The 71,596-nt window shown below is 40.0% G+C and overlaps 3 protein-coding genes and 3 long non-coding RNA genes across 7 annotated transcripts; 1 reads left to right on the top strand and 5 right to left on the bottom strand.

Annotated features, from left to right (window-relative positions):
* Positions 1-16,706: 16,706 nt before the first annotated feature.
* LOC111948952 lies at positions 16,707-20,562 on the bottom strand. The gene is made up of 3 exons (XR_002874932.1): positions 20,474-20,562; positions 18,057-18,164; positions 16,707-17,986 (listed from the first exon to the last, which is right to left on the bottom strand). It is a non-coding gene; the product is annotated as an uncharacterized LOC111948952 (long non-coding RNA).
* On the top strand, positions 18,293-21,607 carry LOC111948951. Its single transcript, XR_002874931.1, has 7 exons — positions 18,293-18,942; positions 19,057-19,189; positions 19,343-19,434; positions 19,518-19,724; positions 19,791-20,257; positions 20,364-20,986; positions 21,070-21,607. It is a non-coding gene; the product is annotated as an uncharacterized LOC111948951 (long non-coding RNA).
* A 2,488-nt stretch (positions 21,608-24,095) lies between these two features.
* On the bottom strand, positions 24,096-31,295 carry LOC105357817 (multidrug resistance protein 1-like). The gene is made up of 11 exons (XM_023964177.1): positions 31,195-31,295; positions 30,304-30,381; positions 29,761-29,844; positions 29,443-29,646; positions 29,268-29,368; positions 29,044-29,184; positions 28,182-28,338; positions 27,898-28,095; positions 27,274-27,480; positions 25,235-25,381; positions 24,096-25,122 (listed from the first exon to the last, which is right to left on the bottom strand). Exons 1-11 carry the CDS (start codon positions 31,240-31,242, stop codon positions 24,916-24,918), a joined length of 1,572 nt encoding a protein of 523 aa, XP_023819945.1. The 5' UTR covers positions 31,243-31,295; the 3' UTR covers positions 24,096-24,915.
* A 7,049-nt stretch (positions 31,296-38,344) lies between these two features.
* LOC105357818 lies at positions 38,345-39,003 on the bottom strand. The gene is made up of 3 exons (XR_002874880.1): positions 38,917-39,003; positions 38,471-38,532; positions 38,345-38,384 (listed from the first exon to the last, which is right to left on the bottom strand). It is a non-coding gene; the product is annotated as an uncharacterized LOC105357818 (long non-coding RNA).
* A 6,815-nt stretch (positions 39,004-45,818) lies between these two features.
* LOC101166601 (urokinase plasminogen activator surface receptor) lies at positions 45,819-48,134 on the bottom strand. The gene is made up of 5 exons (XM_023964011.1): positions 48,013-48,134; positions 47,617-47,736; positions 47,396-47,542; positions 46,363-46,473; positions 45,819-46,282 (listed from the first exon to the last, which is right to left on the bottom strand). Exons 1-5 carry the CDS (start codon positions 48,056-48,058, stop codon positions 46,083-46,085), a joined length of 624 nt encoding a protein of 207 aa, XP_023819779.1. The 5' UTR covers positions 48,059-48,134; the 3' UTR covers positions 45,819-46,082.
* Positions 48,135-49,111: 977 nt separating this feature from the next.
* Positions 49,112-52,082, bottom strand: LOC111948922 (piggyBac transposable element-derived protein 2-like). 2 transcript variants are annotated; one of them, XM_023964010.1, is made up of 2 exons: positions 51,852-52,082; positions 49,112-51,261 (listed from the first exon to the last, which is right to left on the bottom strand). In XM_023964010.1, exon 2 carries the CDS (start codon positions 51,254-51,256, stop codon positions 49,640-49,642), a length of 1,617 nt encoding a protein of 538 aa, XP_023819778.1. In that variant the 5' UTR covers positions 51,257-51,261; positions 51,852-52,082; the 3' UTR covers positions 49,112-49,639. The 2 variants fall into 2 exon arrangements, with proteins under 2 accessions (XP_023819778.1, XP_023819777.1); XM_023964009.1 differs by lacking the exon at positions 51,852-52,082 and adding an exon at positions 51,440-51,830.
* Positions 52,083-71,596: the final 19,514 nt, after the last annotated feature.

Here is a 71,596-nt window from a genome sequence, read left to right on the forward strand (position 1 = left end):
CATTAAAAATGATCAATTACTTCAAAATATATATAGTAATATTAAAATCAAGTATATATTTATAAATGAATATGACTGGAATGTATATCAAGAAGAACTTTATGGTAAATTTAAAACAGAAGAAGTAGCTCTCAAAAGTGAGCGACCTTGGGAGCATTTCGGTAAGACAACTCAGGCAGGCTTTACTTAGGCCACTCCCCTAGGGCGGGTCAGTTAATCAACTCACTTGTGCAGCATCCTATTTAAGTCCAGGTGTGTAAGTTGTTCATCCTTCTTTACTGCAGCACTGCGTTCTTTGCCGGTTCGCCGTGCTTTTCTTCTTCTCCTTCCGCGTCATGATGTTCTCCCCACGTTCTTTCGTGTGTGGGTCCCCCTTCTCACGGGGGCCGTCCGTCTCCCCGCGTCTGCCCCTCTTTTCGGCTAACAGCTGTCCCGGCTCCCGGCGCATCTTCGGAGCCGCGGTCCTCGCGTATTCCAGCGCGTGTCTGAGGAGAAGCGTCCTGGAACATTCGGTTGTCAGTGGCGATCGATCGGGAGATGTATCGGTCTTATCGAGTGTCGTGATCGCGGGATGGTTGGTGAGCGGCGTTGCTACTATCTCTCACGCTTCTGTGCAGTGTTTCTTCCGGATTCTCTTCCTGCTTGGCGGTCATGGGTGACGTCACCCCCCTAAGGACCCTGGGACTTGTAGTTCTTGTTAAAGGCACGGTGCGTTTCTTCGGAACCTGGTCCGGTTTCTGCTTTGTGGGCCGTCATTCAGTGCTGACTTTGTCGTGGTGGCTTTGTTTTACTTCTTTTCTGTTGAAGCTGTGTGCATTTGCTGGTTTCACCTGCATTTGGATTGGTCAGTGTATGGTCTCCTCTCTTCTGTGTAAGCGTAAGAAATGTGAGGAGCGTTCCCCTGGCCTTCAGGGAAATAAATTCCTTCCCGTTGTGTATGTGTCTGTTGTACGTGGCCCTGTTTTTCTCTGACTCACTGATGTTCTGTTGTTTCTCTGGTTTTCGGGATTTGGGTTGATTTGTGGGGGGGTTTGTGATGGGCTCTTCCCTGAGCCCCATTTTTTCCGTTTTGATTCGGTCCTAAGGTGGCCACTCAGGTATTTTCAGGTGTGACGTGGTTGTGTCGTCTGTCTTCCTCGGTTCCTCCATTTTATTTATTCATGTATTGTTATTTGTTTTTTTGCATCAGCGGCTTTTCCCTTGTGATCCTTCTGGTTTTTGTTTTGCGCTCAGCTGGCTTTGCCATCCCTGTAATCTTTTCCACCGGACGCTGTACATGGCTGGGGGAGGCTGATTCTGCTGATGCTCCTGCTGTTCTGCCTCTCCATTCCTCCCGGCGGCGTCTTCTGGCTTAAATGGGGTTTGACGTGTTATGTGTCGGTGTTCCTTCGGCTGTCGTCTCTGTCATGTTTAACTTCAATTGCCAGAAACACTGTGCTGGATTTAGTGTAATTCTATTGGGCCCCCTTTGTTTTGCAGTTTTCTCTTTTTCAATGTTTCTCTGTTCTGTTTTCCTCGTCGCCTGGCTTTTGCAACTCTGTGGTCGCAACTCGTTTTGGATCTCGGTTTCCGATTTATTTAGTTTTCTGAATATGTGTAATGTGTAAATCTGTGTAATTCTTTATTGTTTTGATTACGATAATCGAAGTTAATCAAATCAAATTTAAGGAAGGCATTTGGTTCTCTGCCTGTCTGGATTTATTTTTACACGGATCTCTGGTTTATGATGCATACTTCTCTGCCTCCGTGTAGTCTCTTGCGTTGTGCGGCACGTAATCTTTCCCATCTTTGGAGGTACGATATGAATCGGTCGCTGTTGGGCCACCTGTGTTTTGCTGTGTGCATCCTCCCCCACTGCCGTCTGTTAATCTTGTTTCTCGTTCTGGGTTGTTCCTTCCCGGGCCCCCGTGTTCCCTTGTTCTGGATTTTCTGTTTTGCTTTTCTGGTCTCTAATTCTCTGCGCTTAGCGTGGTTTTATTATTGCGACGTTGTTTCAGGTCATCAGTCTCCCTCCACTTGTTTTGTGGCTCGACCCTCCTTTGGGGGAGAGGAAAATGTATGAGGACTTGTTTATGAATGTCCGGCCGCCAGAAAATGTTTGGTCGTTAATCCAAACATTCAGCTCTACTGGTCCATCAACGGCTCATGTGGTTCTGAGAGAATTCATCCGTGGAGATTATTACAACGCTTATTTCAAGAGTGCGATAATAGTAATGTGCCATCATTTAACATGGTTTAGTTTTAAATAACTTGTATTGTGAGCTAAATTCCTGGCTGTAGAAATTATCACTGATGCTCTTTAGCTTCAGCATCAAGAGTAAAACTTTGGGTCGCAAACCAATCCTCAGTCTGCCCTGCTTCAAGCATATGACGCTCGACTAAGAGTATCTCCTTTTGAGACTTATTGTCATCCGCCTCTCAATGCATGAGGTTCAGCCATTTTATCAGACCCTACGATCTCTCTTCAAATCTCAAAATTTTCTTCATTATGGTTTCCAGGCACCCCTTTGGCAATTAACTTTAAGTTATACGTGCTTTTGTTGTCCATCTATTGTGAACCAATGATGTCAAGTTGTAACCTCAAATCTAGCCGAGCCGCTGTCCATGCTACGTGGGATGGCGACCTTCCTCATATACGTAATCTCCTTGGACCTTGGTTATCCTTTTATTCGCCTGCTCCTCTGTGGCCTTCCTAAGGTGCGTCCCTCCAGGAATGACTAAATGTTACTTCTCTCTTACTATTGGTGCATATATAAAATATATTTTGGTGATATATTACGTGCAGATTCTGTATTGACTGTCTTTCTTGTTGGGATCTATGCTAATGGTTTTCTATGGAACTATGAATACAGAACCTTCTCTTTAAACTCACTACTTGATATCTCCTTCTCAGAGTTGTTCTTAAAAGGAATTCATTCCCTTTCATCATAAGCTTTCTAAACTAATCAGGTCTAAATTATTTATGTATTCATTGCCAAGACTAATACTGCTTTGTCTATCTATGCATCGCTTCCTGAGCCTGCGGCCCACTCTCCCCGGTCAGCAATCCAGTTTCTGGAGGATGATGTCAAACCCTTGACAAAGTCGGATGGTTTCCAAGTTCCAAAGTCTCTGCTCGTCCTGCTGCTCCCCTGCAGATTGTTGCCCCTTCACCTGATCTGGATATGCAACGACTACTGCATTCCACGCACCTACTCTGCCCTGAAGTGGTGGGGTGGTAAACCTCTTCCGAATTTCAATGACTTATCTTACTTGAATCAACTGATATGTTAGTATCAGAATGGCATACAAAATTTCAGATTAGATTTTATGAAAATTATTTGCCAGGTGGAAGCCTCAAAATTAGGATGTTCTTAAGCTGTGTTACGATATGTGTGTAGTCCGAAATTCGAGGTTACTTGGGCTCGTATCTTATGAGCCGGATGGAAGCATTAAAAAGTTATAGCGTTAGCTCATTCATAGTTCTCAAATGGAAGCTTTTAATTATGTTTGTCACTTATGCTTTATTATATTATTCCAGTGGAAGCTTCAAACTTGTATGTTAAGTTGTGCCGTCTACTTGCCGCTACTCGGAATGGAGTGGCCCGACGGTCTATGGTGCCGGGTCACATAACAGATCCACCAGATAGTGTGTTCCCTTCTTGGCGCCGTGCTGGAACGGGAGCGGCCCAATGGTCAATGGTGCCGGGTCACACATAGCAGACTCAATAAATAGTATGTTCCCTTCTTGGCATTCTGCTCGAACGGGAGCGGCCCAATGGTCTATGGTACCGGGTCACACATAGCAGACTCAATAAATAGTATGTTCCCTTCGTGGCGCTGTACTCGAACGGGAGCGGCCCAACGGTCAAAGGTGCCGGGTCACACATAGCAGATCCACTAGATAGTGTGTTCCCTTCTTGGCGCTGTACTTGAATGGGAGCGGCCCAACGGTCAAAGGTGCCGGGTCACACATAGCAGTCATACTTGTAAGTCTGAATATGGAATGCCTCTGAAACACACTTCATCTGATTACATACTGATATACATTTAATTTCTTTCCAACCTTGATTAAATTGGTGTTGGGGGTAGTTATTACCCAAAAGTTTATGGAAATTTCTCTCTCTTGGAATTGCACGGAGTTTTATGCCAAACCAAAGGAAAGTGAAATGCAAAGTTAAAGGAAAGTGAAATGCAAAGTTAAAGGAAAGTGAAATGCTAAGTTAAAGGAAAGTGAAATGCTAAGTTAAAGGAAAGTGAAATGCTAAGTTAAAGGAAAGTGAAATGCTAAGTTAAAGGAAAGTGAAATGCTAAGTTAAAGGAAAGTGAAATGCTAAGTTAAAGGAAAGTGAAATGCTAAGTTAAAGGAAAGTGAAATGCTTACTTGGAGGAAAGTGAAATGCTTACTCGGAGGAAAGTGAATGCTAACTAAGGAAAGTGAATGTCAAAGAATGTGAAAGCAACAAGTATGTGGAAGCAAACTAAAGATGTGAAAATAAATATTACTACTGCATGAGTTGTCTGACTGAAATGAGTTTCTGCTCATATTCTGTAACCTTGGAAAGAACTCATCGAGTTCAACCCCACCTCTGTTTTTCTTTTTAAAGCTTGGTAAACTTGCCTTACAGTCAGAATGTGAACATCACTAACTATGTGGCGTTACAGTACACCTTTAGTTTTTGTTATTTAATTTTTGATGTGCTTTCTTCCAGGTTTACAAATTACTCTCATATTTATATCTCGTTTTACAGACAAACAGCTTGTGATCACTAAATCAAAAAATTTGTGGTGATGACGATGTGTCCAGCTTATATCACAAGGTGATGTATGTTAAAAACAGTACAACATGTTAAGTCCCATCTGATCTGAACTGATTTCACTTTCACCTTTACAGAGATGCCTTTTGCCATCTTTTATCCGTAAATACTTTTAATCTGAAATTTCTAGATAATCCAGTCATCTTCTTTAAAATTCTTATTACTGACTTACTTTTACCTATAAATTAAGTCTATTCGCCACTCCTTCTAAAGAAACACATGGAAGACATGTTTGTAGAAGTTTTCCTTTTCTTTCCTCAGTTTTAAAAGTCTGTCTGTCTCAGTGGAGATCACAGTGATGTGTCTCCACAAATTCCTCAGTTTAGGAATTTTTCATTTAGAAAATAATGCTAAACAATATTAAAGAATAACTGAATGACTTCACTTGTATTGACTCCTAAACTGTTCATAATTAAATAAATAAATATGAGCCTGTGCAAATACACAATCAACAAATAAATCTCTCATGAAATATATAAAAAGATATTGAAATTAAAAAAGCTAAAAGAAATTGAAAAACCTGCACACACGTTTTAAATTAGCCATGATATTATTAAATATATTTCATTTTACTTTAAAAACCTGTCCATTGTTTTAAAACAACATTTTAAAATATTAATTTTAATCACGTTGAACATTAGTATAATTCAATGGCTTTTTACAGAACCTTGAATTTCAAAATCAATATTTTCCAAAGTAGCTTTGTTTTTATGTCATGTTCCTGTGTTTTAGAATGAGTTATTTATTTCATAATTTGCTTCAGCAAATTCTATCGTTCTTCAGCCGGGGTGTCACATTCTCTGGAATCACCAGCGCCCTCTGCTGTGAGGCATATATACTACGTACATCGTGCATTTCTCTGAAGTCATATTTCTGACACCACAATGTGTACCAAAGGTACAGTTTTGAGATAATAATTTCCTAAATTGCAAACAAAATGTTCAGTTTTAAAAACAACACTTTGAAAGTTGCAAATAAAAGCATTACATGTTTGTTTTCAAAATCTTTTTCTTGCTTTCAGAATACATTTTTGTGTTTCCGACTGTGATGGCTGCGCTGCCACCCCATGAGGGCAGCACACCCTACATATAATTGTTCACTTCACATTTTGCGTATACTTTTATTAGATGACTTCGTTTTATCAAACATATCACAAACACACGTTTGGTTAAACATAAATTTATTAACACATTTCATTTTACTTTTAAAATTAGCTTAATTAGCCCTTTGTGCTATCATAGGCACTTTAACATTGGGAGTTGGGTCATCTAGACCCACTAGACAGTGCGCTGAACCTTTTTTCTTCAATGATTTGTGAATCTCACTGATGTCCATGGATTACAGTATATGAAATCTTTCCACCTTTATCCACCTTTGTCATGGTAGGGAGAACATGCCATTGTAAGGGTGGGGTCATCTAAGATACAGTGATGAAAGTCTTCCGGGAATTCCCGGAAATCCGGGTTTTTGAGCAAACCGAACGTACTTTCCGGGAAATAAAGACCTGATCTCTACGGACAAATCGCTTTCCGGATTAAAAAATGGTCTGAAATCAGTTAATTTTAGCTTTATTTTCTATATTTCTCCGCAGATCGCTTCCTCTATGGTCGTGGCCATTTCTCGTCTTCCCGGCCTAATTGACCAATGACGGGACGTTTTAGTTGCTTTCGGATGCGTCGACGGGTCTGATTTGCTCTGTCTGCACCACGTGGTCAGCGTGACTTGCTTCCCTAGAGACCAAAACTGGCGGACCCACGCTAAACTTTCACAAACACATCTGAAGAGTTTGCGATCAAATTTGTGTTAAAATAATGGCAGGCATCGTCATTATTGAGCGTGGTCACGACCTCAGTTGTGAGAAGACAATAAAAAACAAATTGAAGTGGTCTTGGCTGGAAAAAAAAAGATTTTTAAGGTAGTGTAGGTCAAATACTTTTTTGTGTAAAATAATCTCAAAACCACATTTTGAAATAATTTCAATTTTAGTTTTGAGTTTCAGTTTTTATTTTGAATACATTTCTCTATCTAATTTATTTGTATTTCCTAATTACCATGATTTAGTTCAGTATAGTTGACATTAATTATAAGTATTTGATGGTTTGGACCCGCACTCCCTTAAAAAATGTTTACAATGTTTAGTTTAGTTTGTATGTTTGTTTTGATATTTCCCAGATTACTTAGTATTGGTGTTAAAGAATTGATGTATTATGTTATAGAATTATAGTTTAAAGCAGATCCCATATTTTGATGTAATTATAGTTTGAGAAAACAGTGCAAGTGGATGTTGTACATCAGTCATTTCTAAAGCAGAAATAATGTATAAATAACTGAGGTATTTTCATAGAATATCATAGTTACTGGTGTTCTTTTTGCCATTTGGGGCTTTGATGTTACTATATTTTAGCAATTGTATGTTTTGCAGCTTTAAGGAAAAGCGTAGATTGTAGGATTGTGTTACTTTGAGCAATTTTCCAAATTCTTTTTTAGGACCAGCAAGTCCTTAATGGAGAGTCAAACTAGGGATTTGAATGACAAATCATGATGCTCCAATTAGTCTTAGTTTCTTGATAAAGAAGTGAATAACTAGTTGCCAGAATGCACAAGAATGCATCTAAGACCACGTATTTTTCCAAAATTTCGCTCTGTGCCCGCCATATCGCTCAAAGAAAAGTTCAGGGATTTTTTCCTTGCCTGACTTTCATCACTGAAGATGGCACAAGGGTTAATTTCATGTTATGTTATGAGTTACCATTGCTGAGGGAACCATTGTTGCTGCTGCTGCCATCTGCTGTAGGAACCACCAAGTCAGGCCTGACACAACAATGCGTGCCAGTCAGCAGGGACCTTATATTCAACAGGCAGCTAATTGGACTAAACCATCGCCCAGGGGACAAGAAACTCTTTTTGCTTTTTCTTTAGTCTCTATTTTGATGTTCCTTAGTGTCATTCATTTGTATATGTTAACTTACAAGGGTTGGACATTAGTTTTCTTTGTTTGCTGTATTTTGTCTTAGTCTTTTTCAGTTCCCCCTTGTGTTGGTTTGATCAGCCACTATTTATATTACCTTGTGTTTTCAATTAGGTAGGTCAGTTAGAGTAAGTTTGTTTGTCTGTTCAGTTGTCTGCTGTAACATTTAAAGCTTGAGTTAATTTTGTTACCGGTACTTTGAACTACTGTAACCCTCATAATATGTTAAGGGTCAATTTGACCCATATCAGTTTTTGGGTTGACCAAAGAACTGGTTATCCTTTCTTTTTCTTCATGAAAGTTGGTGACTTTTCCTCATCTAGGGTCATGAACTTGTGTGTTAAATCTGAGGAAATCCTCATCCACAGAGGGGACATGGGCATCTAAAGATGGTAATGTAAAATGGTCAACATCACCACACCAAAGCCGAGGCAGACTTTCATCTTCCAATATCATCAAAATGACACCTGGTCCAACAAGATTTGCTGTCACACGAGTTGATATTCAATCAGCATTTCAGCTCTTCATATCCCAACCAATAGAGAGGATTATACTGGACATGACTAACTTGGAGGGGAGGCGTGTATTTCAAGAGAAATGGAAGTCACTGGATCAGACTGACTTGAATGCTTATATTGGAATTCTGATATTAGCTGGAGTTTACAGGTCAAAGGGAGAAGCAACTTCAAGTCTATGGAATGAAGAGAATGGAAGACCAATCTTTCTAGCAACAATGTCTCTGGAGACATTTCACATGATATCTCGTGTGATCCGATTTGACAACCGCGACACCACAGTTGGTCGACGTGAAAGTGACAAACTAGCTGCAATCAGAAATGTATGGGATAAATGGGTCGAAATTCTACCTTTGTTGTACAATCCTGGTCCCCATGTTACTGTAGATGAGCGCCTTGTTCCATTCAGAGGGCGCCGTCCTTTCCGACAGTACATGCCCAACAAGCCTGCCAAGTATGGCATAAAAATATGGGCAGCCTGTGATGCAAAATCTAGCTATGCATGGAAAATGCAAGTGTACACTGGAAAACTACCTGGAGGAGCACCTGAGAAGAACCAGGGGATGCGTGTGGTGCTTGAAATGAGTGAAGGGCTGCAAGGTCATAACATCACATGTGACAACTTCTTTACATCCTACCGCCTTGGGGAAGAACTTCAGAAGAGGAAGCTGACTATGTTGGGAACAGTCAGAAGAAATAAGCCAGAATTTCCCAGTGAAATTCTCAAGATACAGGGGAGACCTATGCATTCCTTAATATTTGCTTTCACTGAAAAAGCAACAGTTGTATCATACTGCCCGAAGAGAAACAAGAATGTTCTTGTAATGAGTACAATGCACACAGATGCATCTCTGAGCACAAGAGATGACATGAAGCCACAAATGATTCTGGACTACAACTCCACCAAAGGAGGAGTTGACAATCTGGACAAAGTCACAGCAACATACAGCTGCCAGCGCAAGACTGCTCATTGGCCCATGGCAATTTTCTTCAATATTGTGGACGTGTCTGCCTACAATGCCTATGTCCTGTGGTCTGAAATCAACCAGGAATGGAATGCCGGCAAATTGTACCGACGTCGGCTTATCCTGGAGGAACTCGGCAAAGCACTCATCACTCCCAAGATCCAGAGGCGAGCCAGGCCAGCTCGATCACCAGCAGCTGCAGCTGTCATTGAAAAGATCAAGTTCAGGCCATCCAACCAGTATGCAATGGATCCAGTGGATACAGATGTAAAGAAACGAAAAAGATGCCAGGTCTGTCCCTCCCGAGATGACAGTAAAACAAGTACCTCTTGTGTACAATGCAAGACTTACATCTGCAGAAAGCACACAGTTACATTCTGTCTTTCATGTGGAGAACATTGAAGATATTGAAAATTGAAAATCTCAGAAAATGTGACAAGTTAAATAAAAAAAAGTGTTTGTGAAGAAGGAAAAAAATATTAAATATAGTGTTGGAATAAAAAAAAAGTATTGATTGTCTCTTTCCTAAATGTTGAAATATTCTAAAATAAAGTTGATATCGGTGACATTGTGTACAGCACTTTGGGCCTCCTTGGATGGTTGTGGAAGGTGCTCTATAAATGAATAAATGAAAATGACATTTCTGAAGCCTTGACAGCAGTTATGCCGAGATGTAGGGTATCTCACGCAGACAGAATCTTGATCATGTACAGTAGATGATCATAGATTATCATAACTCTCTCACAACCATTATCATTTTCATTATTCATTATTCATTATCATTATCATTCATGTTGCGGCATTTTAAGATGTTTGTCCTCTTATAAGCAAATCTTCATTGCTAAGTATTTTATTTCTAAAAACTTGTTCGATTTAGTAAGTAAGTAAATTTTACACAAGTCACAAGGTGCTTCACAGGTTAAAACTTGGCAATTTACTTATGCAAATGTAGTGATTGAATGCAGAAAGTTGATGCGCATCAGATCCCCTTTGTCAGTAAATCCAGTCTATTACTTTCTAGTTAAGTTGATGCTCTCAGTTAAACTTTGTGTTATAACCACTGACAGTTGAACTTAAGATTTTGTCAGCAGAAAATTGTCTCGCATGAACTTGTTGTATCTGTAGATCGCAGTTTCACTATCAAATAAGTAAGTTCTCTTTTTTCGTTTTCTCACCCTTGGCTGGGGTGTTAGTGTTCGGGCTCCAAGAGATTTGGCCATGCTTGTCCTCTGGTATCTCTTGTTCCGGCTCCTCCGGGCTGCCGGGCCTGGTGTGCCCATGTTGGGTGCACTGGGCCTGGGGGTTGGGGGTCTCTGGGGCGGGGGGTGCTGGGGATGAGTCGTGCTTGTGCTGCATAGATGCTGACACCCCGGCCAACAGGAGGACAGGGCGGACGGCGCCTTCTGGGTTCTCTTTTCTTAAGCTCTGTCATTTCTCTTTTACTTGTGCTTGTTTTTGTGTATTTTATTATGAGGGGCTTCTTTAATTATTTTATTACATGTGAGGGGATTGGTTTTATTGTATTCTTGTTTGTTTTTTATGGAAAGCATCTTGAGTTGTCTGTTTGACATGAAAGGTGCTTTATAAATAAAATTAATTTGAATTTGAATCTTTTTTCGTTCTGTAAAAGGAGCCTTCATGTCTAGAAATGTACAATTTGTACACTTATGAAGACAAAAATGTGGAATAGTTGAGTTGAACTACTTAGATGAGTAAGAAAATAATTCTGAATAAACAGTATAAAAATGAAAGATGTCTGAAACATTACATTACATTACTCTCAGAGTGTTTTATTTTGATGTTTTTTGGATGTAAAAGTTCCTTTTTTACACTTCTGAAAATAATAAACATAGTTTATTTTAAAATAAACTTTTTGAATAAATTCTTTATCCTTTTTTAAAAACTTAGAACAAGTTTTACACTTTTTTTCTCTGTAGTTTTTTGGAGGCCTACACAAACCCTGTTGAGAAGTTGTATTCTATAGCCTAAATAGCACATAAAAGCAGGGCTGCTCATTCCTGGTCCTCCCGATCCACCACCCTGCCTGCTTTTCAGCTCTCCCTGCACTGCTTGCTGTTGATTACCTAGACCAGGTGTGTTCATTGATTCAATCAGACTGTGGAGACATCTGATTGAGCTAATCAGCAGCTAGCAGGACTTGGAGATCTGGGAAACAGTCAGGGGGGTAGATCTCGAGGACCAGGAATGAGCAGCCCTGAAGAAATTTGGTCACCAGGAGTCCAACATTCAGTCCAAAGACCAATGTGACCAAGGTCAACCAACCAAAAGTCTTTAGCACCTCCATCACTGCCTCCAAAACTGGACTAAGGCTACCCTAATTGTTACTTTTCTTCACTTTATCTTTGCTATGACTGAAAGTTAACTTTGAAATATTTTTTTGTTTGTTTGTTTGCACTTGTGCCAAATCATAGTTTCACTTTTGAAATCAATAAGTTCCTGGGAGATGATCACTCTTTTATAAATATCTGTTGAAGCAGGTTTTAGGTATGTGAATGTGAAACACCTATTAACACAGAGTCGGTTGGAACACTTCAGGTAAACTGTTTTGATGAATAAGAAAAAGATTTTGAAAGAACAGTGAATGTGAAAGAGATAGAATTTAGAAACGTTAAATTACACTCTGATGGCTTTATTTTGATTTAATGTAGTGTCTCCATTGGATTCTTGTCGAAGGGTTCTGTTAGCTGGCCTGGGGCTTGCGCTCTCTGTGCTCCTGTGTCCGCTGGGGGCTCCTGCAGTGGTCATCCCGACTCTGGTCTGGGTGGCTGGTATCAGGTTGCCTGAAGTGGGGAGTCCCTTGTTCTGCTTTTCTGTGGGGATGTCTGGGACGGGTCCTGGCTGCCACCTCGTCTACTCCTGGCCCCTCTTTTTTTTTAGTAATTAATTCAACAGTATTTAACAGGTAATTCTTTGTATTTGTATCTCAACATTCCTCTTTCAATGACCCTTACACCAACAAATACACAAACATCTGGACAGAGCATCCTTCTGGTTTCTAAGTTATTGCTGAAAGACCAAATAAATTGTTTCACTACGGACATTGGACTCTGCTATTTTTACTGTCTCCTAACCTTCCAGCTGCTTAGGGTTGTGTTCTGTATGGTAGGGGTGTGCGATACTGGGAATAGAATAGAGTACAACTTTTTGATCCAACAATGGGAAAATTAATGCATTGACGTGTAAATGTTGCTTTGTTGATGTATTGTAAATATTCATTCATGTTTTGTTTGTTGTTTTATTAGGTGACACTCTGAAGTGTTATAAATATATACCATCAATTCAGGGAGCTGCACTGAAACACAAAGAGACTGTCCTTTACAGACTTATCAATGTGGTGCATCCAGAGTCATTTCCTGTGCAGGTACAGCATTTAATCATCCTTAATGTTTTCTTGTATCCTGAATAAAACAGATTACATTTTTGAACAGCTGCCGTTTGGCTGCAGGTGATTCAAAACTTTGAAGTGAATGCTTGCGTTCTGCCTGAAGAATGTGGTGAAGCTTCAGTCCATTTTGAGTCGTCCAAAATTTTACTTAACACCCTATGCAGCAACTTGGCAGCTGGTTTAGCTCGTGCTGGTTTGCGGCGCCTTCCGTCCGTGAAACCAGGGTTCAACTCCGGGCTGCTACCTGTTACCTTCTCTACTTCTGTGCCGGTCCCAAGCCCGGTTGCTTTGAGAGGGTTGCGTCAGGAAGGGCATCCGGCGTAAAACATTGCCAAGTTTGTTGCCAGTTGCCACATGAGGAACTACAAACTCAAAGCAGATGTGACAACCAGTTTTTTTAATTTCACAAGATGCAGATATTGGTTGTTGCAAGGGTAACTTGGGCAACAGTGATGTCACTGCAGGTGCAGGTCTGCAGCTAGTAGTGGCATTGGTCTCTTTGTTGTTGACTTTTTCAAGAAAGTATATGAACAGTGCTTGCCACCTATCTTCTTTACACACAAAGCGAGGTCCTCCCCTTATCTTCCTGAAGCCAATCTTTTACAGCGGGGGTGGGAAATGTGATAGCACATGGGCTGATATGCTTGTTTGTTTTCCAGATTTTATATCTCCACTAACTTTTCACAACATGGAACAGGTGTATCTAGCCAACTAAAATATACGATGGCAGTTTTTTTTTTGAAAGTTATCAGGAATGTGGTTCTCAGCCCCCACCCCTAGTTTGAAGTTGAAAATTAATTTAGGAGATCCAAAATGTGGATTTTGACTAATGTATATGTTTTTGTTTCTTGTCTTTTTTCACCTGTCAGTTACAGTTCTGAGTAAACTAATTAAAACATTTGTATCATCTTAAATACTAGTAACGTTTGAATTTCCAAGTTTGGGTTTTTGTCTTTTGTTTTTCTTACTGTTTTAGACATTTAACGTGGTTTCACTGACTATTTTTATACCAAAACTGAAGACCAGCTGTTTATACACAATCCTTTCAGTTACTGTATTTTTGAGATCATAAGTTGGTCGCAGATGCCCTACCCTACCCTGACTGATATCCAGTGCGCACGCCGCCTCATGGGGTTGTAAAAAGGGCCAAAATCAGACTTGTTCGACCTGTTTGCCTCTGGGATGCCAACAAACAGAGGTATCAGAACTAAAACAAACATATTCAAAAATAGCTTCATTCCAAGGTAATAGTCATACTCAATTCCAAAATGCTCAGATAAAATTTGCCACAGCACATGCCAATGTATATGACTATATATGTATATATGTATAAATGCTTATTTAAGTATTTATCCACTATAAACTTGTCAACACTTTCCCACCTCCATGCTGTTTTTGCACATCTGACATGTTTATATCTGTACATATTACTCTGCACACTTTTTGTATTTCCTTGTACATATTAACATGTTTTATCTTATATTATACTTTGCTAGATTTCTTTTTGCACTGGACTGATGACTACTCTAATTTCCTTGTCCAGCTGGACCGTGACAATAAAGGCATATCAGAAGCCAAACAGTGCTTATTAACCCTTGTGCTATCCTAGGCACTTTGCCATTGGGAGTTGGTTCATCTAGACCCACTAGACAGTGCTCTGAACCTTTTTTCTTCAATGATTTGTGATCTTCACTGGTGTCCATGGATTACATGAAATCTTTCCACCTTTATTCAACTTTGTCATGGTAGGGAGAACACGTCAAAGTAAGGGTGGGGTCATCTAAGATAGCACAAGGGATAAAGAAGAAAAAATCTGGATAAGTCACGCTTTAGGGAGAAAGGTGCAACGTTTCTGAACATTTCTGACAAGCCTGGAGTTATGCTGTGCTCACATCAAACCTGGTTCAAATTCGTTGTTTGATACTTATCAAAAATATGCTCATGAAATAGACACACACATACAGTACCCTCTAGTTGTTGTTAATGGAAAAACGACAAATATGTGAGCCTCTTAATTTTTTTTAAATCACACATAAGACGCACCCTAGGCCAAACTATGCAAAAAACTCTGTACTCCCGAAAAACAACTTACTCCTCAAAGTTTCACAATACAGAGCCCCTAAAGGGCCATTGATAGGAAAAAAAATGGAGGAAAATTTTTTTTTTTTGAAGTAAAAAAATTTTTTTGAAGTAAAAAAATAAAAAAAATAAAAAAAAACTAACTGGTGCGCACCAGTTAGTTTCAGGTGCGCACCACTTAGTGTCAGGTGCGCACCAGTTAGTGTCAGGTGTGCACCAGTTAGTTTCAGGTGCGCACCAGTTAGTTTCAGGTGCGCACCAGTTAGTTTCAGGTGCGCACCAGTTAGTTTCAGGTGCGCACCAGTTAGTTTCAGGTGCGCACCAGTTAGTTTCAGGTGCGCACCAGTTAGTTTCAGGTGCGCACCAGTTAGTTTCAGGTGCGCACCAGTTAGTATCAGGTGCGCACCAGTTAGTTTCAGGTGCGCACCAGTTAGTTTCAGGTGCGCACCAGTTAGTTTCAGGTGCGCACCAGTTAGTATCAGGTGCGCACCAGTTAGTTTCAGGTGCGCACCAGTTAGTTTCAGGTGCGCACCAGTTAGTTTCAGGTGCGCACCAGTTAGTATCAGGTGCGCACCAGTTAGTTTCAGGTGCGCACCAGTTAGTTTCAGGTGCGCACCAGTTAGTTTCAGGTGCGCACCAGTTAGTTTCAGGTGCGCACCAGTTAGTTTCAGGTGCGCACCAGTTAGTTCAGGTGCGCACCAGTTAGTTTCAGGTGCGCACCAGTTAGTTTCAGGTGCGCACCAGTTAGTTTCAGGTGCGCACCAGTTAGTTTCAGGTGCGCACCAGTTAGTTTCAGGTGCGCACCAGTTAGTTTCAGGTGCGCACCAGTTAGTTTCAGGTGCGCACCAGTTAGTTTCAGGTGCGCACCAGTTAGTTTCAGGTGCGCACCAGTTAGTATCAGGTGCGCACCAGTTAGTTTCAGGTGCGCACCAGTTAGTTTCAGGTGCGCACCAGTTAGTATCAGGTGCGCACCAGTTAGTTTCAGGTGCGCACCAGTTAGTATCAGGTGCGCACCAGTTAGTTTCAGGTGCGCACCAGTTAGTTTCAGGTGCGCACCAGTTAGTATCAGGTGCGCACCAGTTAGTTTCAGGTGCGCACCAGTTAGTTTCAGGTGCGCACCAGTTAGTATCTGGTGCACACCAGTTAGTATCAGACGATATCAGATAGTTGACCTGCTTGCTCATTGTGCACCAAGTAGCCACAGTTGTCTTGAGAATGGCTAAAGTTGAGGATATGGACCTTGTAAACTTTCTGAAAACACGAAATATTACTGACAATGTCATAATGTCACCTGATATTAACTGGTGCACACCTGATACTAACTGGTGCGCACCTGATACTAACTGGTGCGCACCTGAAACTAACTGGTGCGCACCTGAAACTAACTGGTGCGTACCTGAAACTAACTGGTGCGCACCAGTAATTTATTCTTTTCCTTTTTACTTCAAAAAAAAATGTTTTACTCCCCAAAAATTTTTTTTTCCTTCAAAAAAATTTTTTTTTCCTCCAGTTTTTTTTTTTTTTCATCAATGGCCCTTTAGGGGCTCCGTACCACAACAATAACATGTAGTTGAACAATGTTTTATTTTACAATCCAATAGTTTACTTTTGTTTTCAATATATTTTAACCCTTGTGCTATCGTAGGCACTTTAACGTTGGGAGTTGGGTCATCTAGACCCAGTAGACAGTGCGCTGAACCTTTTTTCTTCAATGATTTGTGATCTTCACTGGTGTCCATGGATTACATGAAATCTTTCCACCTTTATGCACCTTTGTCATGGTAGGGAGAACACGGCAATGTAAGGGTGGGGTCATCTAAGATAGCACGGGGGTTAAAGAAGGTTAAATCTTACTTTATTTAACAGTAAGCTGCATTTCCACATTTCCACTCGACTCATCAAATATTGTGTGTGTTCAGAGTTTAGTAGAGTGTATTTTGTGGTTCTTAAGGGGAGAGCAGAGTCATTCTTTGACACTCTTCTAAGTAGGCTGACCTCCGAGATGGAAACTGTTAAAAAAGATTTGAGTTTTGTCAGATTTAACCAATTTTTTTTAAATGTATTCTATTTTTATTAACTTAAAATGAAATCTAACAGTTATGTCTGTGTTTTCCCAAGCTCACTTGAAAATGCAAACCAATGATTGTAAAGACTGGACCCTTTCTCACTACCGCATTGTGGGTGTAGCTGAGTTTTTTTTTAAAGATTTTGCTGATGGGTGTGACCAAACTAGCACATTATTCAAACATATTGAATAATATTTATATTAAAATTTCACATTTCAATTTTTTTAATTTGACAGAGACTCATTGAGAACTTCCATTTTCATTGAATTGGTTTGCCTTATTCATTAAAAATACCTATGACAGCTTAACATTCGGTGTCTTTATTATGAATAAAATGAATGGTGTCTGCTGTCATAAGCAGTAAGGTCTGGTACTGTGATAGGAGCGTGGATTGCACTTATCCAGCTATATTGCTATGTATCTTTGGTGTCCCCTTAAACATTTGTCTTTAAAAGTAGTTTCCATACATGGTCCTTAGTTTTTTGATACGGATGGGGGGGTCTGTCCTCAGAGGTGCTACTAAAATGTAATGGAGAAAAAAAAGGAGGCTAAGGCATATAATGATGGAAATCACAAATTAAAATGCAGCTTAATAAAAAGTACAGCCTATTTAAAATTATTTATTTTTTAAACTGAAAACAAAAGCAAACTGTAGTGGAGGATTAAAAAAAAGATTAATGAAGTACAATTTATTGCTTTAGGATTTTGAGGTGTACCTAAAGTGATTTGAAAGGATTTTATTTAAACAGCTATTATTCACTTGTTGGTAAAAAGAAGTCAGTCATACCTTGATAACAAACATCCAAGACAGTCAAAAAACATTCCAGTCAAAAACCACAACCTCAAATTAGTTTCCCTCTTAATGAGATGAAACTTTATTTCATATTTAAATTTACACACAGTTTGACAGGTGAAAATAAAAAAGAAACTAACACAAAAAAACGCATCAAAAATAATCATTTTGGATTCCAAACTTTGAATCTTCAAAAGAGAAGTTGAAAGAAGAAAAGGGTGAGGGCCTTATAGACTTTGTGTATGAAAAAGAGAGGTGCCAAAGAATTCACTGTTTGAATTTTCTCTTAAGAAAACAATGTCAAAGAGACTAACGCCACTACTACAAGCTGCAGACCTGTACTTGCAGTGACAGCACTGTTGCAGAAGTTAAGGTGGTTATGGTTCCTCCTTCAGGACCTGAGAGAGAAGGTTATCAGAAGCTTTAGAATCATTTTCCTTCTGAATAGAATAAGAACAGATGTCTCACCCGATGCGGTAAAACAGTAGTCGTCGTTCCCCTCACAGTCTAAAGTTTTGTTGCATGTCAAACCATCACAGGTGAAGCGCTGTCTCCCATTTGTGGTTTTGCTCGAATCTGCAGAAACAAAACATCGATTATTTGATGATCAGAGCCTCACAGCCCCCCCCCCCCCCCCATTTCATCTTGTAAACAGATTTCTTCTAACTTTTATTTTTTGTTGATTTTTAAAAATGCAATTTAGGTTAATCTGAATGAAGAAATTTGTATAAATCCCTCTTATGGTCTGTCAGAAAATCTCACATGGAGTTAAATTCTGTATCTTAAACCAGATTCATCTTTTTAATGTGAAGTGTTTTCTATTCTCTTCATGTCTGAAATTACAGGGCTCTTATGAAGTGATACATATGCCAAAACATTGCAAACAAAACTTTCTAAGCAGCAAATGAAAATATTAAATATTTGCTTTCAAAACTTTTTTTTTTGCTTTAAAAAATGTTTAAAGCATTTCTTGTCATGGTCAGACGTGGAAAGAAAAGTGACCCAAACGCTGAAACCTAGGGATGGCCCGTTTGACACGGGGCTTCGGCGCGCGGTTCACCTTCATGAAACAGAGTGTTTCGGCACAATGTTTCAAAGCGTGTGTCAACCAGCGCAGATCACGTGATTGATGACGTATGACGCGCCAAATGCATCACTCACCTGAACCAGGTTTCAGATATCAGGTGTGTTTGATCAGAAGGGCGAGCTGTTGTCTATAAATACAGATGAATCCCAAACAACGTTTCCCGACCAGTTCTGTTGTTTCCCGTGTATCGTAAGAATCAACGTCATGGCACCCGGTAAAAAACGTTCTGTGGCTTGGGATCATTTCAACTTGATTTCTCCAAATAAGGTAATACACTATTAACGTTATTTTATTAGTAGCCATTGCTGATTATGTCAGTTTTATAGGTATGTCTGTCAGTTGAAAGGAATCATTTTTATTCTTTCCATTTTTTTTTTTTAGGTGCAATGTTTGATTTGCAAACATGAATTTGCATTTAATGATAGTACGTCCTCCATGATGCGACATCTCCGCTCCGTTCATCATGTTGAAACTCCGCAGTCGGCAAATCAAGCCTTCAATCCACCTTGTATTGGTAATAAGAATATATCCAACTAATGGCACACTTACAACTGAAACAGATAGCTCAGTGGAAAAATCAGTGACATGTGAATGCTGAGGTTCCGGGTTCGAGGCTCAGCTTCTACAATTAATATGTTTTTTTTTTCTTCACATGTATATTTTGCAGTGTCAAGAAAGCAAGAACTTGATTCTGCATTGGTGGATATGATTGTAATTGATGCACAACCATTTTCAATTGTTGAAGACAAAGGCTTCAAGGTAAGGTGGCTAATATTATATAGCATTTACATTATTTATGTTTTTGTGTACATAATAAGCTGTATTTTATTTGTCACTATTAGGCTTTTGTCAACCTTTTGGACCCATCCTACATAATTCCTAATAGGAAGGCCTTGAGGACAATGGTGGAGGAGAAGTACAAAGCCAAAAAGGAGAAGGCTTTAGATGTGGTTAGCAGGGCCTCTGCTGTCAGCCTTACAGCAGACATGTGGACATCCATTAACATGGACGCTTACTTGGCTGTAACATGCCATTTTATCACCGAGGAGGTAGGTATCCCCTGCTTTGTGCAATGCTTTGGTTTATGTATCTCAGTTTGACTTTGTTCATTCTAGGTGGAGCTGGCCTCTGTGGTCTTGGGGGTTCTGAAGTTTCCCCAAACCCACACTGCAACTCACTTGGCTGAGGCCAAAAATCTTCTCATGGAAGAATGGGGAATTAAAAGGAAGGTGCGAGCCAGATCAATAAAGTACAAAATCATTCATCAATATGGCCTCCCAATACCTAATATACATGATTTGTGAACATGTAATCTTTCTTCCAGGTGACAGGCCTGGTTACAGACTGTGCTCCCAACATGGTTGCATGTGCTAATATATTACTGCTTCGGCACATAATGTGTTTTGCACATATGCTTAATTTGGTGGTGAAAAAGTCCCTTGCCCAAACCCCTGAACTAGAGGATATCCGAAGTAAGGGGCGTAGGATTGTCGGTCTTTTTAAATCCAGCACCACAGCGAAGGAGAAGCTGTCAGAGATGCAGCGACAGCTGGCCAGGCCAGAGCACAAATTAATACAAGAGGTGAAACATTTTCTTTTTTTTAAATCTAAGATTTTACATGTTTTTGCAGTTGTTTATTGTGTTACTTTCTTCTCTCCTTTAAAATGTGCTTGCTGTCTTATCTTAGGTGGAAACAAGATGGAACAGCACATTTAATATGTTGGAAAGGTTGTTTAAGGAGAGAGAGCCACTGGGGGCAGCTCTGGCCACCCTCCATACAGACCTTCCTCCACTCACCTCAGAGGACTACCAGGCCATACACCACTGCTTGAGCGTTCTTTCACCGTTTCAAGAGGCCACAGTTGAGCTTTCGACAGAAAAACGAGTGTCAGCATCCAAAGTCATTCCCATGGTCAAAATGCTGAAACATTACATCTCAAGCAGGTGTGGTCAGATCACACACCCACTTGGTGAAAAACTGGCCACTAACTTGAAGAACAATCTCCATGAGAGGTTTTCAGCTCTGGAGAAGGTCACTGCTCTGTCAATGGCAACCTTGTTGGACCCAAGGTTTAAAGAGCTGGGGTTCTGCAGCCAAGGCTCTGCCCACACGGCCATAGAGCGACTCACTAAAGAGTGTGCTGCAACAATGCAGGCGCTACTTCCAGAGGCACAGCCACAGTCGCCACCTAGAGAAGGTCCTTCAAGTTAGCAGGAAGATGGTGGTCTCTGGGCCCTGCTGGACAGGCATGTGGGGGTTCAACAGCAGGTGACCAGCACAACTGCCAGTGCAACAGTGGAGGTTCAGAGGTACAGCAAAGATTAGAATCCTCATCATAACTTCTGCTCATTTTAGACTGGTGCATGACAATAGGCTATTAATGTCCTTCTAGGTACTTAAAGGAACCTCACATCCCAAGGACTCAGGACCCACTGAGATACCGGGTTACCCACAAGGTTTTATACCCACATCTCTACAAGCTGGCAATGACGTTTTTATGCACACCAGCTTCATCTGTGCCTTGTGAGAGGATCTTCTCCAAGGCTGGCGAAATCGTCAGCCAAAGACGAAACAGGCTGAAGCCCAGCACAGTGGAGAAAATTCTGTTTTTTAATAAAAATCTACAACATGTATCCCACCCAGTCATGTTAGACCCTGGTTCACAATCACTCATTCTCACTTCATACATGGCATTCACAATGTAACACAAGCACTTCTCACAAATCTTCAAACATTGTCTTTGTTTTATTTCCACACTGAAGTGTTACAAGGGCAAGGAACTTAGTGGAGTAGATGATATACGTCCTGTCTGCCACCAGATGCCGCTGTTCTGTGTGGTTTCGAAGCCCCAAATGCTTCATTCATTTTTCTGGCACATTTACACGAAGCCCCATGAGAGCTTCATGGGGCTTCGATTCCCATCCCTAGTCATCTGCCTCTGTCGTCACCCACAGCCGCCGTCTCTGCTCTCCCTCTTCTTCTTCTTCTTGTGATTTTATTGGCGGGAGGCACTAACGTGAAGGTGCATTACTGCCACCTACTGTGTTGGAGATTGGGTCAGAGTGAGGATTACCTAACCAAATTTAACTAACAAAAAAAAAAAAAGAAAAAAAACCTAAATTCTCCTCAATAACCTAGTTCTTTTCAAATAAACTATAATTGCACCACTTAAATTCTCCTCCCCTCCCAGCAGCTTCTTTAAAGTCAGTTGTTCTCCCTCTATCATCCGTACCCTACTTTCCAGGTGTCGTCTTTCCTCCCTATACAGTTCACACTGACATAGAACATGCTCCACCGACTCTTCCCCTCTCCCGCACTCACACAAACCAGTTGGATGTTATCAGATGCAATGTATTATTCAAACCAGTGTGTCCCATCCTCAACCGTTATATTATGCAGCGACCTCTGATGTTTACTCTGACATTCATACCTCTCCCTACTTTGTCCTGAATACTAAATAGATGTCGACCTTTTCTCTCCCTTTCCAATTGTGTCTGCCATTCTTCCATAATACGCCTCCTAATAATTACCCTAAATTCTGTCCTACCTAATGGAATTTCTATCTCTTTACCCCGTTTCAATGCCCTTTTTGCCAGGAAGTCAGCCATTTAATTTCCCTCCACCCCCCTATGTGCTGGTACCCACATGAATCTAATGTTTATTTTCAAGTTTGCCAACCTGATCAAACTCTCATAAATTTCATATAATATATCTGATCGTCTCTCAGAATAGTATGACTTCAGAGATATCAAAGCTGACAATGAATCTGAACAAATTATATCATCCCCAATTCTGTTCTGTTCTAGCCAGTGTAAACTACATGATATTGCCAACATTTCAACTGCAAAAACTGAAAGATCCTTTGACGTCTTAACTCCAACAGATTTGTCCAATGTAGGGATACAGAAAGAAAAACCAGTTCTCAATGTTTCTGGGTCTTTAGATCCATCTGTATATATGGGTATAAATGAAGCATGGACTGTGTCTAATCTGTCTGCTGTCATCTCATCCCAGTTTCCCTTCCCTTTTCTATCCTCCATTGCTCTATGGAGATACAAATCCACTTGTGCAGTTGGATAATTCCAGAAAGGAGTGGTCGGGTACAAAAATGTCTTAACTAGGGTTTTACCATGAATATTTGCTTTTCTCGCTAACCTAGCTAATTTCCAAGCAGCACTTTCATTTGTCCCATTATCACTTTCCCAACAAGGATCAATAGCTCTCCTAACCATGTTCTCTACACCTACACAACCCTGTATTTTCACCCAATAGTTAAGCATCAGTTGTTTAATTCTTAGTTTCAATGGTAGATCCCCCATTTCAACTTGTAATGACACAGCAGGAGTTGACCTCATAGCCCCAGTGCATATTCTCAAAGCCTGATTTTGGATGGCTTCTATTTTATGTAACAACGTTTTGCACACTGTATTGTAAACAATAATTCCATAATCTGTGACTGACCTAATCATTGTAATATATTTGTTTTAAAGACTGTGCACTAGCTCCCCACCCAGTACCTTTCAAGCATCTCATTATATTTATGACTTTCTTACATCTCCCTACTATACTATCAATGTTCTCTCTCCATTTCAATTTTGCATCCAATATAACACCCAGGTACCTAAAACTATGTACTTGCTCAATTGCTTCTCCATATAACCTTAAGTTCAAAACAGTTCCACGTTTCTTCACTGAAAATTTCAATCCCCAGTCATAAGACCAGTTTTCCACCTCCGTAATCGCGTCTTGTATCTTTCTCTCCACATAATGAATATTTCTTCCCCTCTTCCATAAGGCTCCATCATCTGCAAATAATGCTTTCCCAAATTCACATCCAATTGAATTAAATATATCATTAATCATAATTGAAAACAGCACAGGGCTAATCACACTTCCTTGTGGGGTTCCATTATCCACTTCGTATCTATTAGAAAAGGACTTTCCTATCCTAACTTGAACATATCTATCAAACAAAAACCCCTTAATCCAATTATGGATTCTTCCATTAAGTCCTAACGTACCTAATTTTATCAATGAACCCTCTTTTCAGACCATATCATAAGCCTTTTCAATATCAAAGAATACTGCCACCAAATATTCTTTATTTACTTGGGCTTTCCTAATGTCTGCTTCTAGACAGATTACAGGATCCATTGTCCCTCGATCTTTCCTAAAACCATTCTGATATGGGGACAGCAAATTTTTACTTTCCAGGTAATACTGCAATGTCTCATTTATCATTCTTTCCATCACTATTCTAAGCTATAATGAACTGTCAAAGAATCAGGTAATTTTTTATTGATAAGGAAAGTGACCATTTATCTCTAAATGCACTGTTGTACATGTGATTGTTCTGACAAATAAATGTAAATTTTATTTTTTGTGTCCATTAAAGAAAAAGAAAAAAACAATTCCACATTTTGCTTTTGAATACAAAACTTTAATAGATACATATCAGAACTTTCTACAAAAGATAAGTTATTAATTAATAAACAGGATTAGAGCATTCATGTACATTAGCATTAATTTCAACTTTTTTTTTTTTTTTCTTTGTTGACAGTATTCTTGGTTAAGCTGATCAGGCACTTTGGTTCTACCTGCATTTTGGTCTAATCATCCACAGCTATCATAACGCTTCCAATACCCAAACATTTGTCCTAATATGCAGCGACGGTTCCAGTAATAAAAGTCATACTTGGTGGGACAGTATTGCACTTCTAGCATTAATAAAGTGCATGAATCACATATTTAATGCACCTAACAAAAAGCATTTCAAATTAAGCATGCTTCCATTTGCTTCATCCCAAAAAAATAAACTGGTTTCTGCTTTTTTCCAGACATCAATGACAAATTTCCCCCATAATTTAATAAGATTGATCACCTCTTCCAAGGTCAATGTGGAGATTTTAAATGTCGTGATGCATGATATCCATCTGTAAGCTTTTCTCAGGGTAAATAAAAGTAGTTCTCATTGGTTTGAAATGTATTTAGAGTCCAGAATAATTAAAGTTCTAGAGGACGCATTTCAGTGTGCCCCACAAGTTCAAACGCAGCCAACACTCCTAATCAACAGCAGCAGAGTTGTTAAACAGATTATAAACTCACAGGAGGAAGTGTCCGTGTATTCAGCCCCTAGCTGATCTGACGAAGCTGCTCAGGATGAATATAACTGCACAAATGTGAAGCTCAGAAAAGGCACAAGTGCTCAGCCCGACCCTCAGAGGCCAGAAATGGGTTCTCAATTCGTCCCATGGCCGAGCTGTGTGGTGACCAGCATGTGGTAGACTCCCTTCTTTGCCAGCAGCTGCTGATGCGTCCCTTGCTCCACCACCACTCCCCCCTGGAATACAGCTATGCGGTCTGCATTGCGGATGGTGGACAGACGGTGGGCCACGATGATGCATGTCCTGCCTTTACTGGCCTGGTCCAGAGCGTCCTGTACAACCTGCAGAGAGAAGATTGTTATTACACCCTACTTTTACTTCAAAAAAACAAGTTGATCATTTTCCACTTCTATGAAACATTAATTCCACACTCGATCTATATTATAGACAAACCTTCTCGCTCTCAGTGTCCAGTGCAGAGGTGGCTTCATCCAGCAGCAGAACTTGGGGGTTGCGAAGAATAGCTCGGGCTATGGCTATTCGCTGCTTCTGACCACCAGACAGCTGAGTCCCCTTATCACCTGCCTGAGTGTTGTACCTCTGCTCATGCAAACAGAAATAGCAGACACATGATCACATTGGAGTAGACTGATAAAATAGTGACAGATGTGCGTGGGAGTGGGCTGCTCTAAACTGGTGCCTTGGCGGACTGCAGCTTTCAGCCATTGATGGCTGAGACACGTAAAACGGGACAAACGCGAGTCTGAGACTCCAGGAAACATGAGGAAAATTTCTTGGAAGTTCTGTAGTATTACCTTCAGAGTAATTACTAACATGAGGTTATACTTGAAGTAAATTAACTCTAAAAGTATTTTAAGGAAAACGTGAAACATTAAATAAAAATGAGGAGCATCTACTGTAGAATGATTAAGACTTAGTTGAAACCTGGTAATATTCATTTGCTGCATAACCCTTGATGGTCAGAAAACATTTGAGTTTGGTTTTGAATTGGGTTTTGAGATGAAAACATGTTTCTGGTTTTGATTAACAAACATCTTTATAACTGGGAAACATGGAGAAACATTAGTTTATTTAATATAAAATATCCTCTCATTGTCTATTTAGTAAGAGGATACAAAAGAAGAAGCAATTGAATTCTTTAGTATTTGACTGCATATTAAATATGTCAAAAGACGGCTTTTTGAAGATCTTCAGGGATAAGTCAGGAAGTGATGTGGACTGCTAGTTCTGCCCTGTGAAGTTGACATTTGAACCTCTTAAAAAAAAAAAAGAGGAGCAGCCTTGACAACTGCCCTGAACAACTCGGAGACTTTTCTACTTTGGTTAAATTGTTGTGTTTTTCAGCACCTTTTGTAAAGTCAGCTTGACTCTGGAGCTGCCAACATGCCCAGGAGGCCAGCAATCCATGCAAATTATAGCAAGTGCTCTCCATGACAGTGACAGAGTGTGATCCTGAAGTTTATCTTCAGAAATAATCCAGCCTTGAACATCGTGCAAAGACCCTTATCTAATCAGAAGTTATTGTCAAAATTCAAGGTAAAGTGTGTTGTAAAATGAGGTGTTCTGGGAAAACGTAGCATCTGCTTCCTAAAGCTGCTGTCTTTATAACATTTTTAGATGTCAAAATAAATTGTTTAATTAGGGAGCTCACCTATAAAGTAAGAGGACCTGCATGATGTTTTGTGCAGTCAGTCATGGGGAATTGGACACTGCTTGATCAAAATGTAAGCTTTCCTGGTTCTTTTAAAGGACCACAGTAATGACCTTTCTTTGCTGATGATCATCAAAATTTATATTTAAACTAAACATTAGAAAAACAAGTTTAAAAAAAGAAAGGAGGGTTAAACCTTGGCAGAATTGATATAGTATTTATATGGGCTACTTTTTATTAATTGATGAATAACATCACTTCCTGTTTTATTGGTCAATTTAGTTTCTCTTTTTTTAGGATCCCTCACCCTACAGCTCTTGCTTGCATCTGAATTTCTTCACTCCTCGCTACTTAGTGCACTACATCAGCTGTTTGCTATTTTTTTGGGCTGTCCGTTTCTACAATTCCAAAATCTAGTGCCCTAAAAATTTCCCAGAAGTCTCGGCGAACAACCAGTGTGCCTTAATGCTCACTCAATTGGTGAATATTTTTTTCAATGCATTGCATTTGATCGATTTGTCAGTTGAGAAACTGTATGTATGTACCGGTGCATTTTTTTTTTTTTAAACCATTCAAGTTTTACTCATCAGCACAAAGTGGATTCATGGTCTTCATAAAATGTTCATATATATTACACATTTACTTCAACAGAAAGGTAACATCATCTTTGGCCTTCAAAAAAAGTAGTGAGAATGTGTGAAAATGCAGGGCAACAATAGTCCTACACTTTATACCGGCAGGCTTTTAGGGATTAGGGAGTAGTGAAGAAATTTGGACATGGCGTTGTTATTTACAGAGCAGGATCAAACACTTATAATACCTGTGGCAGTTCCTCTATAAATTTGTGAATGTTGGCGGCTTTGGCAGCAGCCTCAATTTCCTCCATGGTTACTGTGCGGCTGTTGTCGCCATACGCGATGTTCTCAGCCAGAGTGCAGTCGAACAGCACGGGCTCCTGGGAAACAATCCCAATCTGAGATCTCAGCCAGTGGATGTTTAGTTGTTTGATATCCACATCATCCAAGACCTGAAAGCGGGAAACAGAGGCACAGATGATGACAACAACACATTTAAAATAAACCAACATGGTCTCTTTGAAACAGGCGTAAAACTAAAGAAAGTCTGCCCAGTAAAAAGGCTCAACTCAGGTTTATTCGGATTCATTGTATTGTTATTCAAGAAAGACCAAACTGAAGCTTTGAATAAATAAGTCATGAAAAGATAAAATGAATTGTTCTCATTGTTTAAGATAAAGAGTTTGCACACTTATTTAGATAAAGACACCAATACATTGGCTTCATAATGTCTCAAGGTCTCATGGGCATTGTACTGTACAGCTGCCATAAAGAGCTCCATCAGGTTAACCATTAGCTATCAGAAAGCAGGTGAAGGGGCTCTGGTGACAGAAAGGAGACTGTAGTCCTTCCAGGCGTGTGTTTCTCACCACTTTCCCCTCCTTAGTGTCATAGAAACGCTCCAGCAGCTGGATGGTGGTGCTCTTTCCACACCCGCTGCTGCCAACCAGAGCCAAAGTTTCTCCCTTTTTCACCTTCAGATTGAGCCCTTTAAGGATGGGAACATCGGGGCGTGAGGGGTAGTTAAACCTCACATCCTTAAAGATCACGTTGCCGTTAAATTTATCCTGGAAACAAAGATGCGAGAAAAGGAGGTGAATGTAGGATCCTTTGGAAAGATTGTTCGTATGTTCTAAAGTTTTTGTGTTCGTACCGGGGTCTCCCCTTCGTTTGACAGATTGTCGATGTCGGGCACTTTGTTTATCAGCATCATCAGGTGGGCAGCAGACATTTTGGCCTTGGCGTAGTTCGGTGCGAAGGAGTTGGCTTCCCCAACGGCCATGGCGCCGAACAAAACGGCTGAAATCACACTGGGAGAGGAGATTCACATTGACTTCGATTACAAGTTATGATAGTGTGATTAACGCACGTGTTCTTGGGTTTTATAATGCACTAAACTGATGTCTTTTCTGTGACACAAAGCTTGTACTGTCCTGATAACAAACTCAACATCAGCAGGGTCACGTTAGGGTAAAAAAAATAATGTTAGTTATCTAAAAGGCCTGACAGAAAACGTGTTTTCAGTTGCTCTAATAGAAAATCAACTCATATTTTAAAATATACTAAATAAAAATAATTTCAAACTTGCCAAGAAACTGTGACATAAATGTTAAGTAACACCTCAGGAGCACGTTTTGTCGACTGCCTTGACTATCTTGTGCATATCTTCAACTAAACTTCCTACAGTGCTGTCTGCCACATGTGTGAAAGCAAATGTTTGTTAATCTTTAACCCTTTTATGTGTTTATGGTTTATGGACTTGGGACTTCCGTTTTATACCACAGCCAGGGCATAAATTAAATCCATAGTTCAAGCAGCACTAACTCAGTGCACAACTATAATCCAGAATCACATGAGCGTGAGTTCAGTGAATCACCGCACAGAGTAATGATTAACAGCCTTTAAAGACAGACACATTGAATGCTTTTAATTCGTGTTTGCTGCTTTACACGCCAACTGTGACACAGCAAAAAAATAACATCTCAGTGGGGATTAAAATACAAGGGTTTACTCACAGGAAAACCCCCTCAACATCCATCCTTCCTTGGACTATGAGCCAGGCACCAAAGCGGAAACAACCTGCATAGGCAAAGTAGATCATGGACTGGGAGAATGAGAACGTAAAACCATGCGTATGGGCCTTTTTCTGGGAGTTCCTGCACACAGGTAACAAAAAACGTATTAGAAGAGCATCATGTAAATGAACAAGATTGCTTTAAAATGTTTGTATTTGACTCACTTGTATGGTACTTTGAGGTTTTCCTGGTACAAAGACTCAAATTTGGCTTCTCTGGTGAGAGATGCAACAGTGCGAATGTTCTCTATGGCCTCTGTGGCAATCTGTGAGGACACGCCGCATGAGGGTTACAGACAAAAATCTAACAGAGCGCTGCTCCCAGTGTCTGAGTAGATACCTTTCCGGCTTTCTCCAGCTCCTTTTTGTCTTCAGCTGCGTGTCCAGTGAGCATCTGCATTCCCACAGCTCCGGCCACCGCTATTATTGGCACAACGGCCAAGACCAGCAAAGTCAGCTCCCAGCCGTAGATAAAGGCTAAAATAATGCCAGTCCCGAGGTTAGCAAAGTTCTGGGCCACTGTTGCCAAACGAGCTCCAGTTGCCTAAGAAAGTGTTGAGGTTGGAAATAAAGAAGATGCAATGAGTTTCTCGTTGTGTGTTTTTTTTCTTTTTCTTTTTTTTTGGGGGGGGGGGGGGTTGTTGCTGCAAAGACTGACCCCTTGTACTTGTGCTGCATCTGTGGCAAGTCTTGTGGTGAGTGCTCCCACACTGTTTTTGGAATCGTCAAACCAACCAAGATCCTGCAAGGAATCAAAGATGATGGGATGAAAAAGGTAAAGAGGATGCAACAAAAACTTTGGAAAATATCCCAAAAACATTTTGTATTTTTTAAGATTAATGATTTGAACATCATTTCTGGCATATTTCCCTGACTGGTAACTATATCACTCTCCATTTGATTGTGGAGAAAGGTTCAGCGTTAGTGTGTGTGGGTCTTTGTATGAGAGCAACACAATGACAAAACTGCTTAAAGCAAAACATTGTTCTTCACATTCCTGTCAAACACCTAGCAATAAAGTCTTTTTTTAATCTTAGTTGAATTTTGAAATTTCATTTGAAAGTACAGACAGTAAAACATGAGTAATGTAGATTCTTGATATGAACACAAGTGCCCCTGATAGGCTCCAGCAACCCCATGACCCCAGAAAGGGATTAAGCAGGTGAAGAAAATGTACGCAGGTGTAACCAATTCTACATACCTGTCTCAACATTGCCTTAAAGGCGCCGAGTCTCAGTTTCAAGGTGAGAACCTCTCCTGATTTACCAAAACAGAATCCCTGGTAAAAGATTGCGAAAAGTGTGAAGGAAACACATGAACACAATAGTCGAAAAACTTCTGCACTACTAGGAGTATGATGATGTCATTTAAAGTTTTTAATAAGACAAACATCATAAAACTGAAACATGAAACTTTATTTAATTTGTAAGCTTTACGTCTCCTTTTGAGAGTTTACACTTCTAATTAAAATTCAACAAGTAAATGCATTTGCAAGAAATAAAAGCCATTTTAAAAAAAAGTTTTTTACTCCCTTCCTAAAACTAAATTTGGTTACTTTTTGTTGAAAACAGATATTTTTCTGTTTGATGGTTTGGATTATAATTGTCCTGTAACTCTTCAGCCTCGTTAGGGGTTATTTTAGAGCTTCGAAGTGATGTTACACGTGACTCCTGCCATCATTTTGGGTTTACCTCTAGAGCAGTATTGTGATTTCAAAATGATGTCAAAGTTGGTTAAATTAAATTTAGTAAAATAAAATAAAAAATGCATGAACCAGTCAGAGACATATTTTGATTAAAAGAAAAAATGGTTTAGTTTTTCAGATGGTCATAAAAAAAGAATCATGACTGCCATCTGAATGTAGCAAGTACAAGAAAGTAAAAGACAGTTTTTAGCTTCTATACTGCCTGAAATCCTTAAAGTAGCTAAAATATATTGGTAAAATATCTTTTAGTTATCTTAATGATTTATATTTAATCAGATAAAAGTTTTAAAAGAGTCTCATTATCTCACATCGCTAAAAATAAAACTAAATTGATGTACCAATGTCTATTTTTATGACTGTGAACTCAATGTCCATAAGTGATCTTACCTGCAGAAACATGGTGACGAACGACACGCATTCAATAGTTACAAACATGAGGGAAAAGAACTGCGATCTTTCTCTGACAAGGATCAATAGCTCTCCTAACCATGTTCTCTACACCTACACAACCCTGTATTTTCACCCAATAGTTAAGCATCAGTTGTTTAATTCTTAGTTTCAATGGTAGATCCCCCATTTCAACTTGTAATGACACAGCAGGAGTTGACCTCATAGCCCCAGTGCATATTCTCAAAGCCTGATTTTGGATGGCTTCTATTTTATGTAACAACATTTTGCACACTGTATTGTAAACAATAATTCCATAATCTGTGACTGACCTAATCATTGTAATATATTTGTTTTAAAGCCTGTGCACTAGCTCCCCACCCAGTACCTTTCAAGCATCTCATTATATTTATGACTTTCTTACATCTCCCTACTATACTATCAATGTTCTCTCTCCATTTCAATTTTGCATCCAATATAACACCCAGGTACCTAAAACTATGTACTTGCTCAATTGCTTCTCCATATAACCTTAAGTTCAAAACAGTTCCACGTTTCCTCACTGAAAATTTCAATCCCCAGTCATAAGACCAGTTTTCCACCTCCGTAATCGCGTCTTGTATCTTTCTCTCCACATAATGAATATTTCTTCCCCTCTTCCATAAGGCTCCATCATCTGCAAATAATGCTTTCCCAAATTCACATCCAATTGAATTAAATATATCATTAATCATAATTGAAAACAGCACAGGGCTAATCACACTTCCTTGTGGGGTTCCATTATCCACTTCGTATCTATTAGAAAAGGACTTTCCTATCCTAACTTGAACATATCTATCAAACAAAAACCCCTTAATCCAATTATGGATTCTTCCATTAAGTCCTAACGTACCTAATTTTATCAATGAACCCTCTTTTCAGACCATATCATAAGCCTTTTCAATATCAAAGAATACTGCCACCAAATATTCTTTATTTACTTGGGCTTTCCTAATGTCTGCTTCTAGACAGATTACAGGATCCATTGTCCCTCGATCTTTCCTAAAACCATTCTGATATGGGGACAGCAAATTTTTACTTTCCAGGTAATACTGCAATGTCTCATTTATCATTCTTTCCATCACTATTCCAACATGTGATGTGAGTGCTATGGGCCTGTAATTTTCTGGGCTGCCTGCTCTCCCTCCTCTTACTGCCAGTTCTTAAATAGGGTGGCCAATTTGCTGATTGGACACCCAGGTGCGTCCAGTCTCAGGTGTGTCCAGTCTGGGAGTTAGTGTCAGTGAGGTGGAACAACAGCAAAAAAAACCACACACAAAAGCATGCAACTAAAACACCTAAAAGGGTTCCACCTCAAAACAAATATCTTTCAGGAAATCTAATACATTGCAATGGACAGAATGTGTGTTACCAGGAACAGACTGAGTGTTGCAGAGGTTGGAGTTGCAGCATTGGGTGTTGATCCAGGTTTTGGACAACCCAAAATTGACTGAAGCTTCCCCACATTCTTCTGACAGAGGAAAACCCTTCTCGTTTTGGTCCATAATTTTTGAGCCACCTGCTTTCAAACAAAATGTAATCTATTTTATGCACTTAACAAGCAAGCACTAAGAATGATTTAATGTCGTACTTGCATAGGCAATGACTCTGGATGCACCACATTGATGAGACTGTAAAAAACATTCTCTTTGTGTTTCAGTGCACTTCCCCAAATTATCTGGTATGCATTAATAACACTTCAGAGTGTCACCTAATAGAACAACAAACAATATAAGAATGAATTTGTAAAAAAATTTAAAAAGCAATACTTACACATTTATTCTAAAAATTTAATCACAACTACAGCAAGACTCTGAAGCTCTGTGCAGCTAAGACAAAAAGCTGCAATGTCAACTAAGAGATGCAATTTAGACAAAAACCTGGAAAAACCGGCATAGAGCTTAAACCATTTCAAAGATGGTGCTGATATTTGTTTTACCTCCCACTAAGTTATATAAAGTTTAAAACAGTAACACAAAAAAAATAGAAAGAAGAAGAAAAACTCACCTTTTGGTAGAAGCCAAATGCCAAGAATTAGAGCAAAGAGATGCATGTTGGTCTTTGGGACAGACTGGGTTTCACTTCTCTCTGTTGAGGCTCTTTATGTTAACTTTTCACAGGGGGGGGTCTTATTCCTTGATTCAGACTCCTCCCTAATCTATTCAGAAATACTGATTACCCACTCCTATGGTAACATTGTAACTACGGTAAACATTTTATGTGTTTTTTTTTCCCACAGCAATAATAACGTTTACCAATATTCATTGTAAGGTAACTTTGCAGTGTGTGGTTTCAAAGTGGTTCCTTTTGCAAAGCGGTACCACAGTCAAACATGTATTTGTTGAAGGTGAATGTTATCTTTCTGTTTGTCAGACCTAGTAAAGATACACACTTTATGAAAGAAACATGTAGCTTTCTTTTGATAATTCTCTTTGAAAAAAAAAAAAGATTTCCTTGTTGAACTTAAGATCAAATACAATAAACAAATCAATGTTATAAGAAAAGTCTTTTTTCTGTTGTAATGGTTGCTTTGACAGGTTGCTTGCTGGGAATGTCAACATTTACTGTATTCAAAAATAGTTTTTTGTTGATTTACAAATACATTTACAAATAAACTCCAGAAAAAACCCATCAACATCTGGGTCTTTCTGTCCAACAGTGAGTGACTTCCATTTTTGTAGACACCTGACCTAAAAAATATCCCAGCTGCTTTGGGGGTGTAGGGCCACACACCCACCTTACAGACAGCATTCTACAAATGAAGCATGTTTTTTGGACTGATAGAGGAAACAGGAGGTTACCGTGAAAACCCACGCACGTAAAGGAAAACATGCAAACTGCATCCAGAAAAGATTCATCTGACATTTAAACCAGGGCCTTCTCATTGTAAATCAACACTGCTGGCTACCACAACACCATTTAGCCCTACTTTAGACATCTAAAAATGCATTGTTATTAATCAAAAGTAAAGTCCTACTATGGGTGATTATAAATGTTTAGTGAATATTTAAATTAGATTTTATAGTTCATTTGTTTCTTAAATATGTTTCTGTGGTATTTTCCCATGATGGGGCGCATGTATAAAATAATTTAAGCTCAAAATCGCATTCTGAGTATTTCTTTATTCAAAATGTGGTGAAACATGTTTTAAAAAGCTCTCAGTTGTGATGTACAAACTGTGATGAGTGGGTCAAAGTCTAATTGCTCCTCTCTATTATATTACACCGACTTGTATATAACTAGCTGTCAGACAGATCCAAGTAAACATAGATCCCCCGCCGCTGCTTCCATAGGGACAGCGCAGTACTTTAAGACCAGCTTGGAGATCCACAGGTTAAAGACTCATTCAAAAGTGCATGGCAAACAACATATTATACACATGGCAAGGATTTGAGAGCTAATATTCCTATTTATCACAGAACTTTAATTACAGGACAAGACAGAAACCAGAGAGCTTACGTGCTCAGAATTTTACCCGGCCAGGATAACCTCCCCACTTCAGGCCTTTCTGGTCTGGTGATTCACTGCCAGTCGAATATTTGATTTTTGGTAAAATACTTGTTTTTTCTTTTAAGTGACTTGCAGGTGTCTTGTTATCCTCTTATATTGTTAGTTTGCTTTAAAAATATTCCCCCCAACTGTGGAATAATGTCTGTAGACATTACAGGGAAAAGAACCTGAACTCTGTTAAACCAGAAGGACGGCTGTCAATCAGCAGAAGATGGAATACCAAACTTGGACAATGCTCAGAATATGGACCCTTTTATTTCACAGCATTACCTTACTATTATAAAATGCGTTATCAATTATTGAAGATGGTTAAAATGATTGACCTCTAATTATATCAATTCACTTGCTCAAAAAAATGGACTCAGGATTTTTCCTAATAAAAAATAATTTGCACATATTTTTAGCTTTTGATACTTGATCTGCACATGTTATGAAGATTTTTGAAACAGTGTTGTGTCTATTTTTTCTGATATAGTGTTATTTTTAATCATTGTCTTGATTTTTCTCCTAAATCTACTTATATTTTAGATAACTGATCTGCATTTGCAATGTTGATTTCTAAAATAATTTTGTCTGTTTTTACATATTAAGGAATTCATCTTTGTCATGTGATGTGTACTGGCTAATAAAGAGGCTACTGTCTTGTCGAGTTTTAAAGCTAAACAGTTCCTCCAATACCGTACCTTAATATCTGCCTAGCTGACCTTTTATTATGATCTCAATTCTTGTTTAGTTGTTGTTTTTATCCTTTTTTATGTTTTATCATTGCATTATTTATTGGTCTGACATTGTGTACAGCACTTTGGGCCTCCTTGGAAGGTTGTGGAAGGTGCTCTATAAATGAATAAATGACAATAACATTTTTCAAGCCTTGAAAGCAGTTATGCAGATGTAGGGTATCTCAAGTGGATAGAATCTTGATCATGTAGATGATCATAGATTATCATAACTCTCTCATAACCATTATAATTTTAGTTGCTGTATTTTAAGATTTTTGTTCCCTTAAAAAACATGAATGGTTGATTTGTTTTAACCTAACCATAGCACTTTAATGATGCAAATGGAATAATTGACTGCAGAAAGTTGATGACCTTTGCCCTGCTCTGTATATTAGCGTCAGTTGATGCACAGATATAGAAAGTGATGCAGTCTCACTTTTAGTTCAGTTGCTGCCGTTCACAGTTTAACTTTTTGAAACCTCTGACAGTTTTTTCATTGTCAACGGAAAATGAAAAAACTTGCTGCACCTGTGGGAAAACGCAGTTTCACTTTTAAAAATCAGTAAGTTCCAGAGAGCTGCCCACTTTTTCAAGAATGTCTGTGGAAGCATTCTGCATGTCTGGGCCTGTGAAATTTGTATATTTATGAACACAGAGGTATTTGGAACGCTTGAATTGAAATATTTGGTTGAGTAAGAAAAGGATGTTGAAAGAAAACTTCATATAAAAGTAAAGAAAGTCAATTATTCCTTCACTCAAATCTTCCAGATAACATATATTTAGTTCCATCTAGTTTTTTCATCCTCTCAATTTTCTGTGAACATAAGTGCAAGAGTTGCAGCTAAATCTCACCAGAAAACTATACAGTTGTAACATCAGCAAATAAAATGAAGATTGAAATTTAAGCAAAACCAAAATAAAAATTGTGCACAGCAAATAAAATATGTCAGAGAGGGTTATGACTATAAATTGTTGTTATGAACTCTTGAGTGTGGAACAAGCCACAGGTTAAAAGAATAGGAAAAATTAGGCTTTTTATTTACCCAAAATGTCAAATTCTGTTAACCTTTTATTCTTTTCTTTTTTTTTAAAGTAATTTTTTTCTAGAAAAATATATAAATTACTTTAAAAATAAATAATAATATTAAAAACAAGTATAAAGAATACAGAATGTATTTTTGAATGAATATGACTGAAATGTGTATTCAGTAGAACGTAATAGTAAATTTATAACAGAATAAGAAGTAGCTCTCACAAATGATTTTCAGCTCATATAGTGTAACCATTTGTGAAATAATTTTATAAATATCATGATTCCTAACATGCATGAAGGGAGTGCAAAAACTATTTACTTATCCAGTTCCACCCCACTCCTTTTTTTCAGAATTAGCACATTTGCCTTACAGTCAGGCTGTGAACATCAGCTATGTGGCATCACAACAGTTTTTGTTATTTGATTTTTGATGCGTTCTTTTCCAGGTTTGCAAATTACTGTCATGTTTATATCTTTTTTTTCAATCTATTTACAAAAAGCTGATTTGTAATCCACTAAGTCAAATAATTTGTGGTGATAAAAATGTGTCCAGGTTATCTCACAAGGTGATGTATGTTAAGAGCAGTACAACATATAATCCCATCTGATCTGAACTGATTGCCATTATATTCTGTATATACTTTTAATGTGATCCTGTCATCATCTATTCTATAAAATGTAGTAATTTAGATTTATTTTACTCAATCTATAATAATACTACTGATTACAGTACTTTTACTTTCCAAACAACATAAATGAAGTTTTATTCAGATTTAGAGACAATGTATTTAAATTACACCTGTTTTTTTATCCTTTAAATTTTCTCTGTAGTCAAGTCCAGGAGTTGCAGTAAGTTCTTACCAAAAAACAAATATTTGTAACAGAAGCAAATAAAATGAAAGTTTAATATACCTTACAAAGCCCTGTGACCCCATAAGTGATAAAACAGGTTTGGAAAATAGAAAGATGGATGAATGGATGGATGAATACATCAATTATATTTGATAAAAAGAGCTTAGGATTCATAATATCCATAGAATTCACCAAATTTAACAAACTGATGTCTTTTTATCGAGTAGCTTTCTAACCAAAACAATTCTTCTGTTCCTCAAAACTTGCCCGGACAGACCAACAGTCAAACTGTGACTAAAGATTCATCCAACTATCAGAATGTTCACTTCAGATTATTTTTTAAAACTTCAGCACTCTGAGCTTTGGTCTTCAACTGTTTTCTTTTCTGATGGGGGGCCGGGGTCTACGTTCTCAACAAAACAGTAAAAAGGAGCATTCCAAAAAACACATTATTGGCCTGACGGTCGTGCTTTTTGTCCGTCAAAATTATTTCAGCAGAGTTTGGTAACGGTGCAGGACTTCTTCAGGGTTTGTAACTGCAAGAAAAATCCCAATACAAGCTCAAATGAACATAAAAAGCATAAAGACTTTTATAAAGTACAAAGTATATTTTACTTATTTAATCATTTCTGTAATGAGTTTGATAAATCTCTGTGAATTCTTTATTGCTTTGACTGTAATGCTTGAAATCAATCAATTATCCTCATTTATAAACATGAAGGATCATTCACAACTTAATATTTTAGTTACATAAACAAAAAAACCAAAGAAAAAAAAATCATAATTGCAATAAAAAATCTAATTTGTTTAGACAAAGAATGACAAAAGTAATGTTTTAATAGGCTATTACTGTGTGTATTTCTTCTTTATAAATATTATTCGCACCTACAATTTGCATTAACATGAAAAACATGGCAGTGTAAAAGAAAAGGAAAAAAAGAAATAAATAGGTAATTTCAAATTCAACACAGTTACTCACAAAAATATGTTTTATATTTTCAAACAGTTACCTTCACTGTTGGGTGGTATTGTTGTCTCTATCATATAGAAAAGAAAATGGGAAAAATGCAGTTAAACTCTTCATTAATGTAAATAATATGTCCACTTGGTGGATTTAACTTACTTTAGCTTACTCTCCTGTGGCCTCACGGATTCTTCTGGGATGTCTTCTTCACCATAGCTGCTCTAAAGCGGTAAAAAGACGGAAGTACGTCATCATTATTTTAAATAAACGCCTTTCTTTGATTTTCCAAGAAAGACGTGCGCTCAAACGAGCACAGAACAACAGACTTTGTTATTTAGGCTACGTGCTTGTTTTACTGGTGCCCCTCTCCTGGTAAGTAACAACAACGTTTGTAGATTTTCATTACAAACTTTGAAAAGTTATACATTTTGAAATAACTGAAATTATTGCAGTAAGGTAGCAGACACTCTTACGTCACGTTTCAAACACAGAGAGACAGCGGCTTGAAATCACGAGGTTAGCTTCTTTATAAAGTTTGATCAGTTTAAATATTTACATATACGATAATTTATCCATTATTTAAAAAAACAAAAACACTGGCTTACCTGCCAAATGAAGAGAAATTCAAACTTTTTCGCGCCTCGAGGCTCTCCAGATTAATGCACGCTCACCTTTGGGTAGTTATGCTGCATTCAAGTTTTGAATAGTTTATTATGATGTTTAAAAATGAGGATGATTGATTGATTTCAAGCATTACAGTCAAAGCAATAAAGAATTCACAGAGATTTATCAAACTCATTACAGAAATGATTAAATAAGTAAAATATACTTTGTACTTTATAAAAGTCTTTATGCTTTTTATGTTCATTTGAGCTTGTATTGTGATTTTTCTTGCAGTTACAAACCCTGAAGAAGTCCTGCACCGTTACTGAAAGAATTTTGACAAAAAGCACGACCCTCAGGCCAATAATGGGTTTTTTGGAATGCTCCTTTTTACTGTTTTGTGGAGAACTTAAAACAAATGTCATTGTGATGACTTTTTGTATGCTGCAGAAGTGTTTCATATTAAAGATTGTTGTTTTCACTGCTGTCTTGTTTCTCTTTAAATTTGCCACATGTTACAAGAAGTAATCTGGCCAGAATATGTTTTTACAATGCAGTTACTTTACCCTTACCAATAAGTTAGCATTGTCTCATTTGGTGAGGTGAGAAGACCAAGTGTGTATGTACACTGTATAGGAAGGTAATACGTGAACACACCCAGTATTTACTACTGAAAGTACCATGTAATAGAGTGGAAATAGGACTGACTTTCTTTTACAGTCCAGTTTCAGTGTACTTAAGGGGTAAGTACCAAGTAATATTCAAGTGAACATGCCCAGTACTTAGTACTGAAATTACTATGTAGTTGAGTGGAAATAGGGCTGACTTTCTTTTACAATCCAGTTTCAGTGTACTGAAGGGGTAGTTTCTGTGGTAAAAACATGGTAAATACTATGAAACGTACGAGTGCAGACTTAAATTCAAGTTACTTTATTTGTACTTACCTTGTTCATACATGTGGTAAGTACCATAAAAGACACCTTTGCACAACATGTAAATACCCAGTTAGAATATTATAAATACCCAGTATGTACCACATAGGTATGAACCAAATAGTACCACATAAATACACTGTAAGTACAGAGTAGACACAAAAAGTACCATGTAAGTACCACTTAAGTACACTGTAAGTACTGTACTGTAAAAGAAAGCGTTACCCTAACAGTTTTGTCTGTGTTTTCCCAAGCTCACATGAAATGCAAACCAATTATTGTAGAGACAGGACCCTTTCTCGCTACAGCAGTGTGGGTGTAGCTGAGTTTTATTAAGATTTTGTTGTGCTTGGACATCACTGCCAGCAAGCAGTAGATGTCCTCTTAGCACCCTACCCGCCAATTTTAACTGCACCTTAGACGTTTAGGGACCCTTGGTGGGGAAGGTGGGGGGACATCACTGTGAGTAATCAGGAAATATCCCCTCATTGCCCGACCTGCCAATTTTAACTGCACCCCCTTAGTGCACACACCCTTTACTCGTCAAGATATACCTTCCAACATAAACACACACACATGCACACACAAACCCTCATACACACACACGCATTTCGCAAGGAAGGTGGGAACTAGGACCGTCTTTCCCCTACCCCATCCCTGGTAGGGGGTACGGGGCCCTTGGCCACGGTGGCCCTGTCCCCTGGGTGCTGGCTTCCTGGGCTCGGCGGCCCTCTCTCCGCGCAGGGAGGGGATCCCTGGGCTTTCTGGCAAGGCCAGAGGCCGGGGCTCACATTCCACCTGAGCCGGGGGTGTCCGTGTCCCTTTGGTGTGGGTTCTGGTCCTTGCCCCTGAGTGCTGGGCCTCTCCAAATTTCCAACTGTGGCCAAGCCTGGTTGGGCCGTGGTTACATCACCCCTGGTTGGCCCCCCCTTTTCTCCTGGGTGCCCCCCTCCTGGGCGGGGGCGGCTGGCCCCTGCCTTGCTCCTTCTTGGAACACCGTGGGCCGGGTGGGTGGCTGCCTGGGGCGCGGTGTGGGTCTCCCTCGGGGGGTCCTGGCTCGTACCTGGGGTTGGGGCGGGGGGATGCCCAAAACTCCTGGATGGTGATGAGGCACTCGTCTGGGGCTGTGGGCACCCTTCTCGGGTGGGGCCCGGCGTTGGGCCCTCCCGGTGCGGCGGGGGGGCTGGTGTCCTGGTTAGGCTGGGGCTGCGCTTTCTCTCCCTCTGTGCCTCCCTGTTCTCTGGCTCTGGGGACCCCCGTGGTGGTCCTGTTGGCCCTGGCCTGGGTGGCGGGCATGGTCGCCCCGGGGGGCGGTTGTTCTTTGCCTGCCGCCGTGTGGCGTTGGGGGGTTCTGGCTGCCGCGGCTGCTGCGGCGGGGGTCTTGGTGTGGGGATGGCTGGTCACTCCTCCTCCTTCTTTACACATTCCACCATCCATTTTAGAAGAACAAACACTCACCTGAGCACAGGTGTTACCTCACCTTTGCACTAATATTTGGCTTGATTGAATGAAATATTTCACACTAGTTGGTCTGAAGGCATAGGTATGCGTGTGTGAGCACTATTTGTATTGTCTACATGTTGACATGTGGACATTTTTGCAACTAACAGATTGTGTTTGAGTGTGTGTGTGGACAGGCTCCACCCTTTTAAGACTTGTATTACATCTGAACCTCACCGTAATGATAAACACTCAGTACCTTGTTGCTTTATGCTGCTTCATGGTCCCCCCCCCCCACACACTTTCTACAATCACCCTTCTATCCCCCCTCTCTAACATCCCTCTCTCTTTTTCCCTTCTTTCCTTTTCCGTCCGGTCCAACACAAAAGATTTTTTCAAATACGATCAAAGTGAATAAAGTTTGGCCTCGATTACAAAAGGGATTTATTCAGACATACCTCTGGTTTGTCAGAAGATTTATAACCCCTCTTGTTAAAGTAAAATATGTCCAACACAAGAAGCCTTCAGCTCTCATCTGTCTGCCCAGATGTTGGACAGGACAAGTAAAAAAAAAAAAGATTTTGTTGATGGGTGTGACCAAACTAGCACATTATTCAAACATATAGAATAATATTTATATTAAAATTTCACATTTAGATTTTTTTAATTTGAAAGAGACTTATGGAGAACTTCCATTTTCATGCAATTCTATTGCTTCATTCTTTAAAATTACCTATGACGGCTTAATATTCGGTGTCTTTATTCTGAATTACCGTAATTTCCGGACTATAAGCTGCTACTTTTTTCCTGCGCTTACAGCCTATTCATGCTTATTCAGTGACGCGGCTAATTTATGGATTTTATTGGCGGCCGCCGCGTACGTATTTTCGGACACGTTGAATGGTTTGAATTCTCTAAGACCAAACACAAGTCATTTATTTTTCAACACACCTTTAAACAGCCAAACAGCATGGACCTCACTTCACGTCTTAGACACTTCAGTCATGGTTCAACAAAACGAAACACGCATGCCCGGCCGCATCCCAGAATCCTTTGGGGCCATTAGACCCAACGTGCACGTGATCGCCGCTACAATATGATGAAGCTTTCAAGTTAAAAGCAATCGTTAAAAGCAGCGTGAAAAAATCCACCATCACCAACGGGTTTGGAAAAGCCGGTCAGCTGCGTGACGGAGAGAACAGCGCATGGAGTGAATTTACCTCTGAGTCATAGTGACTCGGCTGGCTGCACGTAAATATGTGGGGAATAACATCAACCTTTATTTTGTCGGGACACGACTGGAAACACAAATTGACGTGGTCGTTTTAACGGTTATTAAGGACTGAGCGGAGTTTTGCATTGAAACGCTCACAGCCTCCGTGTGAGCTGGAGACTGCGTGTCGTGTGAGCTGCGGGCCGATGGCAGTCTGAAGGCTCCCACACGTAACAACGCATCCGCCCCTCATACACAAAACGTACAGTATTAAGTCCGATTGCTCTGCACAGACACGATTTGCTCCGTTCACCGGCGCAATGGGGACGAAGTGCTCCTCCTTGAAGCCGCCCTGGCCAGAGCTGTCGGAGTAGATAGGAAGGGGAGACAAGGAGCGCGCGGGAGCGCGGAGCGCAGAGGCGTCGAGCCATTCTGCAGGCTGCAGCCAGGGCTTACTCGAGGCGTCCGCGGAACAACAGTGTTTGTTGTGGAAGGAAACTTCTGACCCACGCGCCGCGAGGAGGCGCGCGTATCGCGCTGAGGCGCGCGCTTTTCAGTCGTCGCAGCTTTATTTTACCGGTGTGTTTTTTAACCAGCCCTGTTACTCCCATAACGCTGCCACGGCACAAGCGGAAGGGGAGCTTTACCCGTTCACCCCTCCATCCACTGCTGATACTTGCTCATTCTTAAACATGTACAACAGAATGGCGAGCCGGGCGTTGGCCCCGCCTTTAGCCCCTAAGACTCATGGGAAATGGGGAATCGCGGATGTAAATTTCCTCATCATAACTGAGGGATGCAATGTTGATTATATGGTTACTGTTTTTAATTTTATGTATGATACCTAGATTGTCAAAAGTTAAGAAAAAAAAAAAACATAACTGAGGAACTTGTGAACAGAATAGAGGTGCATACTGTTTGGCAGATGCAGATATACTCAAATACATGAGCCTGAGGCAAAAATGACTCCACCCACTGTATGCTAATAAATCACACTTGCTCTGTGAGTCAGGACGTGATCCGTCAGGATGACAATGTTGCCTAATTCATGCGGCTGACAATGTTGCCTAATTCATGCGGTTTGTACTCCGGCGTGGCTTGTGTATGCCTGTGTATGTAAAAAATTAGTTAAACACTTGAAAATAGGTAGGTGCAGCTAGTAATCGGGTGCACTTTGTAGTCCGGAATTTACGGTAAGTAAGACAGTAAGTTCTGGTACTGTGATAGGAGTGGGGATTGCACTTATCCAGCTATATTGCTAGTCTCATCAATTGTATTTTTGGTGTCCCCTTAAACATTTTTCTTTAACCCTTGTGTGGTGTTCATATTGTTGTTACTCAGCCAGTGTTCGTGGGTCTGGTGGACCCGTTGCATGTTGTGGTTTTTAATGCCTCACAATCAAACACTTTGATGTTAAAATACTCGACAGATGTTTACCTCATCCAATTACAATCAGTATATTTGGTTAATATTTGCCCTTTACCTTTTTTAGATCACATTCATAACTCATTATTTAAAACGTGATAAAGAAAATCAATTAAAATCAAGATATGAGTGGAAAAAAATTTTCAAGTGAAGTAAGGGTTTTCAAAACTACTGACTTTTATTTATTTGAACACAGAAACTGAACCCATTCAGGTGCACAACACAAGCTGAACACATAAAGTAAACCTATTAGTCAAGACAACACATCAGCCCCATTGAACACATGGCCTTCTAGCCACTAGCCTGTACAACATATGGTCCTGGCTGCTGACGGCCTGGTCCTGTGGCTGGGTGCTGATGGCTTCGTTTTGGAACTGGCTGATGCTCAATCTAAATGGTTAATGGTAAATTGTGTATACTTATATAGCACCTTTCTTCCAACAAGGACAAAGCGCTTTACAGTCACAGACCCATTCACCCAGTCACACACACATTCACTCACACATTCAGACACTGGTGGCAGCTCCGCTGCCAAGCACAGGCGCCACCAGAGGCAAGGTGGGGTTCAGTGTCTTGCCCAAGGACACTTCGACTCATGGGCGTGCAAGGCGGGAATTGAACCTGCAATCTTACGATCATGGGCCGGCCGCCCTACCGCTGCTCCACGGCCGCCCCAATCTAATCATCTTCTTCAGAGTCACTGTTAGACTCTGAATTTTCAGAAATGTGATCCTCTAATTCTGAAACCTCCTCTTCTGAATCGTCTCCCTCTACATCATCATCAAAAACGTCTCTCTTCTAAAATCAATTCCAGGGCCCTCTGCGCAGAAAGCCTTTTGGCCATTTTGATCAGTTGTGATGAGAAACCACACTGGCAAAGCTATATTTATAGTGTCCCGCCTGCAATTTGTAGCAGATAAAGAGCGAGATATTAAAGATCCCCGCAAGAAAGTCAAATGGTCAAATGTGCGGGAGAACGAGAGCAAACAGAGTTGATTCTTGAATTATTCTAACAATGTTGCAACCTTGCGCGGGAACCGCAGGTGCAGAAACAGAACTCACATTTACAGTGAAACTTTCTCTCTCTGCCACTCTCTCTCTCTCTTTCTCACTGGTCACACACACACACACACACACACACCTACACACACCCACACACACACAGCAGGCCCAGACAGGTGGGGGACAGAGTGTAGGTACATAAAACATCAATTTCCACACTTCTATTAGCCCCGGGTCCAGTGGACCCGAACATCTTATATGTAATAGAAATGTGTTGGGGGGGGGGGTATACGGTGTGTGGTCATTAAAAATGTATTCTGATATCTGTTCTTCACAGAAAATGAGCCAAGGCCAGTGAGTCTGAGTTTGAAAAATTAATTAATTGTATCATTTTTCTTTTGATAAAAAATGAAAACGGGTCCCACAGACCCGAACACCACATAAGGGTTAACAGTAGTAGTTTTCATACATTGTCCTTATTTTGGTGGTGGTACCTCCTCGCTTGTGGTTCCAACTCAGTTGGGTCTATATGTAGGAAGTTTTTTGATACGGATGGGGGGGTCTGTCCTCTGAGGTGCTACTAAAGTGTGATGGAGAAACAAACGAGGCCAAGGCACATAATGATGGAAATCACAAATTAAAATCCAGCTTTAAAAAAAAAAGTAAATTTACTTATTTATCTTTTTAAACATATTTTAAACTGAAAACAAAAGCAAACTGTAGTGGTGCAAAAAAAAAATATTAATGAAGTACAATTTATTGCTTTAGGATTTTGAGGATTTTATTTAAACAGCTATTATTCACTTGTTGGTATAAAGACGTCAGTCATACCTTAATAACAAACATCCAAGACAGTCAAAAAAACATTTTAGTCAAAAAACACAACCTCAAATTTTTTTCTCTTGATAAGATGAAACTTTATTTCATATTTAAATTCACACACACTTTTGAAAAGCTTACTCAGAATTGTAATTGACAAGTGAAATAAAAAAGAAACAAACACAAAAAAACATTTAAGTTTATCAAAAATAATCATTTTGGATCTTCAAACTTTAAATCTTCAAAAGATAAGTTGAAAGAGGAGAAGAGTGAGGGCCTCATAGACTTTGTGTATGAAAAAGAGAGGTGCCAAATAATTCACTGTTTGAATTCTCTCTTAAGAAAACAATGTCAAAGAGACCAACGCCACGACTACAAGCAGCAGACCTGTACTTGCAGTGACAGCACTGTTGCACAAGTTACCCTTGCAACAGCTAACCTTTGTTCCTAGAAGTCGAGAAGGAAAGCTGTTTGAGGCAGAGCACATCAGCTCAGAGATGCATCCCTTTACGGTGGTTGTGGTTCCTCCTGCATCAACTGAGAGAGAAAGTTATCAGAAGCTTCGAAATCATTTTCCTTTAGAATAGTCAAGAATAGAGGAAGAACAGGGGTCTCACCTGTTCCGGTAACGCAGTGGTCTTCGTTCCCCTCACAGGCTAAAGTTTTGTCACATGTTGAACCATCACAGGTGAAGCAGTGTCTCCCATTTGGAGTGGTATTGCTTGAGTCTGCAGAAACAAAACAGAAATTATGTTTGAAGATGATCAGAGCCTCACAGCCTTTTCCCCCCGATTTCATCTTGTAAACAGATTTATTGTAACTTGTTAACATTTTAGTTGATTTTTGAAAATGTAATTTAGATTAATTTGAATAAAGAAATTTGTGTAAGAGTTAATAAAATACTCTTTTTTGTTCCTGCCAGAAAATCTCACATGGAGTTACATTTTGTGTCCTAAACCAGATTCTTCTTTTTAATGTGAAGTGTTTTCTATTCTCTTCATGTATGACATTGCTGCTATCTTATGAAGTGCTATATATGCCAAAACATTGCAAAAAAAGTAGCAAGTAGCAAATGAAAATATAATATATTTGCTTTCAAAACATTTTTTTGCTTTAAAAAATGTTTAAAGCATTTTTTGCATTCAATTTTTTTGCTTTTGCTTTTTTTTGCTTTAATTTTTCTTTCCTCCCAAAAATTTTCTTTTGCTTTCAAAAATATTTTTGCGTTTGCAACACGAATGTGTCTCATCTCGCTCTCTCCTAATCTTTGATTTTGCGTTCAGAAGTTTAATTTTAGCGTGACATATCTGCCATCAAACAGCCTGCTGATAGATCTAGATTCTAACCAATCAGATGTCTCTGTCTCGTCAGACGGACTTTTGACTTTGTATCGGTTCTGTTTGAACGGGATTCTGCAGTCTTCATCCATTCATGCCCAGTTTACTTCAGTGAAGCATCATTGTTTTGTTTATTATTGCAGTGAATCTATTCCAAAACACTTGTGCAGCATCAAATAATGTGCTTTAAATATTTTAGTTTTTTAACCTCTTGATCCAGGGTTGTATTACATTGAATATTAATATGTAAAACTGTAACTATGAATATCTTTAAGAAAATCTAATACATTGCAATGGACAGAATGTGTGTTACCAGGAACAGACTGAGTGTTGCAGAGGTTGGAGTTGCAGCATTGGGTGTTGATCCAGGTTTTGGACAACCCAAAATTGACTGAAGCTTCCCCACATTCTTCTGGCAGAGCACAACTCTTCACATTTTGGTCCAGAATTTTTGAACCACCTGTAGGAAAACAAAATGTAATCTATACTATGCACATAACAAGGAAGCACTAAGAATGATTTAATGTCATGTACCTGCATAGGCAATGAGTCTGGATGCACCACATTGATGAGACTGTAAAAGACATTCTCTTTGTGTTTCAGTGCACTTCCCCAAATTGTCTGGTATGCATTCATGACACTTCAGAGTGTCACCTAATAAAACAACAAACAATATAAGAATGAATTAAAAAAAAAAAAACAGGCAATATTTATACATTTATTCTAAAAATTTAATCACAACTACAGCAAGACTCTGAAGCTCTGTGCAGCTAAGACAAAAAGCTGCAATGTCAACTAAGAGATGCAATTTAGACAAAAACGTGAAATAGGCGCAGAGCTTAAATCATTTTAAAGATGGTGCTGATATTTGTTTAAATTATATAAAGTTTAAAATAGTAACACAAAAAAATAGAAAGAAGAAAAACTCACCTTTTGGTAGAAGCCAAATGCCAAGAATTAGAGCAAAGAGATGCATGTTGGTCTTTGGGACAGACTGGGTTTCACTTCTCTCTGTTGAGGCTCCTCTTTTCACAGGGGGGGGGGTCTTAGTCCTTGACTCAGACTCCTCCCTTATCTATTCTGAAATACTGATTACCCACTCCTATGGTAACATTGTAACTACGGTAAACATCTTATGGTTTTGTTTTTTAACAGCAATCTTAACAATGGCCATAAACATGTACGTTAACTTTGCAGTGTGTGGTTTCAAAGTCGTTCCTTTTGCAAAGCGGTACTACAGTCAAACATGCATTTGTTGAAGGTGAATGTTATCTTTCTGTTTGTCAGACCTAGTAAAGATACACACTTTATGAAAGAAACATGTAGCTTTCTTTTGATAATTCTCTTTGAGAAAAAAAAAGATTTCCTTGTTGAACTTAAGATCAAATACAATAAACAAATCAATGTCATAAGAAAAGTCTTTTTTCTGTTTTAATGGTTGCTTTGACAGGTTGCTTGCTGGGAATGTCAACATTTACTGTATTCAAAAATAGTTTTTTGTTGATTTACAAATACATTTACAAATAAACTCCAGAGAAAAAAACCCATGAAGATCTGGGTCTTTTTGTTCAATAATGACTTCAATTTTTTTAGAATCCTGACCTAAAAAATATTCCAGCTGCTTTGGGGGTGTAGGGCCACACACCCACCTTACAGACAGCATTCTACAAATGAAGCATGTTTTTTGGACTGATAGAGGAAACAGGAGGTTACCGTGAAAACCCACGCATGTTATTGTGAAGCTATTGCAAAAACCTGTGTACAAGACTTTTTTCCTGCAATCAGTGGTTATAAAGTTATTCCTTTTTCAAAGTGGTCCTATAAACATCTATTTGTTGAAGGTGAATCTAATCTTTTCAGCTAAATCATTAACTGTTGCAGGAAGCAAAAAGGACAATGAATTATTTGTTTCTCATACATTTTAGATACTGTACATATATGGGCAGCAATTTGTTCAGCAGTTCACTGGAAACGAAACCTACGGTGATCACTTTCATTAAAATGAAAGCTAACACTCAATACAGCTACAGTTTCATTTTCATCAAAAAACATTGAGAAGCAAGTTCACACATACTTTTACCTTCAGCAGGTATTAATATTAACCCTCTATGGCATGAATTTTTATTTTATGAGGAAAAAAATATTTCACCCCAGTTTTGGGACCTTGGGGGGGTCCTTGTAATATATCAATCAGAAAATGTGCCCCCCCACAGCCCCCCCACCAGATTTTGGTTTGTTGCCTCAGAGCAACAAGATGCTATGAAGGTACTAAAACGCCAAGGTTTTCTATATTATTTAATAAGTGGAATGACGAACAAAAAAGCATTAAATACATTACAAGAAGTTTTTTTTCAACAACAACAACAATTTCAAAAGTTTTCTTTCAGTAACAACAATTTGAAAAAGTTTCTTTCAACAACAATTTCAAAGTTTTCTTTCAACACACAGCCACAAATGGTTTATCAATGAGTACATTACAGATTAGCTGCAGTGTGTGTTTATGTTTATGAATGTGTGTTCCTGTGGGGTACTGATTTTTGACAAAACACAGTCTGCATTATTCTGTATGGAACCTCAGGAAGCAGTTGCTGGTGGATGTGAAACAGAGGCGGACGTCACATTTTTGGCACTTGGCTTTTGGTGTACCTTTGCATCCTGGTACCTTGCATCTCCCTTTCTTTTCATCCATGACCATCCAGTGGGCTGTGGCATCTAGACGCACATCAGGGACTGGAATAGGTGTAGCGGGTCCTCTTCTCCTCTTTTCTTTGTACTCCCCAGCAATTGTGGAACTGGGACGACCTCTCTTATGCTCCAGATTCTTGCCACTTTTGCATAAGCTTTCTCCAATATATGACTTGAACGTATAAAGCCTGATCTGTTCCTCTTTACTCATCCCAGTGCTGCTGCAGTCTCTCTTGTAGAGCAGCCAGGCAGTCACGGTGGTCATGTCAATAAAGTGGAACATCAGTCGGTGGTACCACTTCTTTGACCTGATTTTGGTGCGGTACAGTGCAATGAGAGAGTCCAGCAGATCCACTCCACCCATATTCTTGTTGTACTCTCTCACCACGGCAGGACAGGGAACTCTGATGACTTTTTTTTGCTTGCCATCCCACCTATCAACATCAGTGACCGGGTGTGCTCCAATGTAATCACTGAGAAGACTGACTGGACGGTTATCATACCACTTCACAGCATGCAAGGTGGTTTCTCCAACCATGGCCGTCTTCTGGTCAAAAGATCCACGTCCAGTTCTCTTCAACTCAGCATCACACATCATGCTCACACCTGGTAGTCTGTTGCTACGGACAGTGCCAGCACAGTGAATTCCCTGCTGAGCAAGTGTGAGAATGAGAGGAACACTCGTGTACCAGTTGTCAAAGAAAAGCTTATGTTTCTGGTGTTTAGGTATTGGCTGGGCCAGGCGGAGGACAACGTTGCCACTTGCTCCTACATCTGGCAGCTCAGGGGGTTGCACAACTCTCCCTGTATAGATCTCAAAATTGTGCTGGACACCATCAGAGCCAGCCAAGACAAGTATCTTGTAGCCCCATTTTTTTGGTTTTGCTGGCAGGTATTGCTTGAGTCTGTTTCTTCCCTTGAAAGGGACCATCTGCTCATCTACAGCCAACTTCTCACCCATTGGGATTGTCTGCAGCTTTGAGGTGAGATGAGTGACCAGTGGTCTGATTTTATGGAGAGGATCAACATTTTCTCCTTGTCTCACTTCATTGTTGTTGAAGTGCAGACATTTTTTGATGAACTCCCATCTATTCAGTGACATGGTGTCAGCTACCTGGGAAACTCGGGTGGCTTTGTTCCAAAACATCCGGGTGCCTGGTAATCCAAACAATGACATGTACACTGCTGTACCCATGAATTGCTCCAGCTCTTTAGTGGTGAGGTTAAGGGGCTTGTTGGTGTTACACTGAATGGCATACAAATTTGACTGCTCTACAACTACTTCCAGAATGTCTTCAGAAAAAAACAGCTTGAAGTATTCATAGGGGGACTTGATATCGTCTGATTTTGGAAGGCCGGCCTGCCATTCTGGGTAATTAGTGATGTTGGCATTGTGGGGTGTTCTCCAACGGGGTAAGCGTGGAACATCTTCCTGTGATGCTTCATCCTCATTTTCCTCTTCATCCAGTGACTCATTGTCATCAGGCATGCCAGCTATATGTTTTCAAAAGAAACCAGTAAGCATAAAATTAGAATAAGTCATATATACCTCTCTAAACGCACAAACACACACACGCATGCACACATGCGCACACACACCCACACATATTTTCATTCCATACAGTATATTACTCTGCTGACTGAACCCTGATCTCCTAACTCTCCCTCAAACCTGATTCTGGAGTCCACTCTTCCTCACTGTCAATCTCCTCGAGCTCACCATCCTCACTGTCGGAAGGGATGAGCCTAACCTCTTGATCATGTTTCTTAGACCGATAAAATGTTTGTGCATCCATTTCCTGTGAATAATAGTAGATAGTACAGCAAAAAAATGATTATGTTGATAACTATGCATCCCTGCACATCTCCATCCATTAGCATGTTATAGTTCACACAAAAGTGATCTAACTGCACAATGTTGCCCTGAGGCAACGAAGGAAAAACTGCCATTTTAGTGTATAAATGAAGACAAAAAGTATCTTTACTCAATCAAATATGGTTCTCTACTTATTCATGCACATCATAGATATTTTTATACCAAGTAATTTAAATGTAAACATGTTAAAAAGTGAAATTTATCTTACCTTCTGCTAGCAGTGTGTCCAAGTCGGCTGTGGTCCCAAAAAAGACTGTTTCACCCCAAGACGAAAGGTCAAAGCCACACCCAGCTCAAATTTCATTGGTCACAGACATATCAGCAGACTTTCAGTGTAGTGTTTTGATTTAAAAAAATTAAAGGGGTGGAGTGTGGGCCAAAATAGTGGTTTGTTGCCTGAGGGCAACGCCATGCCATAGAGGGTTAATATACCCTGACCAAAAATATAAGCGCAACTTTTTTGTTATTGCTCCCAAGAAATGGCCACTCTAAGGCCAGTCTAAGTCACACCTGTGCAATAATCATGCTGTATAATGAAGAAATGTATGCTTACTGATTTAATCTTTTATTACATTTGACGTATTAATGTTTAATTTTATACAGTCTAATATTGCTGTTTGACATTTTTACCTCGCTACTGCAGAATGCAGCCGGCGCGCTTATGCAGGCTGGGGTGAGCAGAAACAGGATGCTTACTTCTCCTTTTTACTGATGAGCAAAACCGAGCTTGTCTACAACGACTGGAAATAAGGCCCCCGCTATCAGGCAGAAAAGTGGACCTAGACCACAGGTGTGAGTCGAGCAGAAGTCAACAATAGGCCACATTTTTGACACCTCAGGCGTCCACACACTCAGCAAGAAGTGTGCTTCGCTATACCGAGTAAAAAGGAAATGTTGTAGACTCGAAACGGAGTTGGGGCCAGCGAAAGGTCAAGCCTCTTTCTTTGAAAACAGGAACCCACATTTGAAAGGCTGAGGCGCCAAAAAAGGACAATGTCAAGTAGCAGGTAAAAGATTGGCTGCTGGACAGAGGAAGAAGATCTCAGCAACGCACGAACTCCACTATAAGACTCTTTCCTCAGGAGGTGCTCCTTCTTCTCTTTGGGGCTTTCCTCCTTCGCTATAGCTCTGTGTTTTTGCTCTCTGTCTTAGAACTATTGTATCAGGGAATAAACTTTGTTAATCTTTATCCGGTTGAATAATGGTCATTTCTTCTTATCGACTTATAGAACACGCTGAGGAAAACCTGTAAAAGCGAACAGGTCTCTTTCCTTCACTAATCAGCATCTTGATATGGCACACCTGTGAGGTGGGATGGATTGTCTTGGCACAGGACAAGTACTCACTATCACAGATTTAGACAGATTTGTGAACAATATTTCAGAGAAATGGTTATTTTGTGGATGTGGAAAATGTTTCACATCTTTGAGTTCATACCATAAAAAATGGGAGCAATAACAAAAGTGTTGCGTTTATATTTTTGGTCAGTGTAATTTTTTCTTCAGGTTCCCGGGGAAGACGCCACGAAGTCATAGAGAAGCTGCACTTTTTAACTCTATTTACTGCAAAAACGGATAAATATCTTAGATTAATTAAGAAACCTTTTGTTGTTCTATGCCTAGTTTAAGCAATGAGTTATTTAGAATCCAGTTAGCTTTCTTATTCTGGGACCTAGTTTCAAATAATTTCATAGAAACGTACAACGCTTTATGATCAGTTAGTGGAGAAGAAAAATGGTAATTTCAATATCATCTGCTCTTAGAAAATCCGCCAGTAATCAATGCAAGGCTGTTTGGATCCATCATTATTACTCCAGGTAAAAACAGAATCTGATGGGAATTTTTCCTTCTGGACATCTTTCAGGTTATACCTCTGCATGATTAAATGTAAGGGACTGTTACTAGTAAAAGCTTGTGGCCAATTGATTATCCAACACTATATTAAAATCACCCATTATAATTTCAGAGAATTTATTTAGCCCCCAAATTACATCATTTTCAAAGAAAGGAGGTGAACGTTTAAGTTTGGAGCTGTAAACGTACAGGTTAATGGTAATAAGGATCTTATTTTGAATGATCATAAATATGCAATGTCCCGGACTATCATATTTGCTCATAAGCTCAACCACAAATTACTTTTTAGTTGTGAGAAAGCCAGCTAAATGCTGAATATTTTACATAACCCTTTTAAGCATGATATACCAGAAAAATGTGCATTTATATCTCACAAATGGAGGTTACGTTTTATCTGCCAAACTAATTATATTATCATGAATTGGTTGTTATAGCACCTGAATGTAATTAACCTTAAACACATTTTTAAGGAAATAAACGGCAGAACAAGTAAGATCAGAACAAGAGTTGTGTTTCCTCAAGACATTTAAAGCACAGAACTGCTCGGGATGCAGTTACTTCTGTCAGTCTCAGCCCTCAGAAAGATTTCAATTTCAATTTATTTGTTTGTAAGATAAGCCCTTGAGATGTGTCATCTCCTTTTCGAGGGGGTCCTCGACATACAACAAAACAAGCAAACACCAACAGATACAGTTGAGCAAACTTTACATATGTCAAAACAATGAAGAACTTAAAATATACAAGACAACGAGCAGGCACACACACAAACACAGACATTTATTGCACCTCTTAGCAGTTAGTTTAAAGGCAAGGGAATAAAAAGCAGGAAAGAAATCATATATCAAAAACAGTTACATGAGTGTTGAAGATGTTCTAAACAGCCATTTTTAAAATGCAAAGAATGAGGATAAAGAACGAATAGATGGAAGATAGTTCCAGTCTGAGGGGGCTTTGTAATAAAATAAGTATTTTCCGATTTCTTTTTTAACTCTTGGAACAACAAAAAAGATTTGATCTGCATGACGTAAATTATAAGAAGACTGAAAAGGAATTAGATATTGTTTGAGAGATTCTGGCTAACTGAGGTTAATACATTTGAAGTCAAAGGAAGCTGAGGAGTACCCAGGCCCGGCAGCACCCTGGTCAGGAGTCCGTAGGGATCATGGTCATGAACAGCGAGATATCCTTAAAATATTTCTAAAATTCAATACATAAAAAGCAGCAGCTGTTCAGCAGGTGGGAGCGTCAGAAAATACCAGCGCTGCAAGAACAACAAACACCCAAAAAAATAAAATAAATAAATAAATAAAAAGCTTAAATGCAAGCGCAGGACTTGACCCTCGCCGGCTTACCAGACAGACTGTTCGTCACCTGGGAGGCGCACTCAATTGCAGAGGCTGTATTTTGCTCATTATCTGTGCCTGCAGGTCTCATCCGGAGCTGAAAGAGTGTGTCAATATGAGGCAGCGAACAAACTCCTGTCATTAGCCTACCACCGCTACTTGACCTGTGAGGCCAACCGGAGGTGTGCAAACAGGAAGTGGGCAGTTCCAATGGCCAAATGCTGCCCCTGGCCAAGTCTTCTTCTTATTGAAGGGGGCGACCAAGATGGCGGAGTGAGTAGACGCTCTTTACCGAGTTCTGCACAAAAAGTTCTTGAAATACGGTAAAACCCTGACTTTATTCTTTAAAACACCAACAAATCTCTTTATAAACAAGAATACATTGACCTCTAAGAGATAAGAAGCAGAATGCCGACTTCAAAAGGTGCAAAGAGAGGATTAGATATATCAAAATCCAAGCTAGCATCTGGAGAGGCTGTCGATGCTACCGCTACCTCAGGCAACATACTTGTGGACAACTGCCACAACTACGCTGCATCCCAGTCAACGGTTGCTCCAAATGTTGAAGATATGGATGACTTTCCATCCCTCCCTGCTACACCTCTCAAATCTCCAGCGTCAAAAAAAGTGATGTACGACTCCGGCAGCAACGATCCACCCACTTCAAACAAGATCATATCCCATCTTTCAGCATTGATAAACAGAAGATCGTACAGTCTGGTAATCATGGTGAAAGAGAATTCAAGTATGGTGAAAGAAAATGCTCTGAAGATTGAAGGTCTCAAAAAATCGATTGACTTTATGCATGCTGAAATGAAAGATGTAAAGAAAAAAGTGAATGATCTTGAAAGAAAAGTAAAAAGAGGCGAAGACCAACTGGATAACCACCAGCTGAGACTGTCTAATCTGGAAAGATACTCCAGAAGATGGAACCTCAAACTACACGGTGCCATGGAAACTGAGAAAGAAGACACACGAAGAAAGGTGATAGAAATTTGCCAATCGGTTTTACCTGAACAGAAACAGAAGCTACCTGACGTCATCGACACCGTGCATCGACTGGGACCCAGGAAGCAAGGCAACGCCAATCCGAGAGGCATCATCATACAATTCACCTCACGTGTCTCCAGGGATGCTGTCTGGAAAGCAGCCAAAACATCCTCTTGCCTGCGAGAGAATCAATTGAAATTCGCTGAAGATTTATCCCAGGAAGACAGAAGTCGTCGTGCCAAATTGTGGCCATTAATAGACAAAGCACGCAAGGAGGGGAAGTCGGCATACTTTGTTGGAGCCCGTGGCTTCATCAATGGAACAGAAGTGCTCCCTCCTTCATAGAAACGCTCATCCTACATTTAAAAGCTGACTGCTTCGGTGAGACTATTAACACTATTTCTTAATCACAAATTGGTTGATGTTTACTGTCCATACATCATTTTCTGATTAGGGCTATAACCTTATTTTAAACCTTAATTTCTTAGAAGAAGAAGAAGAAGAGAGGAAGAAGAAAAAAAAACTTATAGCCCTCTTCTTATTTTGGCTGCACATTTTTTTTATTTTATTTTATTTTCTAAACCAAAATGGGTTGGATGTTATTCTATTTTTATTTAGTTAGTCAGGATTATTACACTATTTTTGTATGATTCGTGCAGTGCTCGGTCCCCTTCTCTTCTGTAAATCTATTCTTTCTTTGTTAGATCAGTTCATTAAACGTGTCTTTTTCACTCGTTTCTCTCAACGCCAGGGGACTAAGGCAAACGTGCAAGCGCAAAGCTCTATTTTTATTTCTTAAACAATTTAAAACAAATTTCTGTTTTTTGCAAGAGAGTCATTCCACATCTACTGATGCAAATTTTTGGAAATCACAATGGGGCAACGATATTTGGTTATCTCATGGTTCCGAACGTTCATCTGGTGTCACCACACTTAAGAACAACTTTTCTGGTTACATATTAGACTCTGACTGTGACAATCTTGGCCACTACAACTGTATGGCAGTTAAAAATGATATTTCCAATTTTATCATTGTTAATATATATGGTTACAACAATAAAAGTGACAACGACAAACTACTGGACTCCTTAGAAGAAAAAATAAGCTTATGGTTATCCAGATACCCAGACTCCATACTTTTTGTTGGGGGGGACTTTAATATTGCTATCAATAATACACTTGATAGATGGCCTCCAAGACGGGAAACTTCATATAGCACCAATCTCAAAAGATTTATGAATAAGTTCGATATTGTGGATGTTTGGAGAGAGAAATTTCCCAATGACAAACGTTTCACCTGGAGTAATAAAACCGGTTCCAAACAATCTCGCATTGATTTCTGGCTTGTTTCAAGCTGTATAAATAAAGATAACATCACTGTGAATATTTTGCCAACCCCTCTGACGGATCATAGAGCTATTTATATTAATATCCAAATTATTACTCCTGACAGTACTACTTGGAAATTCAATTACTGGAAGCTAAATAATTCTTTACTGAGGCATGAAGCAGTCAAAATCGAAATTACAAAATTGATTAATTTTTATTGGAATAAGGCCTCTTCTTTCTCTTTCGGCTTTTCCCATCAGGGGTCGCCACAGCGAATCATCCTTTTCCACCTCACTCTATCATGGACATCTTCTACCCTAACATTAGCCAACTTCATGTCCTCTGTTAAGACATCCATGTATCTCCTCTTTGGCCGTCCTCTTGCCCTCCTGCCAGGCAGCTCCATCTCCAACATCCTTCTACCAATATATCCACTATCCCTCCTCTGAACATGTCCAAACCATCTCAGTCTGGCTTCTCTGACTTTGTCGCTGACACAGGCAACATGAGCCGTCCCTCTGATGTACTCGTTCCTTATCCTGTCTAACCTGGTCACTCCTAAGGAGAACCTCAACATCTTCATCTCCGCTACCTCCATCTCAGCCTCTTGTCTCTGTCTCACTGCTACCGTCTCTAACCCATAGAGCAGAGCTGGTCTCACCACTGTCTTGTACACCTTTCCTTTGAGTCTTGCTGGCACTCTTCTGTCACACAACACTCCTGACACTTTCCTCCAACCGCTCCAACCTGCCTGCACTCGCCTCTTCACCTCTTTTCCACAATCCCCATCACACTGAACTGTTGACCCCAAGTACTTAAACTCCTGCACCTTCTTCACCTCAGTCCCCTGTAACCTAACGCTTCTACCTTGATCCCTCTCGTTCAGACACATGTATTCTGTCTTACTACGACTGACCTTCATACCTCTTCTTTCCAGAGCAAACCTCCACCTCTCTAGCTGTTCCTCCACCTGCTCTCTACTCTCACTGCAAATTACAATGTCATCCGCAAACATCATTGTCCAGGGAGATTCCTGTCTTACCTCGTCTGTCAGCCTGTCCATCAGCATAGCAAACAAAAAAGGACTCAAAGCTGATCCTTGGTGTAGTCCCACCTCCACCTTGGACTCCTCTGTCTGACCTACAGCACATCTCACCACCGTCATACTTCTCTCATACATGTCCTGAACTACTCTGACATACTTTTCTGCCACTCCAGACGACCTCATACAGTACCACAGCTCCTCCCTCGGCACCCTGTCATACGCCTTCTCTAAATCTACGAACACACAATGCAGCTCCTTCTGACCTTCTCTGTACTTTTCCATCAACATTCTCAAAGCAAAAATGGCATCAGTGGTGCTCTTACGGGGCATGAAACCATACTGCTGCTCACAAATCTCCACCTTCTTCCTAAGCCTGGCTTCCACTACTCTTTCCCACAGCTTCATTGTGTGGCTCATCAACTTTATTCCTCTATAGTTGCTGCAGTTCTGCGTGTCACCCTTGTTCTTAAAGATTGGGACCAGAACGCTTCTCCTCCATTCCTCAGGCATCTTCTCACTCTCTAAAATCCTATTGAACAACCTTGTTAGAAATTCCACTGCTGTCTCTCCTAGGCACTTCCATACCTCCACAGGTACGTCATCAGGACCAACGGCCTTTCCGCTCTTCATCCTTTTCAGAGCCTTCCTAACCTCATCCTTTCCAATCTCTGCTACTTCCTGCTCCACAACAACCACATCTTCCTCCCTTCTTTCCCTGTCATTTTCCTCGTTCATCAGCTCCTCAAAATACTCCTTCCATCTTTTCTGTACACTCTCTTGGGTTGTTAGCACCTTTCCATCTCTGTCCTTAATCACCCTTATCTGTTGCACGTCCTTCCCATCTCTGTCTCTCTGTCTGGCTAGCCTGTACAAGTCCTTCTCTCCTTCCTTTGTGTCTAACCTGTCATATAGCTCATCGTAAGCTTTCTGTTTGGCCTTTGCCACCTCTCTCTTCACTTTACGCTGCGCTTCCTTGTACTCCTGTCTACCTTCCTCAGTCCTTTCTACATCCCACTTCCTTTTAGCCAACCTCTTCCTCTGGACGCATTCCTGTACTTCCTCATTCCACCACCAAGTCTCTTTACCGTCTTTCCTCTTTCCAGATGACACACCTAGCACCTTCCTACCTGTTTCCCTGATAATCTCTGCTGTAGTTTCCCAGTCCTCTGGAAGCTCATCCTGACCACCCAGGACCTGCCTCAACTTCTGCCTAAATTCCTCACAAGTTTCTTCATTCTGTAGCTTCCACCACTTGGTCTTCTTTTCTGTTTTCCCTCTCTTCTTCTTCCTGACCTCCAGAGTCATCTTACACACCACCATGCGGTGCTGTCTGGCTACACTCTCTCCTACCACCACTTTGCAGTCATTAACCTCTCTCAAATGACCTCGTCTACATAGGATGTAGTCCACCTGAGTACTCCTACCTCCACTTCTGTATGTCACTCTATGTTCCTCTCTCTTCTGGAAGTAAGTGTTGACTACAGCCATTTCCATCCTCTTCGCAAAGTCCACCACCATCTGTCCCTCCAGATTCCTTTCCTTCACACCAAACCTGCCCATCACCTCCTCATCACCTCTGTTGCCCTCACCAACATGCCCATTAAAGTCTGCTCCAATAACAACTCTCTCTCCTCCGGGAGAACTCTCTATGACCTCATCCAACTCACTCCAGAATCTCTCCTTCACTTCTAACTCACAGCCAACCTGTGGCGCATACCCACTGACTACATTCACCATCACCCCTTCAATTTCTAACTTTAGGCTCATCATCCTGTCTGAGACTCTTTTCACCTCTAGAACATTGTTTACAAACTCCCCCTTCAGAATCACTCCTACCCCGTTTCTCTTCCTATCAACACCATGATAGAACAGTTTGTATCCTCCTCCAATACTACGTGCCTTGCTGCCCTTCCACCTTGTCTCCTGCACACACAGTACATCTACCTTCCTTCTCTCCATCATGTCTGCCAGCTCTCTGCCTTTCCCTGTCATTGTGCCAACGTTAAGAGTCCCTATTCTCAAACCTATGTTCCTGCCTTTTCCCTTCTCTCTCTGGCCACGGACCCTTCTGCCTCCCCTCTTTCTTCCACCAACAGTAGTCAAATTTCCACCGACACCCTGTAGGTTAACAGCATCGGTGGCGGTCGTTGTTAACCCGGGCCTCGACCGATCCGGTATGTCTAAAGTGTTGTGGATGATTCGCATGGTTATTTTGGCAATTTTTTACGCCGGATGCCCTTCCTGACGCAACCCTCTCTATTTATCCGGGCTTGGGACCGGCACAGAAGTTACTGGCTTGCAACCCCTGTGGCTAGATTTTTTATTGGAATAAGGCCAATAAAGAAAAATCTTTTTGCACCAATTGGGAACTTTTTATATTTTAAACTTGTAAATTCTTAAGAAAATATGGAAGTCAAAATGCCAAATTAAGAAAAGCTGAAGAGGAAGAAGTGGTAAGCAAAATTATGTCTTATTATCAAAAAAGACCAGAAGAGGTTGAGGAGGAGGATAAATTAACTTTAATTGACCTTCAAAACAAATTAGACCAAATATATCAACACAAAGCTGAAGGAGCCTTTGTTAGATCCAGGAAAAAATGGCTGGAGGAGGGAGAGCAAAACTCTGCCTACTTCTTTAGACTGGAAAAAAACAGATCAACAAACAACTTTATTAACCGCTTAAGTATCAATGGCAATATTTCCAACAATCCGATACATCTTTCAAAATTTTGTGCTAATTTCTATTCTAATCTATACAGCTCAAGATACAATGAGGACATTTCCTCCTTATTTTTTAACAATATTCAAAACCTCCGAACTATTGACGAGGAGGACAGGAGTCAGTGCGACAGCCCTCTAACTCTGGAGGAAGTACTTAATTCCATCTTCGCGCTGAAGTCCAACAAATCTCCCGGCACAGATGGTTTATCTGCAGAATTTTACCAGGCATTCTCTAATAATTTAGCTCCGTTCCTACAACAAACTTTTTTAGAAAGTATAGAAAAAAATGCTCTCCCTTCAACACTTTCTCAAGGTCTAATAACTCTCATTCCAAAACCAAATAAAGACATACTCTTAATTGAAAACTGGAGACCCATTTGCTTGCTTAATTGTGATTATAAAATTATGGCTTTAATATTTGCTAATAGAATCAAAAAAGTTTTAGAGTTAATCATCGATGAAACGCAGTCAGGTTTCATGAAAAATAGGCATATCTCTAATAATATCAGATTTGTCCTAGATCTACTTGATTACTCTGATTTGGTGCCTGATGACAGCTTTATTCTTTTCCTAGACTTTTATAAAGCATTCGACACAATCGAACACCAATTTATTTTCAACTCATTAAAATTATTCGGCTTTGGAGATTTTTTCTGAAATGCTGTTAGAACTTTATATTCGAATGGTAACAGCTCTATAAAAATGAGACATGGCTCCACCCCTAGATTTGACCTAAAACGAGGCATTCGCCAAGGTTGCCCAATCTCACTGTGAGGGATCGAGCGGCCAAAGAGGACAACAGAAGTTTATCAAAAATGAAAATTTTAATTTTCTCAAAAAATGTAAAAAGATGAACAAACTGGGCCCGTAAAAGAGGTCAACAGAAACATAATTAACTCAGGCAATAACTTTAACTTAACCAACTGAACAGACCAAGTAACAGAAACAAACTGACCTAACCAAAGACACAACAGGGGAACATATATAGTGGCTGATCAGACCACTTGAGAAACATGGGGGGGAACTAACATGACTACAAAAGACATTTAACAAAGACTATAAAGACAAGACTAAACACAAAACTTGGCCTCTTAGTGGAAGAGAAAAATCATCAAAAGTGGAACAAAATGAATAATGAACAACAGAAGCAAAGCAAATAAACATTAAATAAGTCCATTAGTTTCTCCCCTGGAGGCTTCAGTAGATGGTGCCTTCCTAATTGCCTGGCTGGAGTATTTAAAGGCTGTGAAGACTTGAGCTCCTCCTTTGCCAGTCCTCACAGCACAGCTCCAGCAGTAGAACCTCAGCCACACCCGTAGAGACCAGTAGCACCCTCAGCACTGGCAACTCAAAAACAGGTGACATTAATTAAACAAACCAAAATAAGTAAACTAAATAAGTGTACATGTGCTAGAAATGATTGAAAATAGATAATGAATGTACATTTTAACTTAAAGAAATGTGTGCATTTATTCAAGAATAGAGAATCTGAAATAATAAAATTAAAAAGAAAGTGTGCAATGCTGAAGGGAGGTTACCGCCATGTTGTTTGTGGGTGTGGCAGGGTATGCTGCCATCACACTCCCCTCCCCTTCCAAACTCTCGCCGGTAGAACGAGAGAGGTAGTCAGCCGTGGCGTTGTCCTTGCCCGGGATGTACTTCACTTTATAGCAGAAGGGCTGCATGGCAAGATACCATCTTGTTATCTGTCCATTGGTATCCTTCATCCTCTCCAGCCAGGATAACGCCTTGTGGTCAGTCTCCAGGGTAAACTCTCTCCCTAAAAGGTAATATTTGAACGAGTCCATGGCCCACTTGATCGCCAACGCTTCCTTCTCGACGGTTGAATAGCGAGTTTCTCTGGGCATCAGCTTCCGACTTATGTAAGCCACTGGATGTTGGTCTCCTGGAGCTCCCTGGAGAAGCACAGCTCCAACGCCCCTCTCAGATGCATCCGTTTGCAGAGTAAAAGGTTTGTCAAAGTCTGGGCTGTGAAGTACTGGGTTGGTACTTAATGAACGCTGAATGTCCCGGAAGGCTGCCTCAGCCCTGGTGGTCCATCGAATCTGATTTGGAGATTTTGAGCCAGTCAGGTCTGTCAGTGGAGCAGCTCGGGCTGAGAAGTTTGGAATAAACCGGTGGTAAAAGCCAGCCATGCCAAGAAATGACCTCAGCTGCTTCCTGGTTTTGGGAAGAGGACAGGACTCAATTGCTTGAACTTTGTTAACCTGTGGTCTTATCAGTCCACCTCCAATAGTAACACCCAGGTACTCTGTTTCAGTCTGGGCAAAAACACACTTGGCTGGATTGACTGTCAGTCCCACTGAATGTAGACACTCCAGAACTTTCTTAAGATGTTCTAAATGTTCGTCCCATGTTGTGCTGTAAACAACAATGTCATCCAGATATGCACATGCAAAGCCATCAAGCCCACGAGTACCTGGTCCATGAGTCTCTGGAAAGTTGCTGGGGCACCATGTAATCCAAATGGGAGAACAGTAAACTCAAAAAGGCCCCAGGGCGTCCGGAAAGCTGTGTACTCTTGTGACCGAGCAGTAAGGGGTACCTGCCAATAACCTTTGCAGAGGTCAATGGTGGTTAAGTACTTTGCTTTCCCCAGACGCTCAATGAGATCGTCAATCCGAGGAGTCGGATAGGAGTCGAATTTTGACATTGCATTCAGGTATCTAAAATCAATGCAAAATCGAATCGACCCATCTTTCTTTGGAACCAAAACCACCGGATTACACCACTCACTTTTTGAAGGCTGGATAATCCCAAGAGACAGCATGAAGTCCACCTCCTTTTTTAATGGAACTAGGAGACGCTCTGGGATCCTGTAGCTCATCCGACTTACAGTGGCATGGTCCTTCAGCACAATGTCATGTTCCACAAGACTGGTGCGTCCTGGGCGCTCCTGAAATACCTCAGGATTTATTAGTGCTTTCACCTGAGATTGCTGGTTTGAAGGTAGATGGCTTAAATCCGGAGTGGTGGCAGTTGATGTTGGCAGAAATTCAACCTCCTCCTCCTTAACATTCTGGATGAGCAGCACCTTGGCCTCCTCCTCAGCTCTTGGGAACCATTCCTTTAAAAGATTCACATGCAGCACTCTGCTGGAACGTGCATGACCTGGAGTAGACACCTGGTAAGTTGTGGCTCCAAGTTTTTTGTGCACCACAAAAGGACCTTGCCATTTGGCCAGCAGTTTACTGTCGCTTGTTAGGAGCATCACAAGAACCTTCTGACCTGGGAGGAAGCTTCTGTGTCGCGCTTTCCTGTCATACCAGGTCTTCTGGTACCGCTGAGCATCAGCCATGTGGTCTTGAGCCAGCTCACTCATCTTCTGCAGTTTTTTTCTCATCTGTAGGACATAGGAAATTACATTAACAGGCCCCTCCCTCCCCTGATCTTTGTCCCAGGTCTCCCTCAGCAAGGTCAAAGGTCCCCTTACTTCAAAACCATATAGAAGTTCAAATGGGGAAAACCCAGTTGAGGCCTGAGGAACCTCCCTGTAGGCAAAAAGGAGGTAAGGAAGCCACTGATCCCAGTCAGAACCAGTATCATTAACAAACTTACGGAGAATCTGCTTGAGTGTTTGGTTAAACCGCTCAGTCAGTCCGTCTGTGGATGATAGGGGGTTGTTCGAATACTCTTTATGCCCAGGAGCTGGTAAACCTGTTTAAGCAGTGTAGACATAAAGTTAGTCCCCCGGTCTGTTAAGATTTCTTTAGGGAAACCCACTCTTGAGAAAAACTGCACCAGAGAGAATGCAACAGCTTTTGCCTTGACACATTTCAAAGCAAAGACTTCTGGGTATTTTGTAGCATAATCTGTAATCACCAGCATGTAACGATTTCCAGTTCTGCTTCTTTCTACAGGGCCAACAACATCCATGCCCAAACGTTCGAAAGGAGTCCCAATTATTGGAAGAGGCTGGAGCGGAGCTTTCACTGAACTTTTCATGGATGTCTTCTGGCACTGAGGGCAACTCTTACAGTATTGGTCAACATCTGCATGCAAGCCAGGCCAATAAAAGTGTTTAACAATGCGAGCAGTAGTCTTGTGCTTCCCCAAGTGGCCAGCCCAGGGAATAGAGTGGCCCAAGTTGAGAATTACATCTCGGACACTCTGAGGGACCACTAGCTGCTTTGTTTGACCACGCTGATGATATAGAACACCATCATGCAGAAAAAACTCCCTCCTTTTCTTGGACTCAGTCGATTCTTTAGCTTTCAGAAAGCAGAAGGACAGAGTTGGATCATCATGCTGCATTTTACTGATGTCATTGGGCAACTCAAAACCCAAAGCACTGTCTGGAGTTGCTTCAGTTGTTGGCTTTACAGCTGTGTGCTTAAATTTCTCTTGCCTCCGTTGACTACGTGGCTTGCGAGACTTTCCCAGGTTTGTCTGTAGCTCAGCATCATAGAGCGGCAAAGCACTTAGAAGTTGGGATTGCGCCTCCTCAAGTTGAGTCTGTGCCCTTGTAACTGCAACATTGCTATTTCCTTTTGTCTCCAACAAGTCAAAAAGAACAGGAAGGTCATGACCTAGGACCACTGGAAAAGGCAGATCATCCACAATGCCAACATTTAACAAATATGTCTGACCTTGGACTTCAATATAAAGTTCAGCAGTGGGGTATATTTTCCTATCTCCATGAACACAGCAGATTGAGATGGTCTCATGGGTACAAATGATATTAGCTGGTACATGCCGTCTCTGCACGAGAGTCTGTGTGCTGCCAGTATCCATAAGAGCCTTATGACTCTTCCCATTAATTCGTACAGTGGTCAGTTTCATGGCTTCATCTTCTTGGGTTTCTGGTGGAAGACTTTGGTATGGAACAAGGCACATTTGAGTGAGCTTCACTGGATTTTTCGGACATAATGGTTTAATGTGTCCTTCCTGCCCACACAAATAACAGATTGGTGTTTTACTGGAAGGCTTTGCCGGTCTTGTCTGTTTTTCTTCCTCCAAAGGAGTTCTATTCGTACCTGGGGCAGACCTCTGATGGTATTGATGGTTTGCTGACCTTCGAGTGTCTTTGGAGGCCTGCCATGCAATGTTGCTCCATGGAAGGTTTTTCTTTCGAGCAGCCACAAAAACCTCTGCCAGGGAGGCCACTTCAGCTGCAGAGTTAGGACCATGTTCCTTTATCCAAATCTGAAGCTCAGGTGACACCATTCTTAAATATTGTTCCATGATTATTATTTCAGCAATTTCTTTTGTTGTTTTACCTTTAGGCTGAATCCACTTGTCATACAGCTCTTTCAGTCTGGCATACAGCTCCTTGAGAGTCTCCTCAGGTCCAACTTCCAAGGAGCGAAACCGTTGCCTGTAAGACTCAGGGTTGATATCATATTTGTGCAGAATGGCAGTTTTTACTTTGTCATAATCCTGTGAGTCATCAAAATCCATACCAACATAAGCACTCCTAGGCTTACCAGTGAGCAGTGGAATAAGGTGGAAAACCCAGTCAGATCTGATCCACTTGCAAGCTGTAGCAATTCTTTCAAATGTTATAAGGAAATGTTCAACATCATCATTTTCTGTGAGTTTTTCCAACCTTGGCTCTCTAGAAAAATGAGGTCGACTAGGTGCTGGTGGTTCACATTCTGGAGCAGATGTTGGTTGTGAAGATTGATTTTCAAAGTTTGACACATCTGAAGGATCAGGTGCTGATGAAGTGAGTTCTGGGATAGGAGAAGTGCGGGCCTGCACCTCCATCTGAAGAAGCTGAAACTGGTGCTGCAGAGCTTTTAGACGATGTTCTTGCTGTTTAGCTTCCTCCTGAAGTTGCAGGTCTCTGGCTTCCTGTTTTCCCATGAAAGCTTGGAGAATATCAGTCAGATTTTTCAATGTTGGCTCATGTGTGTCTTCACCCTCAGTACCTGGTGCAACCCCTGTAGCTCCAGCCTCATGTTCTTCCTCTTCACGGTCTCCAAGTCCACTATTAATGTCCTTGTTCTCTGTCCGAGGTCTCACAACTCTTCCTCCACGATGCATTGTACACTCCACAATAAACTGCAGGTGTCAAAAAAGGGGAGAAAAAAAATTCTGTGTCCTCAATTGCTGATCCCACTTCTGACACCACATGTGAGGGATCGAGCGGCCAAAGAGGACAACAGAAGTTTATCAAAAATGAAAATTTTAATTTTCTCAAAAAATGTAAAAAGATGAACAAACTGGGCCCGTAAAAGAGGTCAACAGAAACATAATTAACTCAGGCAATAACTTTAACTTAACCAACTGAACAGACCAAGTAACAGAAACAAACTGACCTAACCAAAGACACAACAGGGGAACATATATAGTGGCTGATCAGACCACTTGAGAAACATGGGGGGGGGAACTAACATGAATAGACAAACATTTAACAAAGACTAAAGACAAGACTAAACACAAAACTTGGTCTCTTAGTGGAAGAGAAAAATCATCAAAAGTGGAACAAAATGAATAATGAACAACAGAAGCAAAGCAAATAAACACTAAATAAGTCCATTAGTTTCTCCCCTGGAGGCTTCAGTAGATGGTGCCTTCCTAATTGCCTGGCTGGAGTATTTAAAGGCTGTGAAGACTTGAGCTCCTCCTTTGCCAGTCCTCACAGCACAGCTCCAGCAGTAGAACCTCAGCCACACCCGTAGAGACCAGTAGCACCCTCAGCACTGGCAACTCAAAAACAGGTGACATTAATTAAACAAACCAAAATAAGTAAACTAAATAAGTGTACATGTGCTAGAAATGATTGAAAATAGATAATGAATGTACATTTTAACTTAAAGAAATGTGTGCATTCTCTATTCAAGAATAGAGAATCTGAAATAATAAAATTAAAAAGAAAGTGTGCAATGCTGAAGGGAGGTTACCGCCATGTTGTTTGTGGGTGTGGCAGGGTATGCTGCCATCACACTCACCATATCTGTTTCTTCTCTGCACTCAAATCCTATCAAACCACATTTGTTCTAGTAATGTGCAGGGCATTACCATAGCTGGCAAAGAGCTTATCATTAGCCAATTGGCTGATGACATTACACTCTTTTTAAAAAACTCAAGCCAGATTCCTCTAATCTTAGACGTAATTAATATTTTTTCTCACACTTCTGGTTTAACATTAAACGTAAACAAATGTGAATTACTAGCTATTAAAGACTGCTCAGTTGATGTTTTCTGCACGATCCCTGTTAAACATGAAATTAAGTACTTGGGTATTTTAATTAATAAAAATCAAAAACAAAGATGTTCATCTAACTTTACTCCAATCATACAGAAAACCAAAAAGAAGCTTAATCAATGGCTACAAAGGGACTTATCCTTAAGAGGTAGAGTACTGCTAACCAAAGCAGAAGGAATCTCCCGTCTAACTTATGTTGCCATCTGCTTACACCTTGACAACAACATTTGTAAAGAAATTGATCGCACACTTCTTAATTATATCTGGAAAAATCGATCATTACATAAGAAAATCTTTCTTTATGAATGACTATGAATCAGGTGGACTTAACTTTCTAGACTTTAACTCTCTCAATAATACTTTTAAAATTAATTGGGCCAAAATTTTTTTGAAGAACCCCACCTCTATGTGGAACATCATACCATTTCAGATTTTCTCCCGTTTTGGAGGCTTTAAATTTATTTTAAATTGTCACTATAATGTTGAGAAACTCCCTACAAAACTCTCATCCTTCCATAAGCAGGTTCTCTTAGCATGGAACCTTATTTACAAACATAATTTTTCTCCACACAAGTACATCATCTGGAACAACAGAGATATTTTATACAAAAATACATCGCTCTATTTAGAGACCTGGATCCAGAATGGGATCCTACTGGTGGCTCAACTATTTAATAAGGAGGGGCAGCTGTTAAACTATAACAAATTCCTATCACAGTATAATTTACATATTACTTTACAAGAGTTTTCAATGGTGCAGAAGGCTATCCCCTCAGGAATAGTAATGTTATTTAAGAACACTGATAATTTGATACCTAATCAAAATACAATATCCAATGCGGATGAATCACCGGTAGGAAAAATATGCTTCTCTTATGGGCATACTACTAATATAAAAATACGCAGATTATTTCAAAAGATTTATACCTGTCCCCCGTATATTTTAAATTATTGGAATCAATTTGTTCCAAATATCAACTGGAAAGCAGTCTGGACGATCCCTCATAAGTATTTAATAATAAATAAGGTAAAAGAAGTATCCTTTAAAATTCTCCATAAAATTTACCCTGCCAAACATTACATGATAAAATTTAAAAAAGATATTAATACTGATTATAGTTTCTGCGGAGATCACCCAAAAAACAGTGACTCATCTTTTCTGGCACTGTTTGTCCACACAGAGATTTTGGAAGGAGTTCAGTAGATTCATCATTATTCATGTTTTCAAAGATTTCTCCCTGAAATGGGAAAATGTATTACTTTGTTTTTTCAGGACCCCCAAAAAACAAAAGGTTTTTTTTTTATAATTAATTTATTAATTCTTCTGGCAAAATTCTACATACATAAATGTAAATTTACTAATAAAACACCATACTTCCCACAATTCATTAAAGATGTAACTTTTTACATAAAATCAATATCCTTTTCCTCCAACAAAAAGGCTCTCAGAACTATTGAAATTTGTAACTCTCTGCATATATTTAATGAATCGACTCCCCTGGCTGTTTAACATTATTTGAGTTGTATACTGATTGTATGTTGTATACTGCATTGATTGTTCTTCATGTTGTATACATGCATTTGTTAAACAAAGTTATATAAAAAAATAAAAAATAAAAAGTCTTCTTCTTCTTCTTCTTGTGATTTTATTGGCGGGAGGCACTAACGTGAAGGTGCATTACCGCCACCTACTGTGTTGGAGTGTGGGTCAGAGTGGGGATTACCTAACCAAATGTAACTTTAAAAAAAAAAAAAAAAAAAAAAAATAATAAAATTAAACTAAATTCTCCTCAATAACCTAGTTCTTTTCAAAAAACCTATAATTGCACCATTTAAATTCCCCTCCCCTCCCAGCAGATTCTTTAAAGTCAGTTGTTCTCCCTCTATCATCCGTGCCCTACTTTCCAGTTGTCGTCTTTCCTCCCTATACAGTTCACACTGACATAGAACATGCTCCACCGACTCTTCCCCTCTCCCGCACTCACACAAACCAGTTGGATGTTTCCCTATCAGATGCAATGTATTATTTAAACCAGTGTGTCCCATCCTCAACCGTGATATTATGCAGCTATCTCTGGTGTTTACTCTGACATTCATACCTCTCCCTACTCTGTCCTGAATACTAAATAGATGTCTTCCTTTCCTCTCCCTTTCCCATTGTGTCTGCCATTCTTCCATAATACGCCTCCTAATAATTACCCTAAATTCTGTCCTACCTAATGGAATTTCCATCTCTATTCCCCGTTTCAATGCCCTTTTTCCCAGGAAGTCAGCCATTTCATTTCCCTCCACCCCCCTATGTGCTGGTACCCACATGAATCTAATGTTTATTTTCCAGTTTGCCAACCTGATCAAACTCTCATAAATTTCATATAATATATCTTATCTGCCTTCAGAATAGCATGACTTCAGAGACATCAAAGCTGACAATGAATCTGAACAAATTATATCATCCCCAATTCTGTTCTGTTCTAGCCAGTGTAAACTATATGATATTGCCAACATTTCAACTGCAAAAACTGAAAGATCCTTTGACGTCTTAACTCCAACAGATTTGTCCAATGTAGGGATACAGAAAGAAAAACCAGTTCTCATTGTTTCTGGGTCTTTAGATCCATCTGTATATATGGGTATAAATGAAGCATGGACTGTGTCTAATCTGTCTGCTGTTATCTCATCCCAGTTTCCCTTCCCTTTTCTATCCTCCATTGCTCTATGGAGATACAAATCCACTTGTGCAGTTGGAAAATTCCAGAAAGGAGTGGTCGGGTACAAAAACGTCTTAACTAGGGTTTTACCATGAATATTTGCTTTTCTCGCTAACCTAGCTAATTTCCAAGCAGCACTTTCATTTGTCCCATTATCACTTTCCCAACAAGGATCAATAGCCCTCCTAACCATGTTCTCTACAACTACACAACCCTGTATTTTCACCCAAGAGTTAAGCATCAGCTGTTTAATTCTTAGTTTCAATGGTAGCTCCCCCATTTCAACTTGTAATGACACAGCAGGAGTTGACCTCATAGCCCCAGTGCAAATTTTCAATGCCTGATTTTGGATGACTTCTATTTTATGTAATAATGTTTTGCACGCTGTATTGTAAATAATAATTCCATAATCTGTGACTGACCTAATCATTGTAATATATTTGTTTTAAAGCCTGTGCACTAGCTCCCCACCCAGTACCTTTCAAGCATCTCATTATATTTATGACTTTCTTACATCTCCCACCTATACTATCAATGTTCTCTCTCCATTTCAATTTTGTATCCAATATAACACCCAGGTACCTAAAACTATGTACTTGCTCAATTGCTTCTCCATATAACCTTAAGTTCAAAAGAGTTCCACGTTTCCTAGTAAAAACCATGCATTTTGTTTTAGTTACTGAAAATTTGAATCCCCAGTCATAAGACCAGTTTTCCACCTCCGTAATCGCGTCTTGTATTTTTCTCTCCACATAATGAATAGCCCCTGGCCAAGTGAAGGCTTCTTTGCC

This window comes from Oryzias latipes, chromosome 16 (genome assembly GCF_002234675.1).
Source record: "Oryzias latipes chromosome 16, ASM223467v1".
Classification (NCBI taxonomy): Eukaryota; Metazoa; Chordata; class Actinopteri; order Beloniformes; family Adrianichthyidae; genus Oryzias; species Oryzias latipes.

Bases quoted from the DNA above. Each gene is read 5' to 3' on its own strand.
- LOC105357817 (XM_023964177.1), bottom strand. From the start codon at position 31,242: ATGTTTGTAACTATTGAATGCGTGTCGTTCGTCACCATGTTTCTGCAG. The intron at 25,382-27,273 runs GTATTATAAGTG...TTGCATGAGCAG, and splicing joins TTATAGAGGAACTGCCACAG to AGGTACAACACTCAGGCAGG. The intron at 25,123-25,234 runs GTTTGTCTATAA...TTCTCTCTGCAG, and splicing joins TGGACACTGAGAGCGAGAAG to GTTGTACAGGACGCTCTGGA.
- LOC101166601 (XM_023964011.1), bottom strand. From the start codon at position 48,058: ATGCATCTCTTTGCTCTAATTCTTGGCATTTGGCTTCTACCAAAAG. The intron at 47,737-48,012 runs GTGAGTTTTTCT...TTGTTTTATTAG, and splicing joins CATTTGGCTTCTACCAAAAG to GTGACACTCTGAAGTGTCAT. The intron at 47,543-47,616 runs GTACATGACATT...GTTTTCCTACAG, and splicing joins CAGACTCATTGCCTATGCAG to GTGGTTCAAAAATTCTGGAC.
- LOC111948922 (XM_023964009.1), bottom strand. From the start codon at position 51,563: ATGGATGCACAAACATTTTATCGGTCTAAGAAACATGATCAAGAGGTT. The intron at 51,262-51,439 runs GTTTGAGGGAGA...GAAAACATATAG, and splicing joins AGAGTGGACTCCAGAATCAG to CTGGCATGCCTGATGACAAT.